At 41.7% G+C, this 72,089-nt stretch overlaps 1 protein-coding gene across 2 annotated transcripts; it reads right to left on the bottom strand.

Moving 5' to 3' along the window:
• Positions 1-27,473: 27,473 nt before the first annotated feature.
• Positions 27,474-43,816, bottom strand: slc35b3 (solute carrier family 35 member B3). 2 transcript variants are annotated; one of them, XM_064941527.1, is made up of 10 exons: positions 43,561-43,816; positions 42,748-42,971; positions 35,789-35,910; positions 32,130-32,284; positions 30,647-30,754; positions 30,113-30,210; positions 29,903-29,995; positions 28,876-28,987; positions 28,340-28,409; positions 27,474-28,227 (listed from the first exon to the last, which is right to left on the bottom strand). In XM_064941527.1, the coding sequence occupies exons 2-10, from the start codon at positions 42,964-42,966 to the stop codon at positions 28,077-28,079; spliced, it is 1,128 nt and encodes a 375-aa protein (XP_064797599.1). In that variant the 5' UTR covers positions 42,967-42,971; positions 43,561-43,816; the 3' UTR covers positions 27,474-28,076. The 2 variants fall into 2 exon arrangements, with proteins under 2 accessions (XP_064797599.1, XP_064797600.1); XM_064941528.1 differs by lacking the exon at positions 43,561-43,816 and adding an exon at positions 43,196-43,541.
• Positions 43,817-72,089: the final 28,273 nt, after the last annotated feature.

Here is a 72,089-nt window from a genome sequence, read left to right as displayed (position 1 = left end):
TGGTGATGGGGGAGGGGGGGCAATAGAAACCTAGAGGAAAGAGATTGAGCACCGTGTAAAATAGGTCAGTTCTCAGAGTTCTCTGATCGCTAGAGCATGGCCTCTGCATTTCATGCTACATTAGCTGGGTTTTAAGAGCTAATCTCCCTCCATGAATGTTTTATGCTTAATTTCATGGAGGTGCGGACTGGCTGATGAGGCTGGGGTGTGAGGGAGCGCATGGGGCGCTACCTGGCATTGGGGCTAGGTGGCAACCTGCGAGGGAGAGGGTGAGCATCTGCGCCCCAGTGAACGTTTGAATCCCAATGCTACTGCGTGACAGCGGACTGTCTGGATGCCTGGTAACTCACACATTCAGATTGCCAGGTTCTGCATTGTGTCCAGTCCTCTCCGTGCTGTTGTGACTGTTGTCAAGGTATACGCCTTTACATCATCCCCTCTAATATACCAGAGCTCTTTGCTCTCCCCTAGTGGCAATGTGTAGTCGATACTCAGTGAAACAACACTGATATTGGGTCCCCTCTCATTTCAATGTCCATTGGGCAGCAGCTGAAATAAGAAAATAGACAAACCTGTTTGATATCCAGATACAGTTGTAGAACACACAACTTAGTCCTGGGCCATAACTACATGACAAGAAATACAAATAAGTATAGTGGTTTCAAGCTAAAGTATGACAGAGTTTGCTGGTACGATATTGAAAATGTATTTGCCAGAATTGAAAATCGCTTTAGTGGAAGAGACTCTTCTGAATGAGCATCATTGTTTGTAAATCCACACGGAGCCCTCCTCTCTACCAAAAGGCGTTATTGCTGACGGCGTGTCGTCATCACTTGTGTACAAACTAAATCCCTGCCCTCCCCCACAGCCTCGCCCCTCAGCTAACAGGGGGAGGTCCGTGAATGAAAAACGTTTAACCTGAGTGCCGTGGAGTAGCGGCAGCTAGCGCTGCATAATAAAACACCATTGCCCCCGAGCAAAGCGCTAATCAAGGCTGTCCCCCCACTTCCCTTTAATTGGCCACATCCAGCTGATCTGGCAACCGGGGCCTTTTTACAATTACTTACCAAGATCATTGATTTGAGAAATGATCCAGTAGACTGTAAGTTATGATTGGTTGGGTCTTTAATGGCATCAGGACGGTCACGTTGACGTCTGCCGCTGCGCTAATTGTGGCTAATTTACTGTGAAGTTGATCCGAGGCTAGCGTTGTTTGGGGACTACCCTAATGGTACTTATGTTCGCCGAGTGAAACTCACAGAGCACATTTGTTTATACGAGCTCAGAAAGAAGGGCCAGAGTGTTGATATGAATATATATACACAGTATAATGTTTGCACCTGCACAGTTCACTGAAGAGGCTTGATTGTGTGAAGAAAATCAAACCAGGACAATGTTATTTTCTGGTCATTATTTTCTGATACATCAAATGATCTTCTTGTGATTAGTTGTGGATTTACGTGAGGAACAATGTGGGAGGAATAGATCTGTCTCGCAATTTATGAAATGGGTAATCTGTGGTTTGTTCCTCCCACGACAGAAACAATTCTACACACTGGGATATTGAGAACCAAGGATGTGGATTAAAGCACATAATCATTTAACTTGCAACCATAACAAAGTGGAGCTGTGGGAGAGGGTTTTAATATGATACATAATGATATGCTTGTAATCCTTGTATAAAAGTGCTGAAAATCTTATTGGTGGTTACTAATCTTCCCTGTGCATATGTCATATGTTATATGCTATAAGGTGGTGTAATGAGATGTGACTGACAGTTACTGTTCTTAATGTGGGTCCAGAGAGAGATTCTCTCACTTAGTCACTGTATTCTCTAATATATACAGTATATATGGGCCTATCTATTCATTAGACTCTTCAATGTAATGATCACCCTCCAATAGACACTTTTACATAGGATTTAAACATATTTTCTATTTATTTGCCCAAAAACGTGCCGATTGACTTTCGTGCAATCTGTTTCTGTGTCCAAAATATGTGACCATTGAGTTTGTAGCAGTCTTCTCCGTCCATTGAACACGCCCATTGACTTTCAACTTTATTTCAAGGCCCCATTTCTTCTCTCCTGTTAGGCCAAATTGCTGAATGTGGTTGATCTCCAGGCGAACTTCTCACCTCCCTCTTACCTCTGGGTTTTCACCACTCGGGGCCCTCTTTTCCAGAGCCGTATTACTCCATTTAAACTTCAATCCTATTTACGGCTCCTCTTTCCCCTCGACTGCCCGGAGCCATGAAACAATTCATCCGGTGGGCTCCATGTCGCCGCAGCCCGTCATAAAGCCTCTGCTGGGATACAAGTGGTGGAGACGGGTGTGTGTGTGTGTGTGTGTGGGGGGGGGGTATTGGGTGTGGAAGAGGGTCTGACTTAGACTCCCCAGAGATCAGGGTCTGGTGCATGATGTCCTCCTCTCATAACAACTCAGGCATGCTGGTAATGCAGAGCATGATGAATTGTTTTCCTTAGCCACACGCACGCACGCACGCACGCACGCACGCACGCACGCACGCACGCACGCACGCACGCACGCACGCACACACACACACACACACACACACACACACACACACACACACACACACACACACACACACACACACACACACACACACACACACACACACACACACACACACACACACACACACACACACACACACACACACCTGGTTTGAGGTGAGCAGGCCCACCTGGCATTCCTCTCTCTATAACACTTGGGCTCTTCATCATGGAAAGAGGATTAATGCCAAAGCATGGAACAGTTCAAGGAAACCACTCCACCCCTGTCAATCAAATGACCACTAGACATCTACGTAGTCATAATTACCAAGGCTGGTTCCATATGTCTTAATGTACAGGCCGACTGTGTTGTTACAGCGCAAGGCTGTTAATGGTACAAAGGCTTCTCAGCTAAAATGTTGGATTGACATAAACAATGACATGGTCCAGACAAACAAAAGACAAAGAAAACTGCTAACATGACAATATTTGGACATGTGCCTGTCTGAATGCCTTGCACCTGCCTGCACACTTAAACTCAGACATGGTGCAAGACACAATGTGTAATTATTGTCTCCTTTAAAAAAAAAAAAGTCTAGTCTGTGCAGTGTTTCAGAGTTGTGTCGGGTTAAAAAAGTTACAAAGGACGTGTCTGGTTAGGTAGAGAGGTAGAGAGAGAAATAGAGAGGTAGAGAGAGAGAGAGAGAGAAAGAGAGAGAGAGAGAGAACGAAAGAAAGAGATATATATATATAGAGAGAGAGAGGTAGAGAGACAAAGAGAGAGACAGAGAGAGACAGAGCAAGAGGTAGAGAGAGAGAGAGCGAGAGAGAGAGGAAGAGGTAGAGAGAGAGATAGAGAGGTAGAGAGAGAGAGATAGAGGTAGAGAGAGCGAGTGAGAGACAGAGGTAGAGAGAGAGAGGTAGAGAGAGAGAGATAGAGGTAGAGAGAGAGCGAGTGAGAGACAGAGAGAGGTAGAGAGAGAGGTAGAGAGATAGAGAGTGAGCGAGTGAGAGACAGAGAGAGGTAGAGAGAGAGAGAGGTAGAGAGAGGTAGAGAGAGAGAGATAGAGAGGTAGAGAGGTAGAGAGAGGGGTAGAGAGGTAGAGAGAGAGAGGTAGAGAGAGAGAGGTAGAGAGAAGTACAAGAGGGTTAAAGGAGTTCCCCTTCACCACCTCTTTCTTGACATCCCAATTTGTACCCCTCTGGAAGCGTCCAGATCAGCAGAAAGGCAATGGGGGTTAAAGGATGAAAAGACATGCCCATCATCTCCACTCTTGTTTTTGTTGTGGTTTCTTCCTGTTCCTGGTCTCATTTTAAAGTGATGTCTCTAGCCCAATTAATGGGGTGGAAAGCGGTAAACAGGAGGCACAGCGATGTTTCAGGCAAGGGCTTTGGTCTAGTTTGGGGGAGAGGAAAGAAGTTGGGATAATGTCTGATTGACAACCACAGGTAGATATTAGGCAAATGGCATCATTAAAAAACAGGGGGAGCTAGCTAGCTACACCTGGACAAGGCTCAGGCTCCTTCACGTGGCATCAGAGGCTTGGCGCCCACAGCTCCGATACTAGCACCAGAGTGCAATTTTGATCTTCTACTTCCCCCCCCCCCCCGTTTTAATATCCCCAACGCCTTGACTTTCAGGCTGGTTCATAAAAAGAAGGGGAAACCAAAGGAGAGGAGCTAGCTACATGAGAGGTGTAGCTACGCCTGTTAGAGTGGTGGGTGTGACGTCTGGAAGGAAGGATGCTTCAAACACCCTCCACTGACTGAATCTCCAGCCTCATTAGCTTGCTCGCTCCATTGATCCCTGTCTCCGTGCTTCAGATAGTGCTGACCTGTTTTGCTTATCAGGAGAAGCAACTTGATTATATATTGTATCTGAACAAAGGGTTTCCCCTTGATGGGGATGGAAGGGGAGAGGGTAAGGTAATCACTACTACTACTATTACTATTGATGTCTTATTGCTGTTGCTCCCACCATTTGTTGTTATATGTCTACTTTGACAATGTAAGTCATTGAACTTGCCATGTCAATAAAGTCTACTGGACTGAATTGAGAGGGTAAGGTAATGAATGTGGTGTTGGTGGATTGACATCCCTTAGAGAGCACTATATTATCTTTAACTGAGATGTCCTGAACTGACTTGAATGCATTGGCCCTCAGTACTGTCAATACATCTTATTCACTGTCACCTGGGGGATCCAGACAATTACACATTGTGTTATTTTCAGATGTCTTACTGTTCTAACCGTGGAAAGTAATCTTCCTCTTCTAGATACTACATTTAAAAAACTATGTAACTGTACAGTTTTGTATTCATTTCCATATAGGTCAGTGTGTGAGAGTGTATTGTTTAAATATGTGTGTGTGTGTCTGTCATTGGTGCTCTTTGGGAAACGGCAGCGTGTGCATGCAAGCAGCCAAGGAGAAAAAGGAATGTGAAATCATTTGACTGCTGACTGTCCTGCTGGGGCGCCTCGGGCTGTTACACATTTCCATTGAGTTACTTTATGATCAGGCCAGTATGTTATTGAAATATTATCTCTTTAGCCCGGCTCATTCTGCCACCAAATGACAGACTCTCAGCACATTGATACAGACCAAATACCAAATAGAGGGAACTTGCCATTAAGGACATAATGTCCTTTTGATCCCAGCTACCGTATCTCTCCTCACAACAGAGAAAAAGACCACAGCACCAGCTTTTTATATTGCCACGGCAACACAGTGAAACGACTAATCCGTAGCTAATTAGAATCTCAAATAATAATAATAAAAACAGACTTTATTATTACGTTATTATTATTATTGTTATTATTATTTTTTACATTTGGCTGAAAATAAATATGCATGGAGACTAAAGGCACACAATTATCTATCTGCAATTCTCAACACTTGCTATTTGCGTGTTGTAAGTCTTTTTCCTTAAGAAATCATCCGTTTGGGAATGGATATATGATATGGGGATCCACAGTGGCTGCCACAGACCACCTTCTTTTTTATTGGTGTGTGTAGCGTTCAGAGACGTCGCGGAGAGAGATAAATCGTTTCCTCATTCCCCAACACAAATTGGATTCTGCCACTATGTATTGTCCTGGACAGGTGCATTTTCAGCTCATAATTGGCATAGACCGACTCGCTTGTTGCCGAGTGCATTAGACCAATAAATAAATAAATAAAATCAACCGCATGCACATGTTTCAAATCCATAAACTAATCTAATCTCCTGAGAAAAGGAATGGAAACGGGTAGAGGGGGACACATTTCCGCGTTGCGCCATTATGTAAATTGAAGCCAATCAAATACAAGCCATTGAGAACTATTGTAATATGGCTTGATTAGCTAGTCGGATTTGACTGGGCCATAAAAAGAGTCATATAAATGAAGGAATGCAGTCCTGCGTGGCTAACATGCTAATTTCCCCATGAACTTAATTTGACTTCTAAGTGGCTGGCGCTATAATCAGGTGTCACACTGTAATGTTAAGTGTGTACAAAACATTATACCGCTGGTAACTATTGAATTGAACTAATCATTTTTTAAATAAATAGTATCTCTCTTATTGTGTTACACATGTGCAATCAAAAACTTTACCTCTATGTCTGAGTACAAAGCAACAACTTTCCTGCTAAATAGTTAGTTATTTGGGAAGTGCTCGAATGCAAATGACCTCTGCGTTGTCCTTGCTGTTTCTAATGTCCCTGCCTGGTAAAAAGATAGGTCTGGCCTGTTTGGACGTCCTTGCCTGTCCCTATATCTTTGCTAATAACACCTCCTCAGTTAGAAATAGGCGAGTTAGCACTTCCTCCAGCACCGTCCCCTCTGACTGCTGCGGTGCTATTTAGCTGCATTGTTGCTGTGCATTCATTTAGTGTTACCCTTGCTGACAGTAAACCTTGCCTTTGTTGACCTTCTTGCTTGCCAGGATGTGTGTGTGTGTCAGAGAGAGGGAGAGAGAGAGAGAGAGAGAGCGAGAGAGAGAGAGAGCGAGAGAGAGAGAGAGAGAGAGAGAGAAAACAAGAGGGACATTTTGAATTCAAGCTTGACCTTGCGTGCACTTTTACATTATCCAGCCGACCGTTGAAAAGTTATCATGTTTAGTGACAGAGCCTGGCGAATACAGGTGCTTAGAGATTGTGGGTTCTCAGCCTGGCAATAAAATGTGTGAGGTGATGCTCTTTTTCATGGTCCTTTGACTGGATGAGGGCCCAGCACAAGGTCAGTGGCATCACCATAATGATGATGAATACTGTGATAAAAATACAGTGGCTTGGCCCATGTGGTCAGCATCCCAATAGAGTTGACAACTTCAATATAAAACAATAGCATTTGGAACATCAGTCTATATATAAATAAAACTATGACTATTTTAATGACTTCCGCTGTATTTCTGTATATTGTTTTCATCTAGTACCCAACACTTCAAAGTATGACAGCATCTGATACATCGGACCAGCTTAAGCTACTTGGTTTCGGCTGTGACAGTGCATATTTGATTAGTGAGTACTTACCACTGTTCACCTAGGATTTCCAGAAGGGATATCTCCTCGACTCCCGCCTCACATGAATCCACTTTGTATGTAATGTGTAAATATGTGGGCCCTTGCTGTACACATATCATTAGATCTGGTGGAACACCACACAGCCACCCTCTACCACCTCCTCAGGTCCTCCACTTTTTTCATCTTTTATTCACAACTGCTGAGAAAAGAATTGGGGTGTTTCGAGGGGGGGGGGGGTACATTTGCATACTCATCTTTTACCACTCTCGCCCCTCCTGTTGGTTCGCTTCCCGCAGAATCCATTCTCCCTCTCTCTGTCTCTGTCTCTAATAATGTTTTAGTAGTGTTTACTAATGTTTCATTCATTAACCGTCAGGCGCCACAATGAAACATCATCTATCCGGCGAAGTGGAGGTTATTATCGCATTAAATCATTCTCACAATATACCTGTGTGGCTCTGCGTGTCAGGTCTGGTCTGGCTGCCCTTTATTCTCCCCTCCTTTCTCCCCCACCCTGTCGTCTCCCACTCACCCTGTCCTCTCCCAAAGCCCGCGGGGAAACTCTCCCGGCCATCATGAGATATGAGCCAAGCCTGTGATGAATATGATATTACCCATGTCACTGGCTGAGCTTCCCTACTATATCCCACTCTCTCTCTCTCTCTCTCTCTCTCTCTCTCTCTCTCTCTCTCTCTCTCTCTCTCTCTCTCTCTCTCTCCCCCCCTCTCTCTCTCTCTCTCTCTCTCTCTCTCTAGCCCTCTCATTTTCTCTCTCTCTCTCTCTCTCTCTCTCTCCAACCCTCTCCTTTTCTCTCTGTTTTTTACTCCTCTCTGGTCTGTCTCTTCCTCTCTATTCCCATATCTGTACCTTTTCATCTTCATCTCATATACTTTTCTTTCTTCATGTTATCTCCAGCAGAACATTCATGGTACACTGAGTAACTGAGTAAATGAAGCTGCTAGCATCAGTCCATTGTGGCTAGTAGCATCAAGTGTGTGTTAGTGGACGTGGAAGTGATTCATCTGCTATTTTAATATGGTGCACCTCAGCGTCAGAGCTATTTTACAAGCATTTCGCTACACCCGCAATAACATCTGCTAAATATGTGTATGTGACCAATAAAATTGGATTTGATGGTCTGTCCTTTTAGTGCCAATATGCTTTGTCTCTGTGTCTCTGTGTCTCTGTGCCTCTGTGCCTATGTGCCTGCCCCCTAGCACTCCTCTGTCTCTCTCTGTCTCTCTCTCTCTCTCTCGAACACAAACACACACACAAGCACACTCTTTTTTTGCCCACCATATAAATGATCACCCCATTAGAAATTGTCACCACATCCAGATTCTCTGTGACCTCAGAGATGATAAGCGGACAGTCGTCTCCTTCTATTCTGTCCAGAAACAGACTGAGAGAGACCCCAGGTAACCCACTTGGCTTGAATTCCCACTGTTTTTGGCAGGCTATTGCTCCCTGCTTTGTGGCTTCACTAAATTGCCTTGGACATTCATAGTTAGGTGTTTATTGTTCACCTTGTCATATAATTATGGAGAAAAACATGACTAAAAATCTGAAAAACAAATCTCTCCAAGGGGTGTCTCCCCAAATGGGCGAGGTTGTTTATTTAGAGGCCAGTGAAACCACAGACGTCACTACAGATCATACACATTGCACACAGTATGTTAACATGATATAATATAAATCATATACTTTTTAAAAACCGATTGACCCGCACGCCAGAAGACATTACGAAAATCGGTCTTCTCACGAAAATGTTGGTAGCGTCCGGATGGCTACAAACCGGGGCGGCAGCGTAGCCTAGTGGTTAGAGCGTTGGACTAGTAACCGAAAGGTTGCAAGTTCAAATCCCCGAGCTGACAAGGTACAAATCTGTCGTTCTGCCCCTGAACAGAAAATAAGAATTTGTTCTTAACTGACTTGCCTAGTAAAATAAAATAAAAATAAAAAAAATGCTCTAGAACACCCACAGGACTCGTCTGAAGTCGGTGCCAACATCTATGTGTAGCGTCCAAATGGTTTGGGCTACAAACTAATAGGACAGACTCTTAAGAACATGATGGTGGTCTCTGTTTTATTCTACAACATTCACAAGTGACTCATCTGAAGGTAACCCACTACCGACTTGGAAAATGAATGAAAGTATGGAACTACTTTTGTGTCAAAAAAGGGGGTTAAATCTGTTTCCCCCCCAAAAAATTTGCCTGACCTTTCTTATATCTCCTAGATATAGGACAGACACGTCAAAACCTTATTCCTTATAATTTACATTTGTACTGTTTTGCCATTTTTTTGCCATTCATGAATGAGTTTTTCTATGCATTTCTATGGGCAGTAAAGGTCAAACTCAATATTTTATCAACATTGTTTTTTTTTATACCTACAGGGTTCCTTCAACACAAAATCAAATAGGAAAATGATCCATGGTTTGACCATCTTAAAACAATTCCATGTGTTAGCTTAGTTGAACTTTTAAGGGTGTATTAACTAAATAATTGTATACTCCTCGTGGCACACACACACACACACACACACACACACACCAGACAACTATCCTTCTACTTCTAGTTCACAGCGCGGTTAACATTTCTCCAAGCGCCCCTTACCATTCGATGCACACCCCAATTTGTGCAGTGAGAAGAGAACCCCGGGCGGTCACAGTCCCCTTCGTTACAATATGGATCTCATTAGGTGTCCGTGCTCAGCACCTCCGGGTATATAGGCACGCTAATGAGCACGCCACATCCTCTATTGTTAATTACCACAGCCTAGCCTAGCTGCCTCTCTCCCACAGCCTGCATACTGTAGGCCGGCAATGAGCATCCATGCCACTGCAGAAGCCATAAAAAACAACCAATAAGTGAACTAAAATGAGGTCTGTGCATCCATATATAAAGTATAGCCTCGTACAGCGAGTTGTGGGAAGAGGCTGTTCGTTTGGATGTGTGTTTATCCATGCTAGGAGATGCTATTATTGAATCATGCTAAGCCTAAGCTGAGCCGTGGGCCATGGTGACACCGCTGTGTTGTTAAATAGGTTATTAAAAGCTCAGACTGTATGGATTGGGGTTGGGTAAGGTGTTTGTGTATGAGGTAAACTTATGCACACTTCTGAATGATGGAAGAGCCAGGCAAGGCAACAAAACTTAAGTGTTATGAGTGATGCCACATCTGAACGTACACTCAGTGTTCTCATAAATATCTGTACATTTCTCATCAATCACAAAGATAATTCCATATTTACCTGGTTATCTCTCAGTGGTTAAGATTAAAGTAGATAAAGTGGATGGCAAAAATCCTGTTTAGGAGAGGGGACGTTCACATTGAGAGTAGCTTCGTTCCCTTAGTAACCCTTCATGGTGGACCCTCAGAATCAGCAGGAGCCTACTTCCAATTGCATATTTTGATGAATCGAAAAATTAATCATTAATGCCACTCTCTACTTAGGATTCCTAATTTATTTCATGATCTACATGTTTGTAAATCTGTCAAATAAATGCTGTTGGGTTTCATGTCACAACATGTTTATGTTATATTATTTTAATATTGAACAAAGGTTACGTTTTGACCAACGCATAATTACAATACTTGTTATAGAGTAATTGCGCAGAAGTAAGACCTCTGCAGTCACATATTAAAGATATTACAGTCTGAGTATGGAAGTACTGTCTACTCCAACAAGCCCATAATTGCCCGACATTCCATGATGCCAACTCTTGGTGGATGCCCTCTACAGACCGATTGGCTCCTTAGGGAATAGGCCAATAAGTGACATCCCTCCGATTGACCTATAGTCATGGCTCTTGGCCATCTCCCTCTCAACCAAACCCTGCTTGTACACTTTTACAAACCTAATTAGGGCAAATGAGGAAGAAAGCCCCCTGTCTTGGACTTGGGAGTGTGACATTTCATCCACATGCCCCAATGAAGCCCCACTATGTTCATCCATGCAGCCATGTACAGTTAATTCCTTCCTGGGTCTTTATCCCATTGTTTATTCATTTGGTTAGTGGGCAGGAACCAGCCTGAATCATTAGAAGCTCCCTGAATATCCTTGACTTCTTTCTCCGCCGCCTCTTTCTTTCTCCCCTCCTTCTCCTCTGCTAGCGAGCGGCGCCCACAGCTTATAATAAAAGGCCTAGGATTTTAAATTAGAAATTAATTTGGATAATTTGTCTCCTACCAGCGCCCTCCTCCTGTCGCTCCTGCCAGGAATATGTTAATATATCATATTAAGTAATTGCGAGGCCCAGATGCACATGATTATGCCATTGAAGAGAGAGAGAAGGCTGATCTAATTAGTGTGTGTGTGGAGCTTGCTCGCCCCGGCTAGCCTTTGCCTCGCGTCACTACTTAGAGCACCTTGGAGCCAAAGATGACAACCTTAAAAGGAGGAGGGGGGACAGGGGGAGGGATAGAGAGAGGGAGGGAAGTGTTTGGGAAGGGCACCACGCAGAGTGTGAGAGAGAGCGAGAGGGGAGGGATGGGGGGAGGAGATAGAGAGATTAGGAAGCGGTGTGAAAGATTAGCGACTGATCTCTGCCTTGATAAGCAGGAGGTCACATTGTCACACTCGGAAAGTGAGGTGCAGCCAAGGTCGTCCCTCCTGCATCCCCCTCACTCCTCTCATCCCTCCCCTCATCCCTACTGCATCCCCCTCACTCCTCTAATCCCTCCACCCCTCCTGCATCCCCCTCCCTCCTCTCATCCCTCCCCTCATCCCTCCTGCATCCCCCTCCCTCCTCTCATCCCTCCCCTCAACCCTCCTGCACCCCCCTCCCTCCTCTCATTCCTCCCCTCACCCCTCCTGCATCCCCCTCCCTCCTCTCATCCCTCCCCTCATCCCTCCTGCATCCCCCTCCCTCCTCTCATCCCTCCACTCCTCCTGCATCCCCCTCCCTCCTCTCATCCCTCCTCTCATCCCTCCTGCATCCCTCTCCCTCCTCTCATCTCTCCTGCATCCCCCTCCCCCCTCTCATCCCTCCACCTCTCCTGCATCCCTCTCCCTCCTGTCATCCCTCCCCTCATCCCTCCTGCATCCCCTCCCTCCTCTCATCCCTCCCCTCATCCCTACTGCATCCCCTTCCCCTCTCATCCCTCCACCCCTCCTGCATCCCCCTCCCTCCTCTCATCGCTCCTGAATCCCCCTCCCCCTCTCATCCCTCCTGCATCCCCCTCCCTCCTCTCATCCCTCCTGCATCCCATCCCCCTCTCATCCCTCCACCCCTCATGCATCCCCCCTCCCTCCTCTAATCCCTCCTGTATCCCCCTCCCTCCTCTCATCCCTCCACCCCTCCTGCAACCCCCTCCCTCCCGCATCCCCACCTTCTCCTCTCATGCCTCCCTCCCCCAACAGTGAACTATCTCTCTAACTGAGGGGCGGGGAGAGGGTAATGAAAGGAAATCAACATTGCTCACACCACTCCACCTGCCCAATTAATCACCACTGTGTGTGTGTGTATGTATGTGTGTGAGTGTATAAGTGCGTGTTGGTGTGTGTATGTGTGTGCTGCTGCAGTTGTGCCTACCTCTAGGGCTATGTTAGCTCAGTGTCTTGGTTCACATAAGACTATACCAAGAATACCTGCTCATCCAGAGTGTTCTAGCACAGTGACCATATAGTCTGTGTTAAATTGCACTGAATGATTGTATTCATCTAGCATTGAAGGGTGATGCAGTAGAGCTACTGCACTGCATTTGGGGAATTGAATAAGATAAATGTCATAATGGGGAAGTATGTATGAGCGACTTCAACCTAAGATCAACTTCACATTAGAGTTGCCCTGTGGGTAGTATAACAATGAGTCTGTCTGGGAAATATATGCACCAAATATGGTGGGGGGAACCACATATCATGCTGTGTATTTTGACCAAACAGTCCTTAATCTGTTTTGAATTCCCCCCTCCAGTACTTGACACTCTTTATGTGACATAACTCAGGTCTACCAACTGTCATGCCTTGTGGCACATGATTAAAAAGTGTTATTATTCAAAGTCAAATCTTCATCTACCCATACAGTAGGCCAGAAAGCTGTTGTCTAGATGGGTTTCTGATGGGATTGAAGTTTGAGTTGCGTTCAAGTTTCTCTTAGGATTCTGGCCTCTGGTCTTAACAGTATTTAACCGTTTTAAAGAATTACCATCATGAACACCTTGATAGAGCAGTTTTTCAAACATTACATCCCAGTACACATTTCCTTTAAAACATCAACTATATTATGGCAAAGTGCACTGTTAAACCAAGCTCTGTTCTCTGTTCTCTATTGCACTGTTAAACCACGCTCTGTTCTCTATTGCACTGTTAAACCACTCTCTGTTCTCTATTGCACTGTTAAACCACGCTCTGTTCTCTATTGCACTGTTAAACCACGCTCTGTTCTCTATTGCACTGTTAAACTACGCTCTGTTCTCTATTGCACTGTTAAACCACGCTCTGTTCTCAATTGCACTGTTAAACCACACTCTGTTCTCTATTGTACTGTTAAACCACGCTCTGTTCTCCATTGCATTGTTAAACCACGCTCTGTTCTCTATTGCACTGTTAAACCACGCTCTGTTCTCTATTGCACTGTTAAAACACACTCTGTTCTCTATTGCACTGTTAAACCACGCTCTGTTCTCTATTGCCCTGTTAAAACACGCTCTGCTCTCTATTGCACCGTTAAACCACGCCCTGTTCTCTATTGCACTGTTAAAACACGCTCTGTTCTCTATTGCACTGTTAAAACCGCCCTGTTCTCTATTGCTTTGTTAGAACACGCTCTGTTCTCTATTGCACTGTTAAAACACACTGTTCTCTATTGCACTGTTAAACCACACTCTGTTCTCTATTGCACTGTTAAACCACGCTCTGTTCTCTATTGCACTGTTAAAACCGCCCTGTTCTCTATTGCTTTGTTAGAACACGCTCTGTTCTCTATTGCACTGTTAAAACACACTGTTCTCTATTGCACTGTTAAACCACACTCTGTTCTCTATTGCACTGTTAAAACACGCTCTGTTCTCTATTGCACTGTTAAAACCGCCCTGTTCTCTATTGCTTTGTTAGAACACGCTCTGTTCTCTATTGCACTGTTAAAACACACTGTTCTCTATTGCACTGTTAAACCACGCTCTGTTCTCTATTGCACTGTTAAAACACTCTCTGTTCTCTATTGCACTGTTAAAACACACTCTGTTCTCTATTGCACTGTTAAACCACGCTCTGTTCTCTATTGCACTGTTAAACCACGCTCTGTTCTCTATTGCACTGTTAAAACGCGCTCTGTTCTCTATTGCACTGTTAAAACACGCTCTGTTCTCTATTGCACTGTTAAACCACGCTCTGTTCTCTATTGCACTGTTAAAACACACTCTGTTCTCTATTGCACTGTTAAACCACGCTCTGTTCTCTATTGCCCTGTTAAAACACGCTCTGCTCTCTATTGCACCGTTAAACCACGCCCTGTTCTCTATTGCACTGTTAAAACACGCTCTGTTCTCTATTGCACTGTTAAAACCGCCCTGTTCTCTATTGCTTTGTTAGAACACGCTCTGTTCTCTATTGCACTGTTAAAACACACTGTTCTCTATTGCACTGTTAAACCACACTCTGTTCTCTATTGCACTGTTAAACCACGCTCTGTTCTCTATTGCACTGTTAAAACCGCCCTGTTCTCTATTGCTTTGTTAGAACACGCTCTGTTCTCTATTGCACTGTTAAAACACACTGTTCTCTATTGCACTGTTAAACCACACTCTGTTCTCTATTGCACTGTTAAAACACGCTCTGTTCTCTATTGCACTGTTAAAACCGCCCTGTTCTCTATTGCTTTGTTAGAACACGCTCTGTTCTCTATTGCACTGTTAAAACACACTGTTCTCTATTGCACTGTTAAACCACGCTCTGTTCTCTATTGCACTGTTAAAACACTCTCTGTTCTCTATTGCACTGTTAAAACACACTCTGTTCTCTATTGCACTGTTAAACCACGCTCTGTTCTCTATTGCACTGTTAAACCACGCTCTGTTCTCTATTGCACTGTTAAAACGCGCTCTGTTCTCTATTGCACTGTTAAAACACGCTCTGTTCTCTATTGCACTGTTAAAACCGCCCTGTTCTCTATTGCTTTGTTAGAACACGCTCTGTTCTCTATTGCACTGTTAAAACACACTGTTCTCTATTGCACTGTTAAACCACGCTCTGTTCTCTATTGCACTGTTAAAACACTCTCTGTTCTCTATTGCACTGTTAAAACACACTCTGTTCTCTATTGCACTGTTAAACCACGCTCTGTTCTCTATTGCACTGTTAAAACGCGCTCTGTTCTCTATTGCACTGTTAAAACACGCTCTGTTCTCTATTGCACTGTTAAAACACGCTCTGTTCTCTATTGCACTGTTAAAACCGCCCTGTTCTCTATTGCTTTGTTAGAACACGCTCTGTTCTCTATTGCACTGTTAAAACACACTGTTCTCTATTGCACTGTTAAACCACACTCTGTTCTCTATTGCACTGTTAAAACACGCTCTGTTCTCTATTGCACTGTTAAAACACGCTCTGTTCTCTATTGCACTGTTAAAACCGCCCTGTTCTCTATTGGTTTGTTAGAACACGCTCTGTTCTCTATTGCACTGTTAAACCACGCTCTGTTCTCTATTGCACTGTTAAAACACGCTCTGTTCTCTATTGCACTGTTAAAACACGCTCTGTTCTCTATTGCACTGTTAAAACCGCCCTGTTCTCTATTGGTTTGTTAGAACACGCTCTGTTCTCTATTGCACTGTTAAACCACGCTCTGTTCTCTATTGCACTGTTAAAACACGCTCTGTTCTCTATTGCACTGTTAAAACACGCTCTGTTCTCTATTGCACTGTTAAAACACGCTCTGTTCTCTATTGCATTGTTAAAACACGCTCTGTTCTCTATTGCACTGATAAAACACGCTCTGTTCTCTATTGCACTGTTAAAACACGCTCTGTTCTCTATTGCACTGTTAAAACGCGCTCTGTTCTCTATTGCACTGTTAAAACACGCTCTGTTCTCTATTGCACTGTTAAAACACGCTCTGTTCTCTATTGCACTGTTAAAACACACTGTTCTCTATTGCACTGTTAAACCACACTCTGTTCTCTATTGCACTGTTAAAACACGCTCTGTTCTCTATTGCACTGTTAAAACACGCTCTGTTCTCTATTGCACTGTTAAAACACACTCTGTTCTCTATTGTACTGTTAAACCACGCTCTGTTCTCCATTGCATTGTTAAACCACGCTCTGTTCTCTATTGCACTGTTAAACCACGCTCTGTTCTCTATTGCACTGTTAAAACACGCTCTGTTCTCTATTGCACTGTTAAAACACGCTCTGTTCTCTATTTCACTGTTAAAACACGCTCTGTTCTCTATTGCACTGTTAAAACCGCCCTGTTCTCTATTGCTTTGTTAGAACACGCTCTGTTCTCTATTGCACTGTTAAAACACACTGTTCTCTATTGCACTGTTAAACCACACTCTGTTCTCTATTGCACTGTTAAAACACGCTCTGTTCTCTATTGCACTGTTAAAACACGCTCTGTTCTCTATTGCACTGTTAAAACACACTCTGTTCTCTATTGTACTGTTAAACCACGCTCTGTTCTCCATTGCATTGTTAAACCACGCTCTGTTCTCTATTGCACTGTTAAACCACGCTCTGTTCTCTATTGCACTGTTAAAACGCGCTCTGTTCTCTATTGCACTGTTAAAACACGCTCTGTTCTCTATTGCACTGTTAAAACCGCCCTGTTCTCTATTGCTTTGTTAGAACACGCTCTGTTCTCTATTGCACTGTTAAAACACACTGTTCTCTATTGCACTGTTAAACCACGCTCTGTTCTCTATTGCACTGTTAAAACACTCTCTGTTCTCTATTGCACTGTTAAAACACACTCTGTTCTCTATTGCACTGTTAAACCACGCTCTGTTCTCTATTGCACTGTTAAAACGCGCTCTGTTCTCTATTGCACTGTTAAAACACGCTCTGTTCTCTATTGCACTGTTAAAACACGCTCTGTTTCTATTGCACTATTGCACTGTTAAAACACGCTCTGTTCTCTATTGCACTGTTAAAACACGCTCTGTTCTCTATTGCACTGTTAAAACACGCTCTGTTCTCTATTGCACTGTTAAAACCGCCCTGTTCTCTATTGGTTTGTTAGAACACGCTCTGTTCTCTATTGCACTGTTAAACCACGCTCTGTTCTCTATTGCACTGTTAAAACACGCTCTGTTCTCTATTGCACTGTTAAAACACGCTCTGTTCTCTATTGCACTGTTAAAACCGCCCTGTTCTCTATTGGTTTGTTAGAACACGCTCTGTTCTCTATTGCACTGTTAAACCACGCTCTGTTCTCTATTGCACTGTTAAAACACGCTCTGTTCTCTATTGCACTGTTAAAACACGCTCTGTTCTCTATTGCACTGTTAAAACACGCTCTGTTCTCTATTGCATTGTTAAAACACGCTCTGTTCTCTATTGCACTGATAAAACACGCTCTGTTCTCTATTGCACTGTTAAAACACGCTCTGTTCTCTATTGCACTGTTAAAACACGCTCTGTTCTCTATTGCACTGTTAAAACACGCTCTGTTCTCTATTGCACTGTTAAAACACGCTCTGTTCTCTATTGCACTGTTAAAACACGCTCTGTTCTCTATTGCACTGTTAAAACCGCCCTGTTCTCTAGTGCTTTGTTAGAACACGCTCTGTTCTCTATTGCACTGTTAAAACACACTGTTCTCTATTGCACTGTTAAACCACGCTCTGTTCTCTATTGCACTGTTAAAACACTCTCTGTTCTCTATTGCACTGTTAAAACACTCTCTGTTCTCTATTGCACTGTTAAAACACACTCTGTTCTCTATTGCACTGTTAAACCACGCTCTGTTCTCTATTGCACTGTTAAACCACGCTCTGTTCTCTATTGCACTGTTAAAACGCGCTCTGTTCTCTATTGCACTGTTAAAACACGCTCTGTTCTCTATTGCACTGTTAAAACACGCTCTGTTCTCTATTTCACTGTTAAAACACGCTCTGTTCTCTATTGCACTGTTAAAACCGCCCTGTTCTCTATTGCTTTGTTAGAACACGCTCTGTTCTCTATTGCACTGTTAAAACACACTGTTCTCTATTGCACTGTTAAACCACACTCTGTTCTCTATTGCACTGTTAAAACACGCTCTGTTCTCTATTGCACTGTTAAAACACGCTCTGTTCTCTATTGCACTGTTAAAACACACTCTGTTCTCTATTGTACTGTTAAACCACGCTCTGTTCTCCATTGCATTGTTAAACCACGCTCTGTTCTCTATTGCACTGTTAAACCACGCTCTGTTCTCTATTGCACTGTTAAAACACGCTCTGTTCTCTATTGCACTGTTAAAACACGCTCTGTTCTCTATTTCACTGTTAAAACACGCTCTGTTCTCTATTGCACTGTTAAAACCGCCCTGTTCTCTATTGCTTTGTTAGAACACGCTCTGTTCTCTATTGCACTGTTAAAACACACTGTTCTCTATTGCACTGTTAAACCACACTCTGTTCTCTATTGCACTGTTAAAACACGCTCTGTTCTCTATTGCACTGTTAAAACATGCTCTGTACTCTATTGCACTGTTAAAACACGCTCTGTTCTCTATTGCACTGTTAAAACACGCTCTGTTCTCTATTGCACTGTTAAAACCGCCCTGTTCTCTATTGGTTTGTTAGAACACGCTCTGTTCTCTATTGCACTGTTAAACCACGCTCTGTTCTCTATTGCACTGTTAAAACACGCTCTGTTCTCTATTGCACTGTTAAAACACGCTCTGTTCTCTATTGCACTGTTAAAACACGCTCTGTTCTCTATTGCATTGTTAAACCCTCATGATTTAACCAATAGCCACAAAACACGTTTTTAGAGAAGGGTTCCCTTACAATTAGACAAGTGCAATCATCAAAAAAATACAGCAGTGTTAATGCATTTCACAAATGTTTAATTAGACTGTATTAATTAAAAGATCTTCTCTTTCTTTCTCTCCTTCGTTCCCTATCTTTTTTTCTTGTTGGGATAGATCAGTAACGTGACCTCCAGTTAATTGAAACCCAGGAGAATTTTCTTGCATAAAATCAGATTTATCTACCCATAAAAGGATTTCATAAAAAATAGTCAAAATTCAGTGTCTGGCTAGTGCAAGGGCCTGCAGCTACAGAGGCGAGCCTTACTCCATCCCTTTACCATTCCTCTGTCATCACGGAGAAGTGCTACAGCTAACTAGCTGGGGATCCAGTAATTAATAGCAGGGAAACACAGACATTATGTCTATAGGGCAGTCCCCCCCACCCCCCGAAACAATGAAATCAGTTCACCATCTGAAATGCACTGTCTGAAATGTCCCCCTGATGATAATGTGTAGAAAGTAATGATGGCCATTGTGATAATGAAAACAATTCATCACACAAACCCCACTAATGCTATGAGACAGGCTGGATGGATAGTTAGTTAACAGAGGGGCAGAACCGTCTCTGTACAGTGCATTGGCTCTTTCTCTTGGCTCACAGGTGCTCGTGCTGTATAACCAGGCTGGCTTCAATGGTCCATTTCAGGATGCCAATGTCAAAACCAAGTTCAACCAAATCCACTAACAATGCACGGGGAAAGTGACAACATGTGATGATGATATTTCACTGTAAAATTGGTTACACTTTATTTTACTCCTATTTCCCATGTTATTCACCTAATATTTACTCATCTATTTTGCGGTTACAACGGCTACTCCCTGGCAATTCAGTGCACCACAACTGCTGTAGCTGCTGCTTCAAAATGAATCACCAAGAAAGCAGAGGGAGATTATTAGGTCATTATCATATCATTTCACCGTATAATTTTGATGCAAATACGAGGTAAATAGCCGACTGCAAAACAAAGGGCAACCATAAAATGAATATAATACATAACATCCCCCGTTACACCCCTGTACTACTCAAAGTGCAAAGGGATCCTTGACAGTGACGAGCTTCATGGCAGATTGAGGTGGTGCGTGGGCGTTAGGCTTAATGGCGTGGGTGAAGCGTTGGACGGCCATCTTCCAGACCATGTCCTCTTAGGGGAACTGGCTTACGGTACCAACACAGCTACTGTCACAGACCCCCACCAGAAAGATTCCTTATGAGCCCTGTCCCTAAACGACCTGGAGCAGTGGTCCCGCCGCCTCCCGTAGCTACAGGCAACCCAGCCATGCGTGCATCATCATCACGGGCGGCACCTGGGATTGCCGTTGGTCCGCGTCCAAATACCACTGGATTTAGTGGTGTTGGATGGGATCCAGAGAAACCAGTGATGGGGCCACGCCTTCCTGCGTTGACAGATATGTAGCTCTGTTTGGGAGGGAGGAGGGTCACGTATTTTGTACCTAATTACTGAAAACACTGATTTTCAAATGAATGCATAGGAGAAGAAGTACGTCTTCTAATAAACCTGCCTTGGGGCTACCATTATTGATGTTACACCCAAAGGACATACGCACATATGGGCTCCTATCTCTGAACTGCTTAATTAATTCACCATAATATACCTCCTCTCTGGCATGCAACCGCTGACATTGTGGTGGGAAACGGGGCCCCATAATAAAAAATAGAAAAAGCGACTGTGTCTGTGCTGCTTGCTTGCTTCCGAAGCGATACATAACACAGGCACTACAGCCATGTTGTCCCTCAAATCTGTGCTCCCAGCATCCCCCTCTCCTTCTACACAAATTAATAGGCAACCACCACTGAAGCGTTAAATTGCTTTGCGTTCGCCCCTGCCGACAACTGGATTATTTTTTATTAGAACAACAGCCTTCTGCTCAGCTATTTGTGTTTTTAAATTACTTCCCTTTTCGGTTGCATAAAAAAAATTGTGATTGCTCATAAACAGTCATGGTGAGTAGTATCTTGTCGTAATGCTTAAACAAACATTACTTTTGTCATCATCAATATACACTATATATACAAAAGTATGTGGACACCGCTTCAAATTAGTGGATTTGGCTATTTTAGCCACATCCGTTGCTGACAGGTGTAAAAAAAAAAAAAAAAATCAAGCACACCGCCATGCAATCTCCATAGACAAACATCGGCAGGAGAATGGTCTTACTGAAGAGCTCAGTGACTTTCAATGTGGCACCGTCACCGATACCACCTTTCCAACAAGTCAGTTCATCACAGTTCACCCTGCTAGAGCTGCAACTGCAGTTATTGTGAAGTTGAAACGTCTAGGAGCAACAATGGCTTAGCCACGAAGTGGGAGGCCATACAAGCTCACAGAATGCGACCGCCGAGTGCTGATGCACGTAGCACTTGAAAATCATCTGTCCTCGGTTGCAACACTCACTACCGATTTCTAAACTGCCTCTCGAAGCAACGTCAGCACAATAACTGTTTGTCGGGAGCTTCATGAAATGGGTTTCCATAGCCGAGCATCCACACACAAGCCTAAGCTAACCATGCGCAATGCCAAGCGTCACTGGAGTGGGGTAAAGCTCGCTGCCATTGGACTCTGGAGCAGTGGAAACGGGTTCTCTGGAGTGATGAATCACGCTTCACCATCTGGCAGTCTGACGTATGAATCTGGGTTTGGTTGATGCCATGAGAAAACTACCTGCCTGAATGCATAGTGCCAACTGTAAAGTGGTGGAGGAGGAATAATGGTCTGGGGCTGTTTTTCATGGTTCGGGCAAGGCCCCGTAGTTTCAGTGAAGGGAAATCTTAACGCTACAGCATACGATGACATTCTAGACGATTCTGTGCTTCCAACTTTGTGGCATACAGAAATGGTTTGTCGACATCGGGAGGAAGAACTTGACTGGTCTGCACAGAGCCCTGACATCAACCCCATCGAACACCTTTGGGATGAATTGGAACGCCCAACATCAGGCCTAATCGCCCAACATCAGTGACTGACCTCACTGCTCTTGTGGCTGAATGGAAACAAGTCCCTGCAGCAATGTTCCAACATCTAGTGGAAAGCCTCCCAGAAGTGCCCATTGTAGCAGCAAAGGGGGGACAAACTCCATATTAATGACCATGATTTTGGAATGAGATGTTCGACAAGCACATGTCCACATACTTTTGGTCATGTAGCGTAGTGACCCATTGTACAATCATATTCTTTTAAAGCATAAATATGTGAAAAATGGGTTATAGAGCAAGAGGGCATAGATTTCAGAGTATAATTTAGTTGTTTTGTCTCTAAATCAACATCATTGTGTTACAGTTGGAACTATAGCTGGCTTCCATAGAGATTAATTAAAGACCTTGCTTGGTTTCTTGCCTGTTTCGATTCAGTGTCAAGGCAAATCTCCCCACCCAGGAAGGAGTGTGCACTGCAGACACCAGCTGTGTACTCATTTTCCTGTTGTTTACCATCAGTACTCCTCCTTCGCGTGCCAGCCACACGCTCATCCTCTCCTCCCCCATCCTCTCCACTACCACCAGAGATGTTTCTACATTTTGATTTCCCTTCCCTTTCTCTTATCCCTCTACCTTGCGGTTGAGGGGTTCCTGCTCCTGACCATTGTCAGTGGGAATTTCCCTCAAGCCGGCTGTTGTGTACCCGCGCGTTCCTTCGCGTTGCCTCGCCACATATGCATGTCATGGAGTGTCAGGGCCAAGGTGGGCCTCTGACGTGATCGGCCCTGATGGCAGCATATTCCCTGCTGATGGAGGTGCCCAGGTACCAGGCCAACACAGCGCTCCCCTCATACGAGAGGTCTGTTCTGGGGCCGACTGCCCCCCCCCCCTCCCCTCAACATGTCAGCACTGTTTTTACAACGTCGTTGAACCTCCATGCTCCATTTCCCTCCTTTGACCTCCTATTCTTCCATTCCACTGAGCTCCAGCAATGAAAAGTCCACCATATGCAGACCAGACAGAAACCTGCTCCTGAAGAACCTAGTCCCTATATATCAGCCAAAGCACAGGTCTATAGGTTCCTATTGTAGGCCGATTTACAGTATATAGGTAGGTATTCAACAAAAACACATTTTGTCTCCCTGGCTGCTAAAAGATGCAGTGTGCATTATTTAAGTAGTATATAATTAAATATGTGGCTTGGCGAGAGATTTTCCAAACACACTGAGAACTGTACTGGTACCCAGGGGGTTGCCTACTGCCTGACAGTGCAGCATTATGCAAAAGAGAGAGAGGAGCGGTGGTTAACATTCTGTATTTGTCCGCCTTTTTGTAATTTATTGGAACTCATCTGTAACAGGGCTTGGCACTGATTTATATATTGATTTGAAAAATAAATAAAAGGTGATAGAAACCTGCATCGGGGTGTAATGATGGACTGTTGCGACATGCAGGAGTAAGGATATGAAACATTGGGAGGAAATGAGATATTATGCCCCCAAGACAACTGCAGCCACCAGCCCATTCATTATTAGCTTGATATTTATTATTAAGAATTTCTCTTCATGAGTGACTGCAGAATATTTGGGCCCGCTCAAGCTGTTAAGTCCCTAACTGGAATGAAGTGCGTGGACCTCATTTCTCCCTTGTTGTTGCTGGCTGCTGACAGGGCAAATCTGGAGAGGAAGATTCATCACATGCATTATTGTAACACACACACACACACATACATGCGTGCAAGCATACACACACCAATACACACTCATACATACTTTCATGTGAGGATGGGCAGTTTACATAACTTTGACACATCATGATCTGAATAATATACATGGGGTAGTCATGGCAACAGGGATCCCCCCCTTTACAGTCCAACACACACATTTGTTGCAGTCCACATACATCTATCTGTTCTAAGCCCACCACATATATGAAAATAAATGCTTTAAAATATATAACACACAAGCTCATGCATGCTTACCATTCTAGATTCACTAGACTAGACACCATTTATAGAAACAGTGGGGTAAATAGGGGACAGCTGTTTAAAGGAATTCCTACTTTCCTTGCCAAGGCTTTCACCACTACTTTAAAACAACTTTATAATCACAGACAGCACAGTCAAATCCTAACAACATACAGTAGGGCTGCCATCCAAGCCAGGGACATTATTTTTTATTGTCAAGGCACTGACGACGGCACAATTGGATCATCCCATTTCTCCAGCTCACTTTACCAGCCACCTTGTTAGTTATGACTGCAATCACTGAAACATTTTGCATCCATACAGGAATTACAGCAAGGACACTAAACATCTGCCTCGGGGCTGCGAGAATATGTCCCTGCTAAACATCTGCCTCGGGGCTGCGAAAATATGTCCCTGCTAAACAGATGGCCTTCATATTAGGAGTGTTCCATGTGTAGGCAGGAAGGTGGTAATCAGTTTGGATAGGAGGTGCTGCTGTGGGGAAGAGTACTGGGTCTATGTTGGAGGAAGTCCAAAAGTCGGGAATGTGTTCAGTACCAAACATTAACTTGCCCTATAAGAAATGCTTGTCTGTTTTCTACTGCAAAACCTTTTTCTACGGTGTACCCTAATGAACATGATCCAGGTTTTACCACACCTCAACATGATAGGACACTTCTGTTGAAAGAATCTGCGTTGACTTTTCTTTCCCTACACAGTACAAATGGCAACCTAAATGAAGTACTAAGTCTCATTTACTATATGCTTCCTTATCATTCCATTTAATAACTTAACATTTTCCTCTAGTCTCCAGAGATCATAACCAAGCCATCCACCGACTAATCTATCATATAAATTTGGCAAATTCGTAACATATAGTACATTCTGCAAATTCGTTACATATTGTACGAAATTAGTGATGGACAACCAATTAATACATTCCTTACAAAACGTGACATAGCACACTAAATGGAGTGTCTCGGATTTACGTACAGAATAATACAAAATGCTCTGAAACCAGGTTGGGTAGGCCAGCATTCCAGTACACCCACACTCCATTCAGCCTCTCTCACCCACCCAGGCCCAAGGACGAAAATGGCTGCCCCCCCTGGCCTGAACCAAGAGCCGTAATGAATAGGCTGCCAGACCACCCCGCTGTGGCAATTTGAAGAGGACAATATATTACATACCACCCTATTTGCTGTTGTGATGAGCTTCAGACACCTCCCATTATTTATTAGGAGGGGCCAGCAGAACGGCGCATAGGTCACTGAACCCAGGTAAACCGGCGACGATAAGAGAGGGAGAGGAGGTGAGTGTGTGAGAGAGAGAAAGGAGGAAAAAAGAGAGGCAATAACAAAGACAGAGAGCCCTGTACTCCTAGTGCTATGTGTCCATTAATTGAGTGGTTACTCAGAGGAATGTGTTGGTTTGAAAACCTCTGGGAGGTTGTTTCTTACCAGTGGTGGTCCTATATTTGGATTAAAGGTGGTATTGGTGTATATTACACAATACTACTTTTGTGAGCTTACAATCTCTCTCCATGTGATCTTATGATAAATAGGATCTGTTCACACGAAGTGCACAGGGACACCAAAGTCGAAATATGCAACGTTTGATAGATGAATAAAACGTTGCATTTCAAACTGGGGGTTAGCCTCCTTTGTTAGAGTTCTCATGGTGCTATAAGACAAATGGTGTAGTTTGCCGTGGGTCAACTGGGGTTTGCTATCCCATAATGACCTTTCAGAGAGATGGAAGAACTACTACTGCCCCCTCCCTCAGCAACATGGAATGAAGTATAGGCTACTGCAACCCAACGGTTTATAACAGAGTTGGGCGCAACATCATAATACCAACCACTCAACCTACAGTGAATGATATTCAGGCTTGTTACATTGTGTGAAGTCACAGGACCATCACATCAAAAATATATCAAATATTTTGGCAAGGAAACATTAATGAACAATTATTCTGGTGTAGTTTAAAAAAAAACACCATAAAAAATGTGCATCATGTTCTAAAGAATCTGCAACATATCTCTTCAATCGATTTGTATTTTGCAGGAAATAGGGGGTGGCAGACATTTGTGCAAGACATGCCGCTCTGAGATGAAACGAAATGAGCAGTACTGTGAGTGTTCCATTGTAGCTTGGAGCCACTAGACCCTTGAGGAGGGTCTGTCACTTTGTCAACGCTGAGAAGCTGCCAGCTTTTATGAAATACCGAATTACTAATTGCCCTGTGTTGCTTTCCTGCCTAAATGTCAGCTTGTAATATCTCCACTTCCATTAGACCACTAACAGAGCACGATCCCGCCCCCTACAGAGCTGGCAAATATTATAATTTCCCACCAAGCTACAGAGGACGAGTGCCAGCAAGGCAGATCATGAAGGACAAAGCTAAAGACTTTGAAAACATTTTCCCCACTCATCTACTCTATTCCAAGCCTGCTGATGGAGATTCTAAAATGTCAGCCAATAAGCCAGCCACATCACTGAAGCATACAGAGATAGTTAGGTGGAATCTGTAAGACTGATTCTAATGAAACATGCCCCTTGATTTTCAAAGAATGAATTACAAATAAAATAGGGCCAACTCTTTGATGGTAAATATGCAATGTTGTTGCTTTAAATGATTTACAAACTAAAAGGACTCGTGTTTCTCCTGAAACTATTTTAATTAGCTGACTACTACGGATATGTATTGGCACAACCTTTAATACCATATCCAGTTACAGTATACTGAAATATTAAAACAGACACATGAGGGAAACCAGATAGTTATTAGGGTCTTGGTGAGCCTGCTACCTTTGAGGACTAGGTCAATTTTTTTTAGGGAGGACACAGTGACTCTCTTGATCTTCCTGCTTTTCTTACCTGAGCGGAGCTGTTTGTTCTAAAGGCAGTAGTGGTGGCACATCGAAGGGTATTTTGTGGGAAACAGACATAACTGTACCAGCTTAAGTGAACGGAGCTCGACAGGTCTAGACCTCCTGGGAGATGACAACCTGTGCACAGCCGCGTTGTCTTCTTCTATGGAAACGATATGTATCCCAACACTATAGGTTATACACAGATTTCCCTCTTTTTTTGTCATTCGGGGACAGCAGTTACCGAAGAAGCCAGGATGTATTTTTTGTCACCTAAAACAACTGGATCTAAATGATCAGCGGATGATTTGCTAAAGGTAGCATGGGATTATCAATACCCAAAATCAGAGAAATAAGGAGTAATAAAATAAAGTCATCACTATCCACCCCAATAAAAACCCAGGTGTTGGTTGCAGCATCACCGTTTCATAGAAGGGACAAAAATCTAGCTAATGTCACCTTGACACACACGTGACGTTCCACTCATCCAAATGAGGTCTAAAGCCAAGCCCTGTAAACAATGTTTGTTTTCTTTCTAGTGCTATATCTTATTCTAGGATTACTAATCAAACAAGCCTGGGGCCATCTGATGGGTAAACATCTGAGAAGCTCCTTGGCAGCCGTTCAACTCCCCCTCTGTAGCCAATGGATAAGAGACGGCTCTGGCAAGCTAGCTACTTACACTGTAACATATAAAAACACATGAAAAAAAGCTTTTGGATAAACTTCCCACGTTGTTTAATGTAAAAAGAGCTACAATTTCAACAAAACAAACGGTTCACAAATATGGCAGTTGACACGTTGATATACTTCCGAGCATAGCCCGCCCCACACTTCAAGATGTCACTGTGCTGTTGAGCGGTCTTTTGTACAATCGGATATAAATTACAAAGAAACCATGAGAAGACACATTTCTCAGACAGTGATTGAGTAAAACATTAGTTTTTGTCTTCTGGCACATGCAGGTGAAAATATGCCATTTAAGATATATATATTTTTGGTGCATTCAATTTCAGACATGATCAGTTCAGTAAATGTCAATATATTCTCTTTCAACCGTTTCATCCCCCTTCGTCTTGCTCAGGCTAAAGTCATAGAGTCACTTACAGTGCAGAACTGTGCTATTTGGGTTAGCTAAGGAGTCAGCTTCCCTTTCAGAGTCTCGCAGGTGCTCCGTGTCCACTTTCTCCTCCTGGGAATGTTTCTGTGGAGCTCTGTGGCCAAGGAATGTCTTAGGAGCCCACTGTTATTAAGTCCATGTTGGATAGGAACGTTAGAAAAATGTTTGTTTATCCTGCCCACCACAGGTCCCTTTTACTACACGTTCTGTGACAGCAGCCTGACCTTCTTCCCGGTCAGAAACATATTCCTGAGGTCCGCCAAAGATGGCAGCTTCATTTTGTCTTTGTTTTTGCTGTAAACATTCAGGAAGATGCCGAGCAGTACTAAAAGTCCACCCCATAGGTACCTGAGAGGAAATGGAACGGAGAAGCGTGTTACAATCTTTTCAGTGCCTTGAAAGTATGACGGCTAAATTGAGCGACTGTAAGCTACGAGAGGTTGAAGATAACACGACTCACTGAAAAGTAAAAGGCTTGGAGAAAAACATAAAGGATAGTACAATCGTCATCGCCTTACGTCCAGTCGTTACTGAAATGAACAGAAGACAGAAAAGTGAGAAACATAACAGCACACAACCTTGAATCTAAGTCTGTCACATCTAATGGATATCTAACTTTGTTGATGAGATTACTTTGACATTTGTTTTGCAGTTAATCTCAAAATGAATCTGGAGGTTTCCAGAATCCTAAATAAGATTAGGTTCGCTCTGATCTGGCATTATTTCAGTAATCTGTAAAATGTTTGTGCTTTAGATTTTAGAGTGTTAGTAAGGTTATCCATACTCAGATTGTAGAAATCTTTTCTGTGGAGTCATATGGTTAGTTAGAACTTCTTTAACTTAAATTTCTGAATTCAACGTTTTTAAAAAGTAAAATACAGACTTTTTAGTCATAAGAAACTATATGGACAGTTCAAATGAACACTTCGACATGAAAAATTACTTTGTGTGGTTCTGCAAGCAAAGCATCTTCCCATAACAGAATGGTCTTCTCACCTGTGACTGCTACCAGGGCTCCAAAGAGTTTGATCAAGGCCAGCACAAATGAAATGCCAAAGTACCCCGTGAGAGAGAAGAAGAATGCATAACCGTATGTTATCACAGGATGCTGAAAGAAAACAAAATATTCAATAGATTGTCATATCACCATCTTTCCCCCACTTCATATGTTTTCGACAGAGCATCAAACAAAATGCTAACCACAGAACTGTCCATGTCTGATCTATTATAATGAAATACACTGAGAGTATCAAACATTAGGAAAACCTGCTCTTTCTATGACATAGACTGACCAGGTGAATCCAGGTGAAAGCTATGATGTCACTTGTTAAATCCACTTCAATCAGTGTAGATGAAGGGGAGGAGTCAGGTTAAAGATGAAGGGGAGGAGTCAGGTTAAAGATGAGGGGGAGGAGTCAGGTTAAAGATGAAAGGGAAGAGACATGTTAAAGATGAAGGGGAGGAGTCAGGTTAAAGATGAAGGGGATGAGACAGGTTAAAGATGAAGGGGAGGAGACAGGTTAAAGATGAAGGGGAGGAGACAGGTTAAAGATGAAGGGGAGGAGACAGGTTAAAGATGAAGGGGAGGAGACAGGTTAAAGATGAAGGGGAGGAGACAGGTTAAATAAAGGTTTTGAAGCTTTGAGGCATGGATTGTGTATCTGTGCCATTTAGACTGTGAATGGACAAGACAAAATATTTAAGTGCTTTTGAACAGAGTATGGTAGTCGGTGCCAGATGCACTAGTTTGTGTCAAGAACTGCAACGCTGCTGGGTTTTTCATGCTCAACAGTTTTCCTTGTGTATCAAGAATGGTCCACCACCCAAAGGACATCCAGCCAACTTGACACAACTGTGGGAAGCATTGGCGTCAACAAGGGCCAGCATCCCTGTGGAATGCTTTCGACACCTTGTAGAGTCAATGCCCCGACGAATTGAGGGCCAAAGGGGGTGCAACTCAATATTAGGAAGGTGCTCCTGATGTTTTGTACACTCAGTGTATAACAGAGAGGGTTCTACTAACCTGAGAGCAAAAGGCCACTGCTGGTCCCAATCCACCTGCACCCAACAGTCCTGTCAATATGTACCCAAAACCGATGGAATAGGAATACAAAACCTTTAACACAATCAAAATGACAGACATAAGTCACATTTCTGAGGTGATTTAGGACACTACACAATTGGGTTTACAATATAAATATAACAAGTTGGTTTTAAGGTGGGTCCTCGGTACCATTTCAGAGTTAGAGCCGTTATGGAGCTTCATGGCTTTCTCCTGCACGTTCCCAATGGCAGCATCAGCGCACAGAGCCAGAGAGATGAGGAGGACCCCTAAAACACCAGACACAACCAGGTTAACCGCCAAATTGCTAAAGAATGACAATAACAGCACAGCAATGGACGTTTCTGAATTGTTGAAACAGCATCTGTACTTTTGGAGTGTGGGAAAACCTATATGTTTGTACATAATGTATGTGGTACAAGGTCAAACTTTTTAGATAAAGCATTATATCTAGTTCTTTAGGAGTTCAAACTCCACATTTAAAAAATACTTTAGTCCCAGCCTAGGTAACAACTACTAGGCTTAATTTGCCCCAGGCTCATAAATGTCAGTATCCTGATTAATTTGATACAGGTTCTCTGTGTATCAAATACAAAATCACAGTGAAAGGATTTGGATGGTGAAAGTAATGATCCATAGTTAAACAGTGTTGTAACAACAGGCTCCTTTACTAATACCTAGATAGATAACAGATTCACATGTTACCGGTTGCATTGAAGTTGGGGGCGACTTTACTGTCAGCTAGGGTGAACCAGATGAGTCCCAGGCTCATACAGAGAGCAGCAGATACATCAGCCAGATTGTAGCGTTTCCCTGAAGAAAACAGAGGAGTTAGGCTACAAAGTCACGGAATTTCTTCATAACAGATGATTAACAATTTACCAGAATAGGAAGAGTTGATTGACAAGTTCCACTTGGATGGAAAGTTAAATACAGTCAGTGGATCTTAGTCACCAGATCTTTCTTCTTGTGATTCGGATTGATCCGACACCTGTCATGACTGACATCCGATCACGAAAACCTTCAAAACAAAAGACAAACGTAACGTTTGGTAATTCGGAGGGCATTTCCCTTTCTGACGAGACAGGGAAACGACAGAATATGTGGCGATAAACGGCGCTTGGGTATTTACCCCCTCCTTATGGGTCAGGTGGAAAACGTAAACACGCCGGCTAGATAGAGGAACTTATGAGCGGCGTAGAAGAGAGGAGAGAAAGGCGCTTCGCCGCTCTGCTCCAGATCCAAGCGAGTTGAGAGGCCTGCGTGACACTGGCTGCAGGTCAGGTGGTGCACATGGCCCATACCAAGAGATTTGTTTTTCTCTCCAACTTTCTCCCGGACTCTTCAACTCAATTAAATCCAAACAGGAGAGAAGAGAGGGTTGAGGTTGGTTGGTGTTGGACACGTAAAATGCAACAAAAAAACAAGAGGAGACTGAGGAGTCTTCCCAAACAGGCCGATAGATGCCTCGGGGGTGACAAGGTGACGTAGCAGGTTGGTCTGGCTTGCTTTCATTCCTCCCTCTGTTCCCCTTTGAAGGGTTCACATCAGATCTCGCTGGCATCCTGAGTGAACGCAGTAGTGTTTCCAACTAGTCCCCCTGGGGGACCCATGGTCAACATCGCAAATGCAGGGAGGGGGAGGAAGGAAAAAAACGAGTGTTTGATCGCTAAGACGTGGAACCTTTATGAAGACAATGTCTCCGAGATGAAAGACAGAGTACTGAGAACTAGGCCTCCTCACCCTGAAATTCAACACTTACAAACAACCCAAAAAACTAAGCATGGACAAAACTCAGAAATAAAAGTTGAAAAGTTGGTCATTGTTTGGAGGTAAGGGCATAACGGGTGTGAGGTAAGACACTCACAGGAGGTTTCTAGAGAGCCTCTCATGATAGACAGTTAGGCTTAACCCCCCCCCCCCCCCAAATAAATAAGTAATGTGTTTAGTTCATTATTACCCGGATGCAAAAGGACAAACATTATTAGGCAGCATTTTCACGTCTTGATCAGGGCCCATATTCATTAAGCGTCTCAAACTCAGACTGCTGATCTAGGATCAGGTCCCCTTCATTTACAATCATTATGATCTAAAAGGCTAAACTGATCCTAGATCAGCACTCCTAATCTCACTCTTCGCGAATATGGGCTCTCATACAAACAAAGATCAACTTCCTTTTGCCACTTGCCTTGAATGAATACGCCTCCTATCATGACAGGAATGAGTTTGCAGCACTTGAAGATGACCTGTGTAGGATAATTCAAGTAACCCAGTGAGGTGTTTGATAGGCCCATGGTCCCCACCGTTAGAAATGCTATGATCATGTACGTCTTCCCTGGTATTCTGCAAAAAGAAAAAGAGCAATTAGCAAGCCTTGTGGGATAACAACAAAAACAAATTACAAAAACTAGCAATACATGGGATTTTTCTGCCATTGAAATCCTTGGATGGGTGTTTTTTTCCAAATAGTCCAAACAGTGTAAGCAAATAAACACTTTCAGTGTAAACATAAACCAGATATAAAGTACGTATAAAAGATAAAGGTGCAATATATTATTTTATAAGATCATCATTGAGAACTAACAATCGCCAAAATAAAAGCTAGACAGTCCGGGAGAATATAATATTTCGGAAAACAATTAATAAAGCAGTATTTGTTTGATTATTATGTTTGAGCAAAAATAACACAGCATTAGCCTTGGCAAAAATGCATAGAATTGCAGGAAATTCGCTTTAAATGGTAAAAATGTATCTCAGCTCCATGGCTAAATACACTGCTCAAAAAAATAAAGGGAACACTAAAATAACACATCCTAGATTTGAATGAATGAAATATTCTTATTAAATACTATTTTCTTTACATAGTTGAATGTGCTGACAACAAAATCACAAAATTTATCAACCCATCTGGATTTGGAGTCACACTCAAAATTAAAGTGGAAAACCACACTACAGTCTGATCCAACTTTGATGTAATGTCCTTAAAACAAGTCAAAATGAGGCTCAGTAGTGTGTGTGGCCTCCACGTGCCTGTATGACCTCCCTACAATGCCTGGGCATGTACCTGATGAGGTGGTGGATGGTCTCCTGAGGGATCTCCTCCCAGACCTGGACTAAAGCATCCGCCAACTACTGGACAGTCTGTGGTGCAGCCATCCTGGATGAGCTGCACTACCTGCGCCACTTGTGTGGGTTGTAGACTCCGTCTCATGCTACCACTAGAGTGAAACCACCGCCAGCATTCAAAAGTGACCAAAACATCAGCCAGGAAGCATAGGAACTGAGAAGTGGTCTGTGGTCACCACCTGCAGAACCACTCCTTTATTGGGAGTGTCTTGCTAATTGCCTATAATTTCCACCACGTCTATTCCATTTGCACAACAGCATGTGAAATTTATTGTCAATCAGTGTTGCTTCCTAAGTGGACAGTTTGATTTCACAGAAGTGTGATTGACTTGGAGTTGCATTGTGTTGTTTAAGTGTTCCCTTTATTTTTTTGAGCAGTGTACATACAAAAGTATATATATAAGTATACTTATATTCAAAAGTATGTGGACACTTCTTCGAATTAGTGGATTTGGCCATTTCAGCCACACCCATTGCTGACAGGTATATAAAATCGGGCAAATGCAATCTCCATAGACAAATACTGGCAGTAGAATGACCTTACTGAAGAGCTCAGTAACTATCAATGTGACACCGTTGTAAGATGCCACCTTTCCAACAAGTCAGTTGGTCAAATTTATGCCCTGCTGGAGCTGCCCGTCGACTGCTGTTATTGTGAAGTGGAAACGGCTCAGCAGCGATGTGGTTAGCCACACAAGCTCATAGAACAGGACTGCCGAGTGCTGTAGTGTGTAAAAATCCTCTGTCCTCGGTTGCAACACTCACTACCGAGTTCCAAACTGCCTCTGGAAGCAGCAGCTTACAAAGCCTAAGATCACTATGTGCAATGCCAAGCGTCAGCTGGAGTGGTGTAAAGCTCACCGCCATTGGACTCTGGAGCAGCGGAAACGGGTTCTCTGGAGTGATGAATCATGCTTCACCACCTGGCAGTCCAAATATTGTTTTGGAGGATGCCAGGAGAAAGCTACCTGCCCCAATGCATAGTGCCAACTGTAAAGTTTGGTGGAGGAGGAATAATGGCCTGGGTTTGTTTTTCATGATTAGGGCTAGGCCCCTTAGTTCCAGCGAAGGGAAATCTTAACGCTACAGCATACAATGACATTTTAGATGATTCTGTGCTTCCAACTTTGTGGCAACAGTTTGGAGAAGGACCTTTCCTGTTTCAGCATGACAATGCCCCTGTGCACAAAGCGAAGTCCATACAGAAATGGTTTGTTGAGATCGGGGTGGAAGAACTTGACTGGCCTGCACAGAACCCTAACCTCAACCCCATCAAACACTTTTGGGATGAATTGAAACGCCGACTTATTAGAGGGGACTGCAATAAAAGTCTGCACATCCATTAGCTCTCCTGGAGGATGATTGACCACCTGATTGACCACCCTTGATGTAAAACATTGCAACCAAATACATTTTATGGCTTTTGAAATAATTTACTCATTCTATATATCAAAGATCCAATGGCTATGGTTGGCTACAAATCTTTTTATTCAGCTGAAGCAAACCTACACATTTTCAGGAAATGTACATTTTCTAGTTTAGTCATACTTATCTTAGAAGTATTTACTTTGCATGCGGACTAGAATGTATTAAGTTGCAATGTCCTATACATTGGATGCCCAAATCAAGTATTTACAAAATAAGTTTTAAAGCCCCATAATCCCAAAATAAAGGCTAAATCAATTTTTTCCCCATAAAATTAATGTTCACGATTCACATGATTCGATTCACCCCGATTGAACCGAATCCCAACTAATACAATGGCGAAGTGAATCATTCATTTTTCAAAAATATTTGTCTAAATTAATAATATGAACTTTGTATGGCCGTATTCAGAGGTTTTTGAGACATGCAGAAAACATTAATACATGCTAATGATAGCTAAACATAACTAAAGGGTACAAGATATGTTTTGAATTGGCTACCTAGTTAATGTGTTCTCTATCATATTCGTCTGGCGCTATGCATGTCCTACACGCAAACACCAATGTGCTAGTGTCATTTGAATCCTGGCTGATGTTGGTTTTTATTTACTTGATCAAATATTTTACAACTGTCCCTAAATAAATTACATAAACAGAAACTATGAAATTAATTTCCAGGACTTTTCGCATTTGATAATTTCCCCAAACTTTTCCTGGATTTTCATGACCGTATGAACCCTGCAAGATGGGGGCCTCTAAAATGTTCTCTATAATTCACCTGCACTGACCATGCCCATTGGCATGCCCACCACCTAAGCCCCTTTTGATCCAGAAAAAAACCTAAATACAGAGGTGTATTCATTTCAGAAACCGTTTACGAACCAAACAGAGCAAAACAAGTTTCTATTGGACAAATGTAGGTAGGTCCCTCCCCGTTTGCTTCCCTTTAAGAAACAACAGATTTGGCGGAATTCATCCACCCCAAGATGAAGTGTTGTTGATATCAATAGGTCTTGAGGTAGATCATTGGTTATATTGTTTGAAGTGACAAGGCACATACTGTAGCAATTAACATACTATTAATAGTTAACGGGACAGAGACTGATCATTCTATGATTTAGTCAATCTCAATCTATTCATTAGTGCTGAATGCCACTAACCATGAAATAGTTAGTCTATTGATGTTATTCTCAAGGAAAGCCCTACTGAACCCCCGTCTTTGTTGGTGAACACCACTCCTACTTTTCTTTGTTTGCTGAAGAGCAGAGGCCTAATTGAACTCCATTCCCTTGTTTACCTTCTCCGTTTGTCCTGTGTGAGCTGCAATTCCACCAGTCCAAACAGGGAGTAGAACCCAAACTGTACCAGGGTGAGGTACCATCCGAAGGGCTTGAAACCCTCCACGGAAAATATGAGCTCCTGAAAACAGCAGATAAAGTCTGATAAGTCTACTTTCAAGCCTGTGGTGAGGTAAATCACGACTTTTCCTGTAGCTTTCCACAGTATCCTCAGTGAGGCTTGCTGATAAAATGTCCCTGCTTAGCATGTGTCAACAACCAATTGTATGGTGAATCTGTCAGTCAATCAACCAAATGTATTTTTTAAAGCCCTTTTACAACTGCTGTTTACATCTGTGATGTCACAAATAGCTTTACAGGAACCAGGCGTAGACCACAAAGAGCAAGCAGAACAGAAGTGAAAGCACAGTGGCCAGGAAAAACTACCTAAAAGTTAGAATTCTAGAGCAGAACCTGGCTTAGAGGGGTGGCCCATCCTCTTCTGCCAGTACATGGTAGATATTAAGAGTACATTTAGCCATTAATTAAGGCCAGATTGTGAAGAACGTGTAAAACTGTCATATACAGTAGTCTTGCCATAAACTCAAAAATACTATCCGACTACACCTACATCAGGAAGGACCATTACAGCAGCCCCATGCCTAGCTGCTTTTAGCTAGGAATTAGCTTACAGTAAAACGGAATAGTCACCGGAAGCTAAATACTTACTCTGCCGATTGTCTGTAGGGTTGGTCCTTTTGAAGGGGGAAATTGAGAAAAAAACATCTAATAGAAAATGTAAAAATAAAAATAAAAAAAGACTTTCCAAACGTGGTTCTGTTGTTAACCCACTTCCTCTCTGCTTACCTCATATCAAAATAAAAGCCTTGTATGTGTGCAATACCTGCACAAAAAAAGCAAGAACTTGTGGGGGACTTATATTTTGACATGACGTAAGCTGAGAAACTGCTCAAATAAAAAAACATATTCATTAATACATTGTTGGGTTTGGAGAATGGCATTTCACTGTACTTGTGCACGTGACATAACTTAACTTGAAATACTACAATTTACTATAGAATACTACAGTACTTACTATAGAATTCTGTAGTAAACTGTAGTATAATGTCATTTTGTCACAATACCAGAATTTTGACTTTATACCAGGTTTTTCATTTTGACTTTATACCAGTTTTTATTTTATTTTGACTTTATACCAGGTTTAGTATCACAATTAGGCCGGTCACGATACCAACATTTTACAAACGATACCAGGCCAAGAATGACGATAGTGAGTACCATCGCGATACCACGTGGCAAAACATTTGTGGCCTCGCATCCTGTTCTCCCCGTCCCCCAAAAACCTGTCACTGAAATTTACACTTCAACTCAAAACAACACAATGAATTTAACTTCACAATGTATAATAGAATACTGTATAGAATGGCTGATTTGCTTATATTTGCAAAGGGCTACCTATGATTTGGCTGGAGGAATGGGAGGAAGTATATATCAGTGGAGGCTGCTGAAGGGAGGACGATTCATAATAATGGCTGGAACGGTGCAAATGGAATGGCATCATACCACTCCAGCCCTTACCACGAGCCCGTCCTCCCCAATTAAGGTGCCACCATCCTCCTGTGATATACATGCATAATGATCTGCATGTCATTGTGTCAGTAAGGATAAAACATTGCATGGAACCTTCTTTACTCTTCAGTTAACGCAGACACACACTCTCCTTCTCATGAGTAGCAGACCCTTTTCCTTTCTTCCCGGGCCAATCAAATTAGCCTAAACCTACTGTCAAGTTAGCAGGTTGTTAGCTAGCTAAACCAATAACTAGCGACCCGGGATTAGTTTAATGGTTTGTGAAATTATATAAAATGCGCACAAATCCCAATAGAAATAAAAAATAGGCGTCTCCGGTAATATGGGTATTTTTTTTTAACTGTTTAGAGACAAGACGTCTGTCGTGGAAATTTCCTCTATTTACCAAATCATGGGAGCAAACCACACACACAAGTCAGAGTTAGTTATCAAAGTCCAACTTTAATTATATGAGCTCTATCACAAAGCCTGTGACTCTCAGATCAATTCAGTGTCTATCAATGAATTCTCTGAGAGTCCCTTCCACATTGCAACTGAGATCCTTTAATAGCAAAAAAACACACATAGCCAGACAGCATAGACATAATAAATCGTTCAGCTTTGTCTCCTAAACTATGTTATTTTCTCAAACTCAGAACCATAAACCAATCCTCCATATCAACAGGCATATATCAAATCCATCCTATCTTGACAAGATCACAGAGACACACTGACTGGCACACAGACATTGTGGAGCCAAGAGATACACGCTTGACCTCTCCCCTCTCTCTGGCCCAAGCAACTTAGTCTTGACATAGAACGGATACTGCAACCCCGCCACAGTATTATACAAAAACAACATTCTGATGAGAAGTAACTTACAAACATATGATGAACACCAAAACATCTTACCTATGTTACCAACCAATTCTGATTATTCCCCAACACGTCTTCTCTGCTGTAAAGCTGAAAGCACGCCGTGTCGCCAAGCACTGCTCCATTTTCCCTCTCTGACCCTCAGAGGATGCATGACATTGAACTTGCAAAGCCTACTCAGACTGATCTTTGTCATTTCATCGCCTGTTATGACCATGTATCAACCGTGCCAGCTTTGCGCTCTGCTCTAATGTAACAAATGTACAAATCTAACAACAGGGTCTGAAAGTGGAATAGATGCGCGTGAAGAGCGGACGGAGAGAAGCAGGTGAGGGCTGGTAGAGGATGCAGCTGGCTGTTTACAGCTGCCTCACAGTGATATGCCATGAAAGTAAAGTGGATATTGTCGGTCCTGCTCATATAAGAGACTAGTTAGTGGCTGTTGCTTCAACTAAACTGACTTTATAAACATTTTGTAATAGGCGCCAGCAGGTTCTTTGGATCGGTAGGGCTGAAAAGGTTGGTAGTATCATATGAAATCGTACTAAGGTATTCTAAAATGTTGGTATCATAAGTATCATGACATTTTGGTACCCATGATATTACCATGGTACTAGTATACCGTGCAACACTTATGACAACACCATCACTATACTCATTTCCAAAACGATACCACAACAACAAAAATAACACTTATTAGCCAAAGTCACAAAATGGCACTTCATCCAGACAGATAAACTCAGCTTCCACTGTCCAATCGTTGGGTATCTTTGGAGGTTAATATCATTACATTTGAAACATTTTATGTCCATTTTTTGGAGACAGCCAGGTATGCATTAATTTATCAATTATACAGTCATACAATCAATTTGAAAGTGTTTTTACCAATCTAACTACAAAACAACATAAGGGTAATCATTTATTTCATAGGTAAATCTCTACTGATAAACTGGGTAAATCGAGATGTAGACTAGGTCTATTCACAATACAGGTGAATGCATAGTATTCAATAGGAGTGTGTGCATGCATTGAGTTGAGCCTGTTTTAGCTCTCATTTCATGGCGCTACAGATGACAAACAATCCATTTAGGACTTATTGTATTGGCAACTACTAGGAGAACATATTGGACAGCATTTTCAAAGAAGAAGCAATCTCTTATTTTAGAAAAGTGTGTTGTCTCTTTAAGAAAGTAGTAATTTGCGAGGCAAAATGTAGCTGTAGAATCTGACTTTGTGGCTATGGAATCTAGTGTAAACCAGACGTGATGTGAGGGAGACAAAGAAGTGAATGAGTTTTTAGTGGCGAGGGGAACAGAGTGAATTAATTAAAAAAACAATCAGCTTTGAAATCAGCATATTTTGCACTATGGTATCACAAACAAAGTACTAGGGTAGTGAATTGATGTTGCTTTAGCTGTAAGCTAGCAAGTAAAGTTAAACTACAATTAACGCTGGAAGTTACCAGCATCGTCTTACATTGTAAAAATACGTTTAGCCTATATGGACATTGTTTTGCGAACAGTAATGAACAGTTTCAACATTTCTACATGCCGTGTTGCATTATTCAAGTGTGTTAACTGCTGGGCAGCATGAGAGGGGAGCTAAGAATGCAGCCCAGACAGCTCTAGCAATGAATGAGCATGTCGAGCAGGTTCTTTGCACTCTAACAGGGCCACACCGATATACATACTTGGTCCTCTGAGTCAGGTGAGACACATTAGACAGAAGTAGCGAACTTTACAAAATTCTAGTACCAAACCGGTTTGTATAGAAAAAGTAAACACTACAGTATTGTCTACAAAAGAATGCTAGTAAATGCTACAGAAATGTCAACAAATACACTACAGTCCGCAAAAATATATATATTTTTTTACTAGAGTATATACTACAGTATTTAATTTGCATATACAGTGGGGCAAAAAAGTATTTAGTCAGCCACCAATTGTGCAAGTTCTCCCACTTAAAAAGATGAGAGAGGCCTGTAATTTTCATCACAGGTACACTTCAATTATGACAGACAAAATGAGAAAAGAAATCCAGAAAATTACATTCTAGGATTTTTAATGAATTTATTTGCAAATTATGGTGGAAAATAAGTATTTGGTCAATAACAAAAGTTTATCTCAATACTTTTATATACCCTTTGTTGGCAGTGACAGAGGTCAAACGTTTTCTGTAAGTCTTCACAAGGTTTTCACACACTGTTGCTGGTATTTTGGCCCATTCCTCCATGCAGATCTCCTCCAGAGCAGTGATGTTTTGGGGCTGTTGCTGGGTAACACGGACTTTCAACTCCCTCCAAAGATTTTCTATGGGGTTGAGATCTGGAGACTGGCTAGGCCACTCCAGGACCTTGAAATGCTTCTTAAGAATCCACTCCTTCGTTGCCCGGGCGGTGTGTTTGGGATCATTTTCATGCTGAAAGACCTAGCCACGTTTCATCTTCAATGCCCTTGCTGATGGTAGGCTTTGTTACTTTGGTCCCAGCTCCCTGTAGGTCATTCACTAGGTCCCCTGTGTGGTTCTGGGATTTTTGCTCACCGTTCTTGTGATCATTTTGACCCTACGGGGTGAGATCTTGCGTGGAGCCCCAGATCGAGGGAGATTATCAGTGGTCTTGTATGTCTTCCATTTCCTAATAACTGCTCCCACAGTTGATTTCTTCAAACCAAGCTGCTTACCTATTGCAGATTCAGTCTTCCCAGCCTGGTGCAGGTCTACAATTTTGTTTCTGGTATCCTTTCAGACAGCTCTTTGGTCTTGGCCATCGTGGAGTTTGGAGTGTGACTGTTTGAGGTTGTGGACAGGTGTCTTTTATACTGAGAACAAGTTCAAACAGGTGCCATTAATACAGGTAACGAGTGGAGGACAGAGGAGCCTCTTAAAGAAGAAGTTACAGGTCTGTGAGAGCCAGAAATCTTGCTTGTTTGTAGGTGACCAAATACTTATTTTCCACCATAATTTGCAAATAAATTCATTAAAAATCCTACAATGTGATTTTCTGGATGTTTTTTCTCATTTTGTCTGTCATAGTTGAAGTGTACCTATGATGAAAATTACAGGCCTCTCTCATCTCCTTTTAATTGGGAGAACTTGCACAATTGGTGGCTGACTAAATACTTTTTTGCCCCACTGCACCCTGCCCATCCCCTCCCTCATGTCCCAATTTGTCACCGGTAAGTGAAAAACCTAAATGCCAAGTATAGACCATATATTGTGTAAACTATGGGTATAGAAAAGAGCAGAAGCTCTGAACTCTTCGTTTGCTGTTTTAGTATTTCTCCAGTAGATTTCCTCAAGGAGAAAGCTCCCCACTTCTATGTCAAAGATAATAAAACAAAAACATATTGGTAAATACTACAGTAATATCTCCAAAAACACTACAATAAATAGTACAGTGTACCATACTAGTTTGCAAAAACACTACTGTAAATACTACAGTATACTACAGTCCGCAATTACTATAGTATATACTCTTTCTTTTTACTACAAAATACTATAGTAAACTGTAAATACTACGGTATACTGCAGTAAATACTACAGTATTCACTAAAAACAGCACAGTATTCACTAAAAACACTACAGTGAATAATACAGTATTCCTACCATAGCATACACTATAGTATTTTTGAGGAACTGCATGGGTCTACAATAGACCCACGTTCTGTTAAATTCTACCTTCCATTAGCTGTTTTTTCCCTCAAATTCCCCCTGCATAAGGACCAAGCCTACAGACATAGTAAGTATAAATAAAATGTTATATTTCAGCAACACTAGCATAAATACTAGCATTGCTAAGAGCAGCTACCCCATGCCCTAATATCTGAACACTGAAGTAAACAGCTGAAAACAGTTGCAAAACGTTTCACAACTGTTTCTATTGGACAAATTCAGGCAGGCCCCCCTGTTCGTTCGCTTCTGTTTGGTTCCTAGTGAATACACCCTAGCTCTCGAAAACTCTTGGCGTCATTCTGCCTTCTCCCTACAGTTCTCAGCCATTAGCTTCGCCCACGACAGCCTCAAGTGAACTACAATCCTGATGCTGTGTTTTAACATTTAGAAACGTCAAAAATCATCACATGCAATACGGCTATCAAAAACATATGGTCCTTATCTTGCACCAGTGAGAAAGAATCCTTCAAATAAAAAACAAACACTTACTGTAGCAGTTTTGCACAGATCCATACTACACTTTTGCTTCACTTCCCGAGTTACGCTCACACACAGGTCTCTTGTCTACTGCCTGTTTTCAGAAAACAAGCACTGTAACATGGAGATATGGCCGTGTAGGAACACTAGCCCTAACAAGGGTGTGTATCAATTTAACCTTTCATCTTTTTTGTATTATTTCTTGCTGATATGTAAGATATGGTCCTATGCTTCCAAAACCGCAAGCGATGCATTAACAACCCCCCCCTCCCCCCCAACAGAAGACGCCTTCATCCAATTATTCTTATGTGTAATCTAATGGACCTAAGAGTCATGATCAAGGGCTAACTACACCCCTGCTTACTTGTAGGTAGCCATAGATGAGGTAAAAGAGGAAGACACCCGCCGTGCAGATGCAGAACTGGGTAGCTGTGTTGAAGCTGCTCAGGTTGATGCCTAGCACTCTCAGCTCCTCCACAGACTTAATGTGCGGAGACATCATGACCTCGCTGGAAGACGGGATGGAGATAGACAGGTGCTTCCGGGCGTTGTTGTAGTTCATCAGGCCGAATTTGGCACTCATTGTGTCTGGGGATCAAATACAGTACTTAGATAGTTTCAATACTTTGCTTTCTGTTGCAAAATGATGTCACAGGCTATATACTAAGGGTGGGAAGATGAAGAAGAAAATTGGTCTGTGTACTTGTATGCATAGTAGCCAACACGTTATTGTCTGTATCAGGTATCTATCACCGATACACATTGACCGATTCAAAACGGGCATAGCTAGATAGTAAGCTAGGGAATTTTACCTGTAACAAACAAGGACAACAGCGCAATTATCCGATATCCGTGGGCGTTTCGGGATTTTACTCCTTGAGATATACAGCACTACTAAACTAGCTAACTATTTGATTGAATACAACAATGACTAATTGCTAGCTACTTAGATAGCCAATCTACGTATCTAGTTAATAACAACTGCAGTGAGTTGAAGCGTGGGGAAAATCCTAAAACAACCACTGAACATTTCAAAACACCAACATTTGACATACATTCGAACTTCGACTTTATTAGCAACAGAGCTATTTTCTGCAATTCAAAATTACATTTGGCTAACTTCCTTACAAGCTTAACTATAACGTTTTATTTTTTACTTTAAATTCTTACTAGCTACCTGGTTAGCCGCTACAAGCTAGCATGCTAGCTGAACAAAACTTCCGGGTTTGAAATGTGAATGCTGCGTTGTTCTTCAATCGATTCGGATTATTATAACGTTTCCAGGCGTGACGGATCCATGCTTTTAAGCTATTGTATTGACATTTTAAGTATTTTGATGCGAAAAGACCTGTAGCACATTTGCTAACTTGCGAACCGCTGCTGCTATCTCCTGGCAGCAGCCAACAACTTCCGCTGAGTGTGACTCGTCTCAAACTATGACCTCATTTCCCATTGGTGGAGGGAACAACACCAGGTCAGTTGAAAAATGAAATGCACCTAGCTACATTCGTATTGTAGCCTACTCAGTCAGTGCAAAACAGAAAAAAAAATTCTCATCACATCGTGCATTATAGTTTGCATTGAGAAGTTTGGTGTTATAGATATATCCACACCCTACCTACCTTGTCCAGCGCTGGATGGTCTATAACTTCTTAAACACATAGGATTACTTAATGTACACACCGGTCTTCTTGTGTGTCTGCAATTCATTTGTAAACAGCAGAACCAGTCCTTCCAGACAGTCTACTTTTCAAGGAACTGGAAGGTAAAATGCTTATTCATATAATTCTTTCTTGTTTTGTGTTTACTTTACTTTGTGTTTACTTTTTTTTTTGCAATTCAGCAAATGGTGAAATATGAACTCACTGGACATTATTGACAAGAATCCCAGATAGAACATGAATTGCATGATTTTATATGGCACTATTGCTCACTAAATGCACCCTTTGTGCTGTTATTTTTGATTTTTTGATTCAATGACAACGAAGCAAAACCAGAGGCAAAACTTTGACATATCCCTTGTCTGACCGAGAAGGACCGATCCTGTCCTGTGTTTGATGTTGACTCTCCACAGGGCCTTAACAGCTCAGATCCCCTCTTCCCTCTGATCCCCTCCCCCAGCCCCTACTGTATCCCTCTGCCCTCCCTCCATCCCTCCTCCCTCTCCGAGCTGTCCAATTCTCTCCCTCTCCGAGCTGTCCAATTCTCTCCCTCTCCGAGCTGTCCAATTCTCTCCTTCTCCGAGCTGTCCAATTCTCTCCTTCTCCGAGCTGTCCAATTCTCTCCCTCTCCGAGCTGTCCAATTCTCTCCTTCTCCGAGCTGTCCAATTCTCTCCCTCTCCGAGCTGTCCAATTCTCTCCCTCTCCGAGCTGTCCAATTCTCTCCTTCTCCGAGCTGTCCAATTCTCTCCCTCTCCGAGCTGTCCAATTCTCTCCCTCTCCGAGCTGTCCAATTCTCTCCCTCTCCGAGCTGTCCAATTCTCTCCCTCTCCGAGCTGTCCAATTCTCTCCTTCTCCGAGCTGTCCAATTCTCTCCCTCTCCGAGCTGTCCAATTCTCTCCCTCTCCGAGCTGTCCAATTCTCTCCCTCTCCGAGCTGTCCAATCTCTCCCTCTCCGAGCTGTCCAATTCTCTCCCTCTCCGAGCTGTCCAATTCTCTCCTTCTCCGAGCTGTCCAATTCTCTCCCTCTCTGAGCTGTCCAATTCTCTCCCTCTCCGAGCTGTCCAATTCTCTCCCTCTCCGAGCTGTCCAATTCTCTCCTTCCCGAGCTGTCCAATTCTCTCCCTCTCCGAGCTGTCCAATTCTCTCCCTCTCCGAGCTGTCCAATTCTCTCCCTCTCCGAGCTGTCCAATTCTCTCCCTCTCCGAGCTGTCCAATTCTCTCCCTCTCCGAGCTGTCCAATTCTCTCCCTCTCCGAGCTGTCCAATTCTCTCCCTCTCCGAGCTGTCCAATTCTCTCCCTCTCCGAGCTGTCCAATTCTCTCCTCTCCGAGCTGTCCAATTCTCTCCCTCTCCGAGCTGTCCAATTCTCTCCTTCTCCGAGCTGTCCAATTCTCTCCCTCTCCGAGCTGTCCAATTCTCTCCCTCTCCGAGCTGTCCAATTCTCTCCTCTCCGAGCTGTCCAATTCTCTCCTTCTCCGAGCTGTCCAATTCTCTCCCTCTCCGAGCTGTCCAATTCTCTCCCTCTCCGAGCTGTCCAATTCTCTCCCTCTCCGAGCTGTCCAATTCTCTCCCTCTCCGAGCTGTCCAATTCTCTCCCTCTCCGAGCTGTCCATTCTCTCCCTCTCCGAGCTGTCCAATTCTCTCCCTCTCCGAGCTGTCCAATTCTCTCCCTCTCCGAGCTGTCCATTCTCTCCCTCTCCGAGCTGTCCAATTCTCTCCCTCTCCGAGCTGTCCAATTCTCTCCCTCTCCGAGCTGTCCAATTCTCTCCTTCTCCGAGCTGTCCAATTCTCTCCCTCTCCGAGCTGTCCAATTCTCTCCCTCTCCGAGCTGTCCAATTCTCTCCCTCTCCGAGCTGTCCAATTCTCTCCTTCTCCGAGCTGTCCAATTCTCTCCCTCTCCAAGCTGTCCAATTCTCTCCCTCTCCGAGCTGTCCAATTCTCTCCCTCTCCGAGCTGTCCAATTCTCTCCCTCTCCGAGCTGTCCAATTCTCTCCCTCTCCGAGCTGTCCAATTCTCTCCCTCTCCGAGCTGTCCAATTCTCTCCCTCTCCGAGCTGTCCAATTCTCTCCCTCTCCGAGCTGTCCAATTCTCTCCCTCTCCGAGCTGTCCAATTCTCTCCTTCTCCGAGCTGTCCAATTCTCTCCTTCTCCAAGCTGTCCAATTCTCTCCTTCTCCAAGCTGTCCAATTCTCTCCCTCTCCCAGTAGATGACATGGCTTTTCCCTCCACACAGGAGGTTAATTCACTCTAGGATGGCATTATTTCCTCCCAGCTCTTTGACAATATAAAAATTCAGAGTGGACAGCTCAATCCCTCTTCCATCTTAGATTTGATTGTAATGGTATTGCCTTTTGTCCCTAGGAGGCCTCCAGCCGCCACGGCCGGGGCTATATGACACTAAATAGCCAGGCTACAATTTTCAAAAAATTCTGTTAATAACTCATTTTGAATGGGAACTTGGGCGCTGCTTGGCTGGCCAGTCCGGCCACATCCCTTAACCCCCACTACTCACAGGTCACCTCCTATACCTAAAAGGAGCCAAAACGCTAAATGCAAGGGGTTAATTAATGTCTCTGAATTTACGAGTCCCCTACCTGTTACGCTGCATTCCAAATAACAGTCCCAAAGAGACACAAATGTCATATTTACAGCCTGGCTGTAAAAAAAAGCTATTCAGCAATGCATGGTAGTCTGCATGGGGCTGACCACTTTCTTTTCCCATCAAACTTTACAAGTGTACCCATTCATCAAAAATGATGGATTTATGTAATAAAACCCATTTCCTCCCCATAAGACCCTTTTAAATAATAAAATAATTATTTATTGATTGTTAAAAAATGTACATAGTCGTGTAATGGCTTTGCACCAGCGCGCACTGGACGAACCTGTGATAAATAAAGGCCAGAAAGAGAGATGAAGGGAATGAAATGACTTCTGAACCAGTCAAATCTGGATTAAATATAGCCCCTTGCAGTTTGGATCACAAAGGACATTAAATCCTTTGGAGGCTCGCATGGACCTATGCATGTTCTTCTTGCATGTTCTTATTTGAAAGACAAAGTCCAGAAACAGCATCAAGCTGAATTGCCTTTTCAACTGAGACAGGTTGTTTGAAGACCACTGAACAAATTGAACATGGTTGTTTTAGTCATTCTGCTGTTGGATTGTTTTGAACTCAACTGTTGTAATGCAAAGTTTGAGCAATCAAATGTGGCCTTGCAAAGATGACTCAAACTTAAATATCCATTGAGAGGGTGGTATTACAGTCTGAGAGCTGTCTTTCACAGTACCCTCCACTGATGACCTATATGTTTCTCCCCCTAACCCACTTGCCTGAAATTAAAAAGAAAATGACACACACACACACACACACACACACACACACACACACACACACACACACACACACACACACACACACACACACACACACACACACACTCACCCTTCAACCCAAAGTGCCAACTTCAAAATTGGAAATACCAAAGGAAAATTACACTGGTGCTCGTCTTATAAAAAATAATCCCTACATTTATTTTGTCATAAAAACCCCTATCTTTTTCCAACACCGGGGGAATGGACCTCTCGAAAAGGATTGCGGAACGGTATAATATCACCCAATCCTTTATAACATTGAGGGTTTCTTAATAACCCATTTATGTTTGCTTTTATCCCAGGCTAAAGTGCCTTCTCTGTTGTCTCTTTCCTGGGCTAGTCTGAAGCCTCCTGCATGTGACGGAAACAGATGCTATCTCCACTATATTACTTCTCAAAGCACTCATATCCTCTCTCATGTTATTTTCTTTGATCTGCTAGGCTTGCTGCTCTCACATTTTTTATTTGTCCTTTTTTTCACCATCCCTCTGCGAGTGACCTAAGAAAAGTGTGGCCATATTGGTGGTGTTACAGATGCCCAGAATGTACTTCATATGTTCTGTTTTGGTAAAAGGAATGCATTGTGTTGTGAGTAAGACCTAAGACCGATATTCACCGTTAAAATGTCTTTCAAAACTCAACTGTCTTCCTAAGTATTCAAGTAAAAATACTTATTTTGTCCATTTTCATTTAGTCCCTTAGCATTACCGTGAACAGTGAAATGTTGCTTTTTGACTGCAGTATGACCAAAGCAAGTCCAGGCAATCCATATCAATTATCTGAATTTGACAACTGATGCAAGGTAGCCTATTAACTGATTCTATTTCTTGCTAAGAGCTAAAACCATTTGAACATGTCTCTTTGGATTTATGTGAAATACCTTGGGACTGCTTCCCATGCCCCTTAGGCAACAGGTTGGTAACATGAATTCCTTACCATATAGGCTTTGCCTCACTACATACAATTGAATACACAGTTGTTATACAGTATTAACAATATAACATTTCATTTGTCACACGCACAGAATACGACAGGGGTAGACCGTGAAACGCTTACTTGTGAGCCCTTACCCAACAATGCAGAGTTAAAAAGTAAGAAAATTAGCCAATACAAATTGAAAATAGTAACACTATAAAGAACAATAACTAGGCTATATAGAAGGAGTACCGGTATGGAATCAATGCGCAAGGGTACGAGGTAGTTGAGGTAATATGTACATGTAGGTTGGGGTAAAAGTGACACAGCAATCAGGATAGATAATAAACAGAGTAGCAGCAGTGTATGGGAAGAGTGTGTATGTGTATGTGAACCAATGAGGGAAGAGAACCTAGTAAACTACTACATACTCGAACTCAGGAAGGCAAAGAGGCTTTGGTTTTCTTGTTTCTGTGCAACCAGGAGGGGGAAGCATACCTCTTTGCAAGTTGGACCAAAAGAGAAGGAAAAGAAAAGTAATTAAACAAGCAATTTGTTAGGAATGGTGTCTGCTTATCCAATCTGTAAATATGCATTTTTTTTCTAATACATAGAGACAGAAAACAATGTGTTTGTTGTCTTCTCAGAGAAGTCGGTAAATGACATGCATGTTTCATTGCGCATTCATTTAACCTGAGCCCTGTATATGAAGTAAAGGGATTGGGAAACAAATGATGTAGTGTCATTTAATTAACAGTTTTGCTGTGAGCAATAATACTGTTTTTCACGTAACCTTTAACTACTTAATGGATTTGAGAAGCTATTACCGTACACGATTTATTTTTCTAATTATTTTGAATATTGTCAGAAATATGAAACGTCAATCAAAATGGGGATTAGTGCAATTTTTGTACATTGTGCACTCATGGACTTAGAATGATACAAGGCCTGATATGTTTACAATCCTAGGGATATGTAACATTTATGCTCTCTGGCAAAGGCCTTCCACACGGTATTCTGATTTTAGCCTACATTTGCTTTTCCTTTTCCATTATTCTCTCATATGTGTTATGATAGTTATGGAATTAACTATTACAATTTTAGTTTGAGCAATTCACCTGAATTCCAACCCTAATAAATGTTTAAAATATATTTAATAACTTAATATATGTCGTACAATATATTTATGATATATTGGGATGTTATTACTCACATCCAAATTGGCCCCTGATGCCTCCCATAGCCCCACTCCACCTGCGGCCCACATCTGTGATGAACGACACTGTGTCCCAGGGATTATCACTCAGCCTGGCACATTTAGGAACGCCGCTAAAGTGGCGGAGAAAGTTTATTTAGTTTGCCCTGAGGGCGTCCGTGGCAACAGGCAAAACTTTGTGTGTGACGTCAGGCTCGTTTTAGTGTGGATCTAACTTAATAGTTTGGAAAGGACTGGCACATGTGGGCACATGGGCATAGTTTTTTAGCTGGCATCCCATTCCAGGTGCCAGGACCCCCATCTGATTGCACAGGGAAGCATGTAATCATCATGAAAGCCTCTGTGTGCGTTTCTCCTCTCCCCACCCCATAAACCAGCAAAATGGATTGTGTGGTCAGGAAGGAGAAAATGAAAGAAGAGAATGAAATTACAGACCTGGATGAGTGCACAAATCATGCATATAATGTTTTATGGCTTGCCAGAAGAATTCAACACCTGTGGCTCACTGTGGCTGTAATTGCACGTGATGCACCAAATTTCAGGGCCCTTGTTTGTCTTGGCAAGGGCAGGTTTAAGAGAAGAACTGATAAGGGATGGAAAGGAGGGATCCAGGAACGCCTGTCGTTTAGTTCTTGTAAGACCCCTTTTGAACCACCCACAGCCCACACTGGGAATGCATCATAGAAGCTTAATTTACCATTGTAATTACGGTGTTTGTTTATCTTTACCTGGATTTGGTGGTAAAAGGTGGATGATGATGAATCAGATCAGGATGAGTTGAAATGGAGTGTAAGTTTGCTGTTAAGTTTAATTAAACGCGGCAATCAGAGAGCCATAAATTGAACACATCGTGACCAGCCCTGTCTGAACCTGGTCCTGGGAAAGGCTGAGTAACGCTGTGAGGAACAGCCCATTCTGCAAAATGCAGGCTACTGTAACCTATCCAAGTACAACTGATTTCTCAAGAGTTGTTTTAATTAACCCAAGGTGTAGTAATAAAGAGCAATGTTAAGGAAAGATAGTTTGCCATAATATCACATTCTCTATTAAAATGACTTCTATTTCATTTGCAATCCTGAAAAATCTCTCCACCGCTATGTATTATCTAAAGTTTTATTCATTGTCTCATCTCTGAGACAGAACAAGTATTGGAGGGATGGATGGCTAGATCTCAAACAAGACAAAAGAGTGAGACATCCGAGAGCTCTCTCTCTCTCTCTGTCTCTCTCTCTCTCTCTCTCTCTCTCTCTCTCTCTCTCTCTCTCTCTCTCTCTCTCTCTCTCTCTCTCTCTGTCTCTCTCTCTCTCCCTCCCTCTCTCTCTTTTCTCTCTCTCTCTGTCTGATGCTTGAGCCAAATTGATTACCGTACTCCATCTGCATCAGGCTGGCTGCCTCCTGTGCTCGCCACGTCGTGCCTACAGCCCAGAGTTAGTGTACAATTACATATAGTTTAATATATCTGCTGAGCACCTTTAAACAAGCATCACAAGTCCAGGAGGTGATTTGTCTTCCAGCGCCATTACTCCATCTTGATAGGCAAAGATTGCTCCTAGCCATGTTTAAGCATTAAATAGTGTATTATTATTTCACATAAATCAAGCTGGGATGTAAGGGGGATTCATAAATGTTGCATTTCTCTGACAGTATTTTAAACCCCTTTCTCCACAGCGTGGTGGAGTTTCAGAGGGAAGCAATTCTACTCCCTCACTCCATAGTACATTAGGGATAAGCATATCAGGGAGGTATATTCAAAACAATGTATAATGCAGTTTAGATTCAGTTTAAACTACTTGCAACACATTTGTCATTACTGCTGTTCCCATAACAAGAACTACTACTAGTGCTGCTGCCAACAACTACAGACAACATTAAGCCTACTATTACTAATTTTATGCACTTTGAGATGATTCTATAATGAAAAACACTTTATAAATGTAATGAATTATTATTATTGTTATTATTATTATTACTACGCTATCATTAAACTGTTATTGAAATATTGGTGGAAACTGTCGACGCTATTGTCATACAGTTGCTGTGCTTCTCTTCACAGCTAGGATGTGATGTCACACTTGGTTCCTTTTCAGCCAATTTTTGTGATTTTCTTTTGGTGCAGTGTGAACACTCCAAAGGAACTCAGACCCCTGAAAAGAGCCCCCAAAGCTAACCGAACTGAGACCATCTCAAGAGGTGGTCTGAGTTCGGTTTGCCCAATTTCTTTTTAGGACAATGTGAACGCAAAGCTCCCCAGGTGCGCTTATCATTATTCCCTGACATTGGTGTCACAAAAGAGAGATGATGATGATGTGCAGGTTCACAGGAAAAAAATGTGTGCTGTTTTTGGATATTGATTAGCGATGGTCAGTGACGCACAGAAATTCCAAAATGTGTGGAGTTTTTAGTTCAGATTATTTGTTTGCAATATGTGATCTATAGGCTAAGATAGCTTCATAAGCTGTTTATTGATTGTGGGGTTTGAATAGTGTGAGAAGACAATATAGTTGGTGAAAATCACAGCATAGGGTTCAAAATCTATTCGAGCTCTTAAAGGGACAGTAGCCTACCTTGGGTGTACAATGTTCAATTGCAGCTTGATTTATTCTGCAGTCATTCTATTGCTCTTTATTCTGTTACCAATCAAATGTACATGTTAATAGTGTCTTCTGATTACAGTTATTATGTCTCGTACTTTAACTAAATGCAATTTATTAGCTTCAAAATATTAATAGGCATATCTAGCTGTCCGACAACACATTCTGATTTGAATGGCTTGTCCTGCACTTTTGTAAAAACCCAGAGTGCATGTTGGGAAAAGATTTTGGTTCCTTTCTAAACATAGCAATGTGAATGCAAAGAGGACTCGGTCCACAAAATAGGTAAAGTGAACTGGCAAGAGTTGAGTCCTCATTCAAAGGCAAGGTCAGTGTGAACACAAAGAGAACTGAGTCCTTTGCTTTTGTTTACCCTGGAGTTCACTCTAAAGAGGACTGAGATCGGTTCTTTTAAAGAGGACTATGTGAAAATGGCCTAAATTATAGCAATAATGACAACTCACAGTTAAGTCAAAATGATGTTATATCACTTTGTTGGACAAGCGCCCCTGCTCATGCAGAAACTCCCCAGGAAAGGAAATGACTTCATACAGGAAATGGGATGTCAACCCTACACATGGACAGGAATACGGTGATTTAGTCAAAGTGACAAAGGCCTTTTTTCTCAATTCACTGCAAATTGACTGTAAAACACAGGCTACAATGATAAGTTGTTTTGGTTACTCCGATGACACTTCACACATTCAATTATATTTCCTGTATTTTTTTGGCAGTCTAATTATTAACTCTGCTGTAACAGGCTGTAGTTGACAGAAGTAGAGGGAGGGGAGGGGAATTGGGTTAGTTAGGGTGCCATGTTAGAGTTGTTCGTTGATAGGGACTTGGTACTATACTCATTTTATCCAGCTAAAGACAATAAAAACGAGAGGAAATCCTCTGAATCTTCACAAACAAATCAATTTCACTCAACCACGTCAAAATGTAGCTACGCAGTAAGCTCTTGCTTTTAACTTTTGTGATTTTAATGCCCGCATAACTACAGTACAACTTAATTAAACCACACTTTCACTTTAAACGTGCTTATATTTTTTTTCTACATAATTATTTGCCCAACTGGCCTCGGGACATTTTGGTTGCAACAAAGCCAGTAAAAGATATTGTAAAAGTCATTGCAAATTGAATTGATGCCAGGACAGTGAGTTGATGAGGAGGAAAAAAGACCCAAGAAAAATGTCTTTGAACAGGTTTTTGCTTGCAGGAAATATCGCTGCTGGAATGGTATTCTTTCTGAAGTGTTTCATGGCGATAAGAAATTCTAAATGATTAATTGGAGAAGATGGCACACCTATTCTGCTCCCATGACATCATCTAAAATGGCCAATTCTCTGCAACACAAAAGAAAACATCTTTAAAAAATGAATAATTTCTCCTAAACAGCTATATTTATAATAAAAATAACGACATCTAGGGTCTAAAATATGTTGGTTTCAGATAAAGAAATAGGTATCCTAATAACCTTTTGCTGATCCATTTCTTCCCTCTCTTCAAGTCCTATCTGATGGAGTACAGTAGGGGACAAGGGATCATGGTCTGTATATGTGAGAAACCTGGTTTCCCTGCTGCCTGTCTTCTCTCTCTCGACCCGGGGGCGAATGTTTCTGCCTTGACGTGTGCCGGCTGCAGCATTTCTTCACATGTACTCTCTCCTCACCTATATCCTGGAAACTTTGGCCTGTCATGATTCTCTTGATCACTCTCTTTTGACTTTCAAATAGACGTACGCCGGCGAGAATACCTGCTCGGGTAAACGCGGGGTTAAGCTGAATCAACACAAGCCAGACACCCCTGTCTGTCATTTTGGAACCTCATAATGTCTAGCTTAGAAGGAAGCCATTGAACTATTCATATAAGATGAAATGTCAGCAAAATCTCTGGCCTCTGCTGAAAATGTATGCATACATACTGTAAAGCCTAGAATGTACAATAGCCATGAAAACCAGAGAGGAGATTCCCTTGGCATTAGATTTCGTGTTTGGTTTGTCATACTGGAACAGCATTCTACCTGTCTATCATCATACCATGGCTGGGTGGGTAAGGTTCAACCTTTTCAAGTGAACTTGGTTTTGGTAGATCTGCGTCATTGGAAGCCAATACAGTCAGAGCCGTGTGATTAATTGTTTGCGGTTCACCACTTCAAAGACACCTCATTACTGGTTTAACTTCTTTCATGCCCTTCGCCACCTGTCCTCAGACACACACACTACCATGCCACAAACACGGCCTGGCTTAGTGCAAAAAACTATTGACAAAGCAGTGTCATTATTGAAATTGTTTTTCAGAAATTATTGTTATTATTATTATTATTACTACAGGTTACACACACACACACACACACATACATATACACACTCATAACAGATTCCAGTAACACAACGTTAAGTTGTTTCTCCTCTCTGTTATCTCCACCTTCCTTTTTGCCCTTTGGTGAAACATTTTCTTGGCATGCATGATCTCATTTAACTTTGATTTCCTTTCTCCAGGACTGCATTCTAGATGTTTCCAATTTCCAGGCCATTCCGCAATTTTCAACTCCAATGAGAGACAACACATGCTGAAATGGCTGTTTAGGTAAAGTAAGGAATTGGTAAGTGATGATTTTAAATGCTGTCTCAGATAAAATGGACAATTTGTGGTAGATAAGGATTTGCCTTTGTAAAAAGCAGGAAGCTTGTGTGGCTCATTTAATCTGTTTTGATGTTGCTTAAATGTATGTTGTATCTTACTCTGGAAACTCTGAACGCCACTCACAGTAATACCTCTTTAATAAACGTTATAAAGAGGAATATGATGCAAAGCTATCTAATGTAATTCTGAAACTGGCTTAAAATATATTATTTAGTATACGGAAAATTAAGTTAAGTTATACTGTGTTGTATATAGATTTTTTTTTACTGTGTTGTATATTGATTTTAAAGTATTTTGTTTGGTTTTAGATGACAAAATAACATTATGCTGATGTTAGGCATGCTGTCTGGATATCACTACAAACCCTCATTTACTATGTACAACACTATAGATTTTATGTCGTTATTTATTACAGTACACATGTACCATAATATAATGTAAATAACAGCACAATAGCAATATGAATGCTCTAACCCTATCATCATTTAACTTCTGTATTAATTCAGAGTTAATGTTTACATCTGTTCATTCATTTTTTAAATATTTTTACACAAAGTCAATATGGAATTATTTTGTGAATTAACAATGTCTCATTTTGTATTACCCTGTCAGAGTCAATTAATGCTTTTTTGACTTGCCCAAATAGTTTGCGGGCTGCACTATCTGAAATAAAAGTGATTTTTGCAAATGTTTTATACTTATTATCACTCATTTAGTGTATGTCTTGGATGTCATTACCATAAACTGAGAGTTGATAATAACAACTATTCTGTGCAGACTGACCATATCTCTCTGTGTGAAGTCAAATATTGCAGGGCAGTTTCAGTAGAACTATTTGTCTTATTCTTGATTTGAGCTAGAAGTGGTCTTATCTAAACCAACTCAATAAATCAATCCCCCCCCACATGGTAACAATAATACTATTTTCTCTTTGTAGGCTTTCTTGTTTGTGTTGTCTCACATCTTCTGAATATTTTCTGAATTTGTTCTTGATTAGCATCTGGACTGTGGAGAATGTGTCCAGCATGTCAAACCTTTTGTTCACTGAAAAAAGGGACTCAGTGTCTGAATTTAAAGGGGTTTGTATAATCCCAGAACCAATACCATCAAAACCAAAGGATTCCCAAAATTGGGTTTTCAGCACATTTTCAGAAGAACCTGGAAATTCTCTCTCTCAACTCTGTCATAAATCTAGTTCCCATTTCCATATCAATCGGATTAGTTCCAAGACCAGGGAAGTAGGTGTAATGTAAGTAACCATACAAATTTTAATATAGGACATCAAAACATGAACATGCACAGCTCTGTGAAGATGAGGTGAAATCTCTGTTTTTGAGCTTCAAGGCTTTTTTATTTGAAATGTGCTGTACGACGCAATATTTCAACATTTGTACTGCTGTCATTCTAATTTATGTTTAAACACACTCACAAATTAAATGTTAAATTAAATGTTATCCCCTATTCAATAGCTGTGCTTCCACCACAATTATACAGTTAACATATTAAAGCAATGACTTCTGTCAAGTTCCAAACATTAAACTTTTTCTCATCACCTTTACGCATACATTACCTTAAGTCAGTCACACACACACACACACACACACACACACACACACACACACACACACACACACACACACACACACACACACACACAGACTCACAGTCTTGTGTCTTGTGTCGAACCTTGTGGGGGGACACAATTCAGTTCCATTCAATATCCTATTTTCCCTAACCTTAACACCGAAACCTAATCCTAAACATAACGCTAGCTCCTAACCCTAAAACTAACCCTAAACCTAATTCTAACCCTAACATTAATTCTAACCTTAACCCTAAACCCTCTAGAAATAGCATTAGATTTTTTTGGGAACTAACAAAATATCCCCAGTTGGTCACATTTTTGTTTGTTTACTATTATTATGGGGACTTCTGGTCCTAACAAGTTTAGTTAAACACTTACACACACACACACACACACACACACACACACACACACACACACACACACACACACACACACACACACACACACACACACACACACACACACAGAGCAGGCCACTGTCCAGTAGACTACAATGCTTTAACTGGCATGCCACAGCCAAATAAAGATGGGGGAGTGCAGGCAGGGCAGCTAGCTGGTGAGTCAGGATTATTCAGCAGTCTGTGTCTGCTGTGTGACTGAGACTGAGAGCAGTGGCTCTCCCTGTCTGGACGGAGATGGATGTGTGTCTGCGTGCTCAACGCGGCCCAGTATGACTCCCTTGTAATTGAAAACTGGGCTTTGTTGTCTGGGGATTTGTCCTCTATAAAACAGCTTCAAAACAGGAAAACCAATAGTGGGAATAGAGCCCCTAACGTAATTAATTTTGGGACTATTATTGCAGGAGGAAGAATTCTAATCAGTTGCAGATTCCTTCCTGTTTGGTTATCGTGACCGTAACCAATTACAAGTGAACTTTGTGTTACAGTTTCACTTCCTGTGCTACCCAAATAGTGGTCAGGCCCGGGATTGCACGGGCGAAAGACAAAAAAAAGAGGGATTGAGAGGGAGCAAGAGAGAGAGATATTTACAGATGTCATAAGTTTGACAGTTTAATTGCAAAAAGCCGCATGCATCTCTGACCCCCGAATAAAGCACATAGCATGTGCCCTTGAGCTAAACGGAGAAGTTTTTGATTTGGGCTCGCTTTCTGGTGGAACCCCTCCTTCTCAGCTACAGGGCGAGGCTAGACCCCTACAACTGAGGAACAACGGACTGAAGCAAAGTCTGAAATATGGAAATGCATAGATAAATCAATTTATGATCATATCAAGGCACAATTTGGCATTTCTGTTTCCTCCTAATTCAATAAAGTCCATAGCACAAAATAAGTAAAGGTAGAATACATGAGAATATCTAGATTAGCATAAAGGGTAGAATTTTTTCAGTACAGAGATGTAACTCAATATGCTATGGTACTTCCTTACAAATTCTCCACACTTATTAGGGTAGGAACTACTATCGCTGAGGGCCTGCCAAGCTGGTATACTATAGGTTACGGCATATTACAACAAAATGGCCCCTAAGTCAATCATCCTCTTTTCGTTTGGGAGATACTTTTGGCATTGCTTTGCTTTTAGAGTTTCACAAGAGGAACACAGCATCAAGACCATTGTCAGTCTCTCTGGTCTGGGCACCAGCGCTCTCTCTCCCCTCAGAACATGGGGAAGCAATGGGCTAACCAGGGCGCTTGCCACCGAGCTCTCCAGAGTAAATTGGTAAAAACCTGACCTGCCAAACCCAGCTCCCTTCGGCTTGATCTCCTTCCTCCTTCAATTCTCCCCCAGCCTCCTGAGAGCCTGTTCCCATGGTCGCGGGCTCTAATAGTTTTTTGGCACATATAAGTTGCTCTATTCCACCCCAGAGGTCTCTCTAATTCACTTTTGATATCATTGTTTAGATGATGTGGAATTATGGGATGGCACTGTGGGATTGGGATTGGCAATGTGACATTAATTAATTTATTCTAGTTTGATAATGATAAGACACCCCCCACCCCATAGATCACAGATAAATATTGCCATTTAAATATGAGCTCATATGCTTAATAAATTATGCATTTTGCAGTTTTGCCTATATTTGCTTGATAGTTCAATAACATCCCATTTAGATGGTGTAAAATATGTACACTTTTCTGTACTAAACCTTCATAAATGTTACTTAAAATCGCTACATTTTAACTAAATAAATACATTTAAACCCAACTACCCCGCCTATGGTTATTCTCGAATTTCATGTCAAAAAGGCAAAAAGTGTAACCAGAAACACATAGTATCCATAATGCACCAGTGGAATGAGAGAGATGCTGTACATAAGCGGGTATATAAATGTATATTCCCTTGGAACACTATAGTGCTTCTCCAAACATGAAAAATGGGACAAGTGCCATATTATTCAGTGTGAACACGAGGACCCAACTCGCTAAACTAATACAAGCACCACCAAATCATATCCCGGGCCTGCTGCCTAGGATCATTTCAGAAACAAACAGTATCCCCTGAAAGGATTGATTCTGTTAGATAGTACATTGATCACCTACATAGCCTCCAGAAAGAAGATGGCTTTACAAGCAATAAGATGTGAGACAATTATATTATTTTAGTGAAATAAGACAGAGTACAAGCGCCGAGTGCCAATAGCCCAGGCAGCCCTTTGTGGTTAGCTCGTGTGTTTGTGCTTCATCCTCAAGTGGCATGGTAATCCACTAAAGTTTCCCAGCTCTGGTTCCTCAATGCAATCAGGATGCGAAAGCTCACCAGTGATTGCGTTCATTTGTAAAAGCATCCAAGCCAAAATTGAACCCCAAGGCTGATAAACTATAAAGATGCTGATCAGGGTGGGAGCTAAATAGACTACACTGTAGGGCAGGAGGTGTCAGCGAGCCATCCAAAAGACCAATGACTCTGTGTACCTTATTCCAAACTGTGCTGCTGCCCAGAATACCAACAAAAGGAATGAAAAAGAAGGGAAACCTATAAAACAACTGCAGGATTATTATTCATCCCCTAGCATCTTTCGAGGGAGCACATTTTCAATTTAACAGATTAACAATTTGGAGATGTTCTTTGTGGACCTCATTAGATGGAGTTTATTCATTGTGGGAGTAGCTCTTATGAAGCAACATACTTTTATTGATCCTTGGGGGTTAATTTTGAAAATGTATGCAAGGAGTGACTGATTTTAAATTAGGCCCAGGAAAACATAAATGACTCTCAACCTAGACACAAAACTCATTTTTTTTTATATTACAATATGCAACTATTCCTTTTAAACCATAATAATCAGCCATTTAAAAATAATAATACTATAACTGCTTCTAATATATCTCCTACTACCTCTTTATTATCTACATTTAATATTATATTTCTTTATTTTAATTTAACACACAACAACACCTATTTGCATACTTTAAAGATAACAGTGTAGTTATTTCAAAGACATGGTATTGCACATAAATTGGAGACAGAGAATAGAAAGAGGACCTGTTTTCTCTTTCAATTCTCAGGGCCCCTGTGCTAAAATGTCAGAGACATCACCATTAGAAGCGAATTCCAGGAGCTATGTGAATGGGACGATTGAAGACCCAGTTTGATTGACAGGTCTACCTCTCTCCCTCTGCCCCCAGGGTGATTGACAATGTGGTTCATCTCACATTTTGTGACTGAACTAATCCAGTAAATTCCTACCAGACGGTACACAACTCAGCAGAGACCTCTCTTCTCCAGGTGGACTTTTATCTCCTAAAATAAATATGTTTTTCCATCTACGACTCTAAAAACAAACAGAGTATAATTAAGTGTAAGTACATAATTAAGCAAGTTTAGAAAGTGCTAGTTTTCAATAAATTAAAATGTGCGCTAATTACATATGGGAATAATTCCTCCTGTTGTGCTAATGATTAATATTGTCATAGGTGTCTCAATATGGTGCCAGTGTTGAAATTGGATCACCTCACTGGAACGATTGATCTCTTGCCAAGTTCAATAATTAATTTGACTACTTCACAATCACTGCCACACAACTATCTCAACACATACAGGGCCTTCAGAAAGTATTCACGCCCCTTGACCTTTTCCACATTTTGTTGTTACAAAGTGGGGTTAAAATGGATTTAATTGTCATTTTTTTGGTCAACAATCTACACAAAATACTCTGTCAAAGTGGAAGGAAAAATTTAACATAAATGTGTCTGTGTGTATATATATATGAATGTAAGCACAAATATATTTTGATTAGATAATTATTCCCGAGTTAATAGAAACACCTTTGTCAGCGATACAACTGTGAATCTTTCTGGGTAAATTTTTAAGAGCTTTGCACACTTGGATTTTGCAATATTTGCCCATCAAGTTGGTTGTTGATCATTGCTAGACAGCTAAGTCTTGCCATAGATTTTCAAGCAGATTTAAGTCAGAACTGTAATTAGGCCACTCAGGAACATTCAATGTCGTTTTGGTAAGCAACTCTAGTGTAAATATGGCCTTGTGTTTTAAGGTTATTGTCCTGTTGAAGGTGAATTCGTCTCTGTGTTGGTTGGAACGCAGACTGAACCAGGTTTTCCTCTAGGATTTTGCCTGTGCGAAGCGACATTCCGTTTCTTTTTATCCTGAAAAACTCTCCATGCCGACGACAAGCATTCCCATAACTTGATGCAGCCACCACCATGTTTGAAAATATGGAGAGTGGTACCCAATGATGTGTTGTTGGATTTGACAAATATTAATATACATTTCTTTGACACATTTTTTGCAGTATTACTTTAGTGCCTTGTTGCAAACAGGTTGCATGTTTTTGATTTGTTTTCATTCTGTACAGGTTTCCTTCTTTTCATTCTGTCATTTAGGTACATTTTTTGGAGGAGCTAAAATGTTGTTGATCCATCCTCAGCTTTCTCATATCAGAGCCAGTCTTTGTGGTTGAATCTGTGGTTGAAATTCACTACTTGATAAAGGACCTTACTGTATGTGGGGGGTACAAAGTAGTCATTCAAAAATCATGTTAACCACTATTATTGCACACCTAGTGAGTCCATGCAACTTACTATGTGATTTGTTAAGCAAATGTTTAGTCCTAAACATATTTAGGCTTGCCATAATAAAGGGGTTGAATACTTTTTGACTCAAGACATTTCAGCTATTCATTTTTTCATTCATTTATAAAAATGTCCAAAAACATAGTTCCACTCTGACATTGTGGGGTGTTATGTGTAGATTAGTGACACAGATCTCAATTGAATCAATTTTATTTTCAGGCTGTCACACAACAAAATGTGGAAAAAGTCAAGGGGTGTGAATACTTTCTGAAGGTACTGTAGTTCTTCACCCACAAGGTGTTCAGTGTGTCCTCTTGACCTGTATTTTGATGTAGGCAGTTCCTCACACAGTTGCCACATCACATCTCTATCCACGCTGCTGGCATTCAGCTGACGAAGATGAAGGCATCCACAAAATGGATTGAACCCACAGGACTTTCACTATTAAGTTATTGTGCAATGTATAATATGTGTAGTTACCTGATCGTCTGGGGCAACTCCTTGACTGTTTTGGCCAATCTTAATAGGGAAAATAAAGAAGGGAATGAGAGGTGTTTTCATTAATCATCATTACTAAAAGAATGTCTGCATTTAGTCATAATTAACTCTTAACCTTAGAGTACTGGTATGCACATAATCAGTATACGGTGAATAGGCTTAGTGTACTGAAAATGTGGGGAATGAAGGAAGTGCAAACTTACTGTAGTAACTGAGTCACTTTCCAATGCAAAGACTTGTTATCAATTGCCTCCCAAGACCAGAACTTGGACCTCAGATCGATTCGCAAGACATGGACAAGTAGCCTTGTGGAAGACATCCATAATCACATAAATTGAGATCGAGATCCACTATATGATTGTTCAGGAGCTTTTTACAATTGAAGACAAAGGGGTTGATATATGATCTGAAGTGAAATGGAGGACAGCACATACATGAATACATGAATGCCTTCACTACCAGAGGTGGCTGGTGAGAGGTGCTATAGGAGGACGGGCTCATTTCCCCCTAATAATCTTTCACAGAGGCCCGTACTGTAGCACTCATGTCTGGGACATGACTCTGCGGCCCTGTGTCTATGTATTTGGTTGTACTGTTTGTGTGGCTGAGGTGGCTAAATCAAGAGAACAAAAGTATAGCGTGAGAATCAGGTGTTCAACCAACCTGAGAGAATAATGATGAAAGCCAAAGGAGCCAGTTGTGACAATAAAAAAGAAAGATAATAGACCACCGCAAGAAATGAAAGAAAATGAAGAATGACTCCTACAAGAGGCAAGTATGTATGAGGTTTTGCACTTTCTAAATGGTATGTCTTTGAAGTCAAAGGAGCCCTATGGGTGTGGCTGTTCACGGTTCCAACATAAATCTCTTCATGTTATTATTAGCATCTCCCTTATTGTGTAGAGGCAGTGATGTCAAATATACAATAATTAAATGAAACTATTTCAGAATACATGTATATGCAATTAAAGGGGTAGTTTGACCAAATCTGTGATATATAGGTTACAGCGCGTCTGATAGACTTAAAAAGGTGAAAGTGAATACGAGGTAAAAGTGTTGATACACCACATTCTTGTAGGGGAAATGCTATATTTTAGGACCTCTGAGGATATATCTTTTGAGAATATAATTGTTGATGGAATGAGTGGAATGATTCAAAAATTCATATAATTATTTCTTGACACAACCAATACATCTGTCACAGTGGCTTTTTTTTAGTTGAAATAGTTTGAAAGGGAAAAGGGTGAAAAAAACGACTAATGAGGAAACCTTACTGCAGGGGGTTTCTGCTCTACTGACTATCATATTAATGTATTCCTCTGTGCATTTAACGGATCATCAAACACTTTACTTATTTTCCATATTTCCCTCTGAAGACATGACTGGACACTGGTGTCTACCTTGCCCTCCACAGTAATGAAGGGCATTCATTATCCACACCTGATTAGATGGCATAGTCATGTACCAGACCTTCTATCCAATTCAACCCAAATATTACTGTCATGTTTGTTTATTGAAAAATGATATTGATTCGGTTCTATCTGTTCTATTAGGATTGTTCAGTTAGTAATTATAAGTCATTAGTAAATACGTGTATATGTACTTCATAAACATTTATTACAATAACCTGGACTCGTGTATACAAATTATGAATGGCCTTATAGATCAACGAACTGTGTCCTATGTGACTCAGTTGGTGGAGTATAGTGCTTACAATGCCAAGGGTTGTGGGTTTGAGTCCTGCTGAGGCCACCCATACGTTTTTTAAATGTTTTAATTATGCACGTATGACTGTAAGACGCTTTAAAACGTCTGCTAAATGGCATATATTATATAACTATAATATCATGTAATAATGTTTATATACAGTTTATAAGCAGACCTACACGTACTAGTTGTCCTATACTTCTTCTATGAGAAGACTGTAGTGTTCTCAACATGAGCATATAAATAAAGCAGAGGTCCTCACACAGTGGGGGAAAGAGCATATGAGTCCTGTTTCTCTTTCTTTCTCTGTCTCTCTTTCTTTGGCTCTCTCTCTCCCTCCCTCTCTCTCTCTCTCTCTCTCTCCCTCCCTCTCACTCTCCCTCTCTCTCTCTCTGCGAATCAGTGAAAGTGCCTAAAGCTCTGGTGACTGGTGGTGTAATCTGTGCCTGGCCTCTCTCCACCTCCCAATAGCGCTCCCTCTCTGTCTGTCTCTCTCTTCCTCTCTCCCTCCCTCTCTCTCTCTCTCCCTCTCTGTCTGTCTCTCTCTTCCTCTCTCCACCTCCCAATAGCGCTCCCTCTCTGTCTGTCTCTCTCCACCTATCCACACATGAGAGATTGACAGTCATCACTGCTCTCCTTTTTTCTCTGGCAGACAGATGAAACCTACTCATTACAGTGGATTGGGAACAGAGTCAACTGAGAACTGACATTTGTTTTGGTGACTGCTATAGGACAGACTAAACATGCCGGATCATGCTCTTCACTGTCTTGGTAATTGTTTCAGATTTAATTACCATAAATGTTTTACCCTATGATACTATTTCACTTTGTTTACATTATTGTCATAAAGATTTACATTATACAAACGTAATACATTAAAACTGATATTTTATTATTGGGAATGTTTAAATTGCTTGATACCTATAAGTATTTGGGATTTATTCATAGAACTAGAAGATGTTGATCACTTTGTTGTCCAATGGCTAACTTGAAAGATACCATGCTTGGACAAAAGCCCAAAACAAAAGCTATTTCTTGCAGTTGTCCTTTTGAACAATAAACTAAAGAGCATGGATGCCAAATATTGGTTTGAATGTTTTGCCTATAGCTGTTCCAGAAAGAGGCAATGCCCGATTAATCATGCCCCACCAGGCCGACAGCATGCCATTTCTACACAATAAATGGCATTACACTAAACTAAGCTCACACAACCTATGCAGATAACAGAGCCATTCATTTTAACATGCGCATGCTAAACCTGCCTGATAAACGATATGCCTAGCAGCACTTCCGTCCATATTTTATCACGGGAAGACACCGCTCTGCCTATACCCAGATTTCCCTATTCCAATGCAGATTCAGGCACAGATCTCCTCAACCTCGAAACGGCCTGGCTCCCATAATTAACTTTTAAGGAGAATGATTGTTTTATGTCTAAGACGACAGAAGACACTGTGGTAAAAGTAAAATATAGATATTGTTCATTTACCACAACTCACAGGAACAGATTTTTCCATAGGTAGTCATAACCACAGAGGTAACATCAGAACTTTGGGAATAACTATAGTGGTAACAGGATACATCCTTGTGGAGCACATATCCAAGATTTTTGACAGATACCTTGACAGGCCAACTAGTGACCTGCTCTGAGTTGAGACCTGTTGGCTGAGCCTATAGCATCCAGGCCCTGCTCTTCTACATTAACCTCCCATAATCATGCTGAATCCCCCTCGTAGGCCTTGGGTGACGTCTCGTCTCACAGATAGGAGGGGTTCTGTGCATGCCTTTTGTGAAAAAGGTATCATTAATAGCTCGGCTGTGACCTCTGACCATCCCTTTAAATCATTAGGGGCACTGGTTGTAGAGCAACTGCTGGTTTCTATTTACCGTCCCACAGGAGTTTTGAAAGCCTCTGCCTTCTACGATATCACTGCTGGGGAGAATCACTGTCTGTTGGTTTGGCAATCTACGAGTTGGATTTTACTGAATGTTATTGACTGTGGATGTAATGTCTAAAAGTTAGTTATTGATATTTTAGATTTTAACAGTCGTATGTCATAGGCAGCTGCACAGAGATTAGGTCTCTCTCCATCACTTGGCTGACCTGTGTGACCAGATTTACTATCACCTTCTCTTTAATCGAACCCACAAATGCTGATGTTCCAGATATTCAACTAGTCTAAAGAAGGCTAGTTGTATTGCTTCTTTAATCAGTACAACAGTTTTCAGCTGTGCTAACATAATTGCAAAAGGGTTTACTAATTATCAGTTAGCCTTTTAAAATGATAAACTTGGATTAGCTAACACAACATGCCATTGGAACACAGGAGTGATAGTTGCTAATAATGGGCCTCTGTACGCCTATGTAGATGTTCCATTAAAAATGAGCCGTTTCCAGCTACAATAGTCATTTACAACATTCACAATGTCTACACTGTATTTCGGATCAATTTTATGTTATTTTAATGGACCAAATGTGCCTTTCTTTCAAAAACAAGGACATTTCTAAGTGACCCCAAACTTTTGAACGGTAGTGTATGTATGTATGATTGTGTAGCGGGTTGCACTTGATACCATTCAGTAACATATCACTTAAATCTGGCTGCGGGGCACAAAGTCCATTTGTCACGTCACGCTTTTGTTATCGGGCACTCTTCAGAGCAACAAACAACAAAGTGCACAAAAGACCCTGGCACAAAAGTTCAGCCTCGTCCAACCAGCGGCTCGCATCAGATGTGACGCAGGTGTGGATCGGAGAGGGAGAGGGAGAGGGGAGGGAGAGGGAGAGGGAGAGGGAGAGAGAGATGAAGAGGAAGAAACAGGAGAGGGGGTGGAGTTAGAGGGAGAAGGTGTGTGTGTATATATGTTGGCTGGGTGGTGTTGGTGGGGTCCTCGGGCCCTGCCTCCCTGCCCCATGGTTAAATCATGTGTACAAGCTGTTTCCAATAAACTGTTAAATTTGATAAAGAGGGCAGTATTATATTACAAAGCCCAGAAGGCAACTTGGACTTCTGGTATCATGAATACATTTTGCCTGATAATAACTTTGCGACTTCAATCGCCCGCAAAGAAAAACCTGCTCTCTTGGAAATCAAGTCAGGGATGACACCTGTATAAATCGACACCCGATGAGATTATCATATATTTATGCTTTCTGCATTAGTGTTAAAAGACTCCAACAAGTGAGCAGGAGTAACCGCGTGTACTGCTGACGTGCCGCAGGGGTGGCAAATATACCTCCCAGTGATTTCCTTCTTTTATTCAACATACAGAAGATGCAGAGATGCAGCCTCTCGCTATGACAGTGTACGATAACGCAGCTACGACAAAGCATCCTTTTCTAAAGATTTATTCACTGGATGTTTGTTGCTTTTTGGTTTCAGGAAGATATTTATACTATTTATTCTATGATTTGCTGTCCACTTACTATATCATAGATTTACACCATTTATTTCTGGGAATTCTTCATATGATATCAACAGTGCCATTGAAATATTTTGATGACATTCCAGTAGAATGACACTGTGGAGAGAAAGTTTCCTACAAAACACCTACTAGGCCTACTGCCCTTCCCGACAACAAAAACAACAAAATTATAGCCTTCACGGAACACAATGAACTCAATGAAGAGTTAGAGAGGAATGAATTAGTGGTGGTGGTGATGTGTTTGGGATTCTTCAGAGAGTGAGCAAGCCTTCTCTCCTATGTTACCTACCCAACCCGTCTCTGTGACGTATGTTAGGTATGTTCAGTCATTGGAAGATTTCAGTGCTACAAAGATTTAAATCCACGAGGGAGTGCAGTGAACCTGTGAAAATAACAGATCACACCTGAGCCTGGTGCCTTATTCACAACGCTAGGGGACAATACATATTGCACATTGTGTGCCACAATACCAAAAGAATGGCACTTCTTGGCGTGCATATATTTTACAAACTTTTATTTTCACTTTTATTTGTTATCTCTAGTATAGAATGACCATAGTGTGAAATATTTACACACAAATGACTGGAAATAGCACTTACTCATACTAAGTCATATCTAAACATGCCACACAGGTTGGTTTCACAATGCAAATAGTCTCTTACATGAGTAGAAAGATGGGCTTTGTGAAGGTCTTCTAGCTGTAACTGGCATTATTCTCTCTATTTGAATAACGAGAAAAACAAATCATCTCTGGTGTGGTTGCACAGTGTGCAAGTTTGCAATGTTCTACCCCATCAAAGACTTCATCTGACAGAATTTAGTTTGCGCAATGGGAAAACTGACCACAGAAGGCCAGTGAATGTTTGAATTTGCCTACGGTTGAAACGGATCAAATCAAATCAAATTACCGTGAAATGCTTACTTACAAGCCCTATGGGATTTTATCACACACGATATGAATGTAAAGGTTTAATGGAACTGAAGGATTTATTGTGGCTTGTGTTACAATGAAATATTGTCTGTGCATTTTTACATGTTGGTTGTGCTTTACCAGTGTTTTCCCAATTCATTAATGAGGTAACTTTGTCAACGCCGTTTGAATCCTCTGACTGAACATCTTAGATGAGCACCTTTAAGATGGAAGTGCTCCTTATACCATTTAACCTGAGTCTGACATTACCTTCCCAACTAACGTCCAGCCATCAAAACGTTTCCATTTCGACATGCTGAGCAGAACATGCCACATCTGATCCGTTATGGTATTTCAAGTAGATTTTTGATGAAACACTATGTTGTTCAAGATTGCCGTGCACATGAATTGCATTGGGAACGTGTACATTCAGTCAATCAGGGAGAAGAGAGCGGAAAACCGAAACTTGGGCCCACCAATTTTCAAGCAATCAAGCACTTTCATGTCTCTGTACTCACCCATCATCCTGTAGGATTATATTCATTTACAGGACAAGACTGGACAAAACAACCACAAATACTAACAATAAGTGCCTGTCTCCGCTTTAAAACAGGTCTAATTTGTTTCACTGTATTATTTCATAGAGAGAACTACAGATAACAGGGCAGGTGTCATGTAATGCGGAGACATGCATTTATACATGTTCTAGGTATTCAACCCACTGCTTGTGTACAGTACGTCAACATACACTTATTGTAAATCACCCGAGACTCTAACAGCAAGGTGTCTTCAGTAGGGATTCCCCTAACTTCAGGAAGAAGTCATCTAGACCTACTGTATACCTAAGACTATATTGCTCAATCACAAGATGGACGTCACACACATTTCTGAGAACACTACCAAGCTGACTGCAGTTACCAATCTAAATCCTCATGTCAGTCACTCTAATGGAAAAAGGCTGAAAACAATAGCAAAAGAGCTATTAAATAGTTAAACAGCATCCTTTAGTTAATGAAATCTGTCCTTCTAAGCTGCTCTCATGCCACGACGAGACAAAAACAATGTCCACTTCCTCTTTGGTATAAGCCTCTGAAAACGCAAGCCGGATGACTCGTATTTGGTTGACGATCAGAGGCCCTAGTATTATTAATGGCCTGATTACTAAGGAGAGAGAAAGGGAGAAAGAGAGAGGGAAACATCCCCTTTGGGGTGGAGGGCGGAGGGGACGTTGGACCCTTATTTCGGGGACTGGGTCCTCCTGGGCTGTTAATTGGAGGCCTAGCCGCTGCTCCTCTGTCTGTCCCGTACTGCGACTGCAGTGTATCCCCCAGAGGTACAGGGAATTATCGTGTCTGACTTTCACTATATTTAGACCATTAGGTTGTGGTTTAAAAGGGAAAGTCAAAAGATGCCATTCTTTATTAATGTCTGAGGATATGAAATGGGTTGAGTTAGTTTCCCGCGACCGCCCCGAGGACTTCACCTTTTCAAATATAACGAATGCCTCAATTAAAATCCCTTTCAAACACCAGGCTTATTTTTCGATAACAATCGACCTCCCTGTATTCCTCTCTCGCTGTCTTCCCCTCTCTCTCTCTATTTCTCTCTTTCTTTCCCTCTCTCTCAGAGGAGAGATGATGACATTTTGGGACGTGCAGGGCAGATGATGCTCCCTCAGAAAGACAGATGGAGGGATGGGAGAGCTAGTTAGAGGAGAGGAGGGGATGAGAGGCAGGCCCTGTGAACAAGGTGGACCAGCAGATGGCAGGGTAAGAGCAGTAATAATGACATTTTCCAGTGAAACGCATTAGACGGTGGGTCAGTCCTTAGCCTACAGCCACCTACACACTAATATACTGGCTGCTAGAGCGACATTGCATTACAGCGGATCCAAACTTCATTCTCATCTGACAAGTGTTCAGTACATTACATATTTGCCTTTGACAACAGTGTGCTGTGAAGACCTAGGAGAGAGACTGTTTAAGCGAGGAACGTTATTCGTTTTAATGAAGGATTGGCTGCTTTATGTTTTAGTTTGTATGATGAGCTGACTGATCAAATACACTGCCATTACTGTTTAAAGTGAACTATGTGTGGTATAACACATGCAGCATTCACGTCTCAACAGTGTTAAAGGGAAGTTACTTTGTATATTCTAAAAGTTGCGAGATACTTTGTCCACATTTTAGGCTTAAAGAAAATACGAGTAAAATTCATATGTTTTCAGGCCATCATTGCCATTTGGATGATAAAATGTCTTAGGATCTGTCGAGGCTGCCTGGCTTTAATAGAATACCACTTACAGACAGTGAATAACAGCAAACAACCTAATGCAAAAAACATGTCCTGCTTGTTCTGCTAAGATCCATGACTGTGATCAGCATCTAAAGTCCATAGTGAACCACATTTATGTCTGTTGTTGTTTAGCTTAGCCCGACTTGCCAGTTTCCAGTTCAAGCTGGAGGGAGGAAACTAAAGACAAACTTGTTCCATTCAGTAATATTGAGTGATTAATAGTTATGTCAATCCCCTTTTCAGTTTTGGTTACACGCTGGTTTTATGTCATTACCTTTGCCCACGATTTCTAATATAAAAGCTGGTCAACTATGACCACAACAGAGTTACAAATCAAGACTAAATGAAGTTAATCTAAGCAACCACATAAGACATTATGTTCAAAATGCGCATGTTAAATGGAATTCTATAGAACATGAATGGATAAGATGGCAATACTCTCTCTGTGCTAAAGACAAAACAGTCTTTCTTCTCTCAGGGCGAATTCCCAAAGGATCTCAGTGAAGGACAACAAGAAGCTCGCAGCTATCTATGCCTGCCCTGCTGAAGCCCAACATATTTTATACAAACAGTCCTTTTCAGTCTAAACCAATAGCGTATGATATCCCGATCTGAAAAGATCCAGTCATATACCACACAGAAAGCTCCTGCCTTTTGGTCTTTTGCTTCCAAATAGATTGTAGTTGATAGGATCTCATGACAGTTACCGAACAATGATGTCATGGTTTGTATATGAATATTTCATTGAATTGTCCCATTTATATTGAGGGATGTTTGTAGAACTATACAGAAATTGCATGTGATAATCCCTGGTGACACTGTCCTTACATCCACCCAATGTTGGGAAAATACATCTTTCTGACTCCAATAGCAAGGCCTTTGTCCTCCACTATGAATCACACAGGCCCACAGTAACTCTGCTGACTCTGTTCCTTCCATAAACTGTATCTGACGTCCGAGACGTTGAACATTGCGGGAAACATAGAGGACAGTGACTTTCATTTGCTTGAGATTGAAAATGGGGAATTGTAAGAATTGTAAATCATATCAAATGTCAGATTACGCTGCTGAGTAGGCCTACTGGTTAAATTGCAAAAGCAGAAGATAAATCACAGATAAAAGTTGAACACAAATGTAAAAGAAAGATCAAGAGAACTAAGAGCTATGACCTTGAGATAAATATGATTATAGTTTCATGCTTTACCTTTAGTTTAATCTTTTATTTTTGTATTGAAAAAACAACACATGTAAACTCTGAACTGGTACCAAGAGACGGCTATGCCTCTGAACAAAACTATTGCCCTTAAAATGTAATCAACCTTTCCTAGCTTACATCTGAAGAGCGCACTTGTATTTGTCTGTGTTTGTTTTTCTTAATTTCTCTATCTCTTTGATCTAGTCATTTCCAGTATAATCTTTGCCAGCCTGATAGATGTCTCTTCCAGGATGTACTGCCATCTTAGACTCATGATCACTTCTTCACGTCTTCAACCCAAATGATGATTTACTGAGCTTCCATCAATGGTTCACAATAGAGCTGAAGTACTCAAACGTGTTGAGACAGGCATCTATTTAGAGACACAAAAATGTTTAGTGGCTCACCCTTTCAAATTAAGTAGATGGCGTCCCGGAGAGAGCCTATCAGAAATGATTAAAAAGGGTGGAAGATGGTGTATGAACTGTCAAGACGTGTCAGCACAGGCTAACGGACCGCGCTGAGAAGTGGAACCTATTAGCATTGCAGCGCATAGCAACCTGCTCCTTGTGTAGCCCAGAGCCATGATCTTAACACGGTGCAAACCACATCGGTTTCCACCCGTACATGTCTCTGAAGTTTGCTGGTGGTTAACTGAAATGGGGAGGTTGAGTGGCAAGTGGGAGTTGCAGGT

Source organism: Oncorhynchus masou, chromosome 28, assembly GCF_036934945.1.
Source record: "Oncorhynchus masou masou isolate Uvic2021 chromosome 28, UVic_Omas_1.1, whole genome shotgun sequence".
NCBI lineage: Eukaryota > Metazoa > Chordata > Actinopteri > Salmoniformes > Salmonidae > Oncorhynchus > Oncorhynchus masou.
This window is presented reverse-complemented; position numbering and strand designations above follow the sequence as displayed.

What these genes read in the sequence shown, in the direction of transcription:
- slc35b3 (XM_064941527.1), bottom strand. Translation starts at nt 42,966, where the DNA reads ATGAGTGCCAAATTCGGCCTGATGAACTACAACAACGCCCGGAAGCAC. An exon ending in CCCCAACTTCAATGCAACCG is followed by an intron (nt 30,211 to 30,646) that starts GTAACATGTGAA and finishes CTGGTGTTTTAG; the next exon opens with GGGTCCTCCTCATCTCTCTG. An exon ending in AGCCCTGGTAGCAGTCACAG is followed by an intron (nt 28,410 to 28,875) that starts GTGAGAAGACCA and finishes TGTTCATTTCAG; the next exon opens with TAACGACTGGACGTAAGGCG.